This window comes from Onychomys torridus, chromosome 2 (genome assembly GCF_903995425.1).
Source record: "Onychomys torridus chromosome 2, mOncTor1.1, whole genome shotgun sequence".
NCBI lineage: Eukaryota > Metazoa > Chordata > Mammalia > Rodentia > Cricetidae > Onychomys > Onychomys torridus.
In genome coordinates this window covers 45,284,277-45,356,365 of record NC_050444.1, presented here as the reverse complement: position 1 = coordinate 45,356,365, position 72,089 = coordinate 45,284,277, and positions in this window count along the sequence as shown.

Here is a 72,089-nt window from a genome sequence, read left to right as displayed (position 1 = left end):
CTTCATACAAGTGGAAAGAGATCTGACTTGGCTATCAAAAGTTCATGCTGGACACTTTCTGCTGATTTGAGTATTATTATAATATTATATATTCTCTTCTATCTAGGAAGCTCCTTGACCCTTCTGTTCCTCTTTCTTCTCTTCTTCTCTTTCTTCTTCCCTTCTTATTCCTACCTACAATGATACTAGCTTTGTTCAGCTGATAAGTGTAGAGAGCTGCGCACAGCCGTACCCATGAGATGGCGCCGGCTTCCGCCCCCACCTTCCCGATGGTGAGTGCTCTCGGGAGTAAACAACTCCATATTTGGCTTAGTCCTAGGATCTGGCTTGCTTCCGAGAACCTGGACCTATCTGCAGTGCCCACGTGGCAGGCTGGGGTTGGCCACCCAGGGGCTATTTAGGTCGTGGGCGAGCTTTCCCTGGAGTCAGAAGATTGTTCAAGGTTCCTGAGTAAACTGCTGAAAGAAGGAGCTCGGTGTTGTGACTTCCTTGCTGGTCGAGGCAGTCGTGACAGATAAGTAGGAAATTTTAGAAGAAAGGAAATAAATTAAGGTCTTCTTCACATAACCCCTCTGTCAAAACCATAGTATCATTTTGAGAAAGGACACAGTCTTTAAATCTTAGACTTGAGTAACTGTTTGCAAAACAGAAGCCAAATGCAGGCAAGAATGAGTAAAGGAAAGAGATGTGGCCACACCATGGATCTATTCCTTTATCTCAGAAATGTTCAAGTGAAGGCAGATACACAGGCGATAGCTTCTTTTGTTATTGACATAAATGATAATTTATTTGCTTTTATCAGTGGAAGGAGGGGAATTGTTTAAATGTATGGGCTGAGAATCTCTGTTTTTGCCTAGTGATAAGCTCAAATTCTTCACAGACTTTGTGCCAAGATAGCTTTTTTTATGTCTGAATTGATAGAGCAGCACTCTCTCTGGAGAGCAGAGAGATGGCAAGTGTTCTTAAAACAACTTGCGTGGCACAGAAAGTAAAATATCTCCTGAAGTTTCCTGGCTAGAAATTTTTGAAAACTTCCCCAGTGCAGAACCAACATACACTTGCACACATAAACACACCTCTGTGAGCATATACACTCACGACCACTAAGAAATTAGAAAAGTATTACTGTGAATTAAGTAACTTAGCAAATAAATACCTTGAGTTTAAGCTCTGAGTTTTTATAGTCTCATCTGTAGCAATGTCAATAAGCTCCTAGTGAGCCAATTAAAAACAGAGTGAACACAAAAGCCAAACTAACTTGACTCTGTAAGGATCATGTAGGAATTCTCTGAGAGCAATGTAGTTTCAATTGATATCCCAACCTTAAACACTTGCTTCACAAGATATTTGATAAAATTTTACATGTGTGGGCATAGAAACACACACACACACACACACACACACACACACACACTTACATATGTACATATGTAGAAGCAAGCTTTCTTTACGTAAAGATCAAAGTACTCAGGCTTCCTGCTTCTGGTATGTGCAAATGTCATATGAAGGGGACAAATGTCCTATCTTTATGTAAGTATTCCGTTTTTACTTACAACTACAAAAATTCTTCTGCTCTAGGACTCAGAATCTCAAAAAAGAATTTGTATGTCTTTTTAGGTAAGTCATAATTTTTAAGTGTTAAGTCATAATGGAAAACTTATTGTTCTTCATAGAGACCCAATAAGGTTTAAAATCATTTGACTAGTAATCAGTAGCTGAGTCAAATGAATTATTTTTGCTGTTATTGTCAGGAAAAAAGGATGAAAATGTCTATAATCAATGCTGAAAACCTTTAGAAACAAATATGAGATTCCAATTCACTGAACATATCTGTAAAGTTTATTATCACTCCCAAACTACCAGTTTAAATTGACTTCTTCCTGAATGTAGAATGTATAAATCACACAGAAATGGACATTGATTCTCATTTTTAAAAAGCTCAATTTCAAAGGGACTTGTTCAAAACTTGGATTATTCTACCCAATAGAAGTTACCTACCACAAAAAAAAGATAGTGTCAGTGTAAACACTGCAGGTTGTGTGTCCTCTCTGTTAAAGTATTGCTCATATTCTTTCCAGTTATCTAGTCACATTTCATCTCCTCTACGGTCCTGTTCTATGCGAGAACCATCTGTCCCTGACTGTAAAACAAGTCTATTAAAAACATCAAGAATGTTTTCATTTAATATGTGTTTGCAAAATTCTAATTTCACCTTTTTTAACTTGAGCAATAACCAAAAGCATTAGCCTAATCTGCATAATGCATACTTAATGACTGTCCATTTTATGAGTCCAAATAAATTCACTTTAGATAATAAGTGTATATTTGGCCTTTTATGTTAATATTGTAGGATTTTGTTTTTGTTTTTTTAAGACAAAGGAAACTCAAAAACTTCTTAAATATCTGATACCAAGAATCTCTTAGTTTTAGTAATGTTCTGTCCTCATGAAGGAACACTTGATGAATATAAGTGTGGCCTAATCAATTTTCTAGCTCTTGAGATATATTATCACCCTTCCATTATGAGAAGTTCTTAGAACTCCAGCCACTTCTACTGTGGGATGCTTAACTTGTTAGCTGGATTTTCTATAACTATTTTACCTATCTCTCTTTGTTTCCACTTATTACTCCAGCTTTTTCCTTCAATTGAAAACTTAATTGAGAATCTGCCTAGTCTCAGAAATTACCTTTTAAAAATCTCGAATTACATTTACTTGTCTATTTATTGATACATGGGAAGGGATGCATGCTAGCATGCCTCAAGGCTTGTGTGGAAGTCATAGGACAACTTGTAGGAATTACTTCTTGTTTCTATTTCTTGAGTCCTGGGACCTAGCCCAGATTGCCAAGCATTCCAGCAAACACATCTACCTGCTGAGCCATTTTGACAAAGCGCAGAATTTACATAATTTGTGTTGTTGTTATAAAATTAGCAGCTTGCAATTTTCAGATACAAACAATGCATATGCCTGATAGCTTAAAGACTCTACACAAGCAATGTGGAATAGCAAATGTGTTAAGGATATTATGTCTAAGAGTGCCAATGAATACCCTGCATGACTCAGCAGAAAGACAATTCATTATGCCATCTTCCGGAGTGAGCTGGTCACAATGCACTATTTCAGACAGCTAGTTAAGACTGATGCTTCTGTCTCATGTACCCTGAATCTTCGTATAAGATATTAGCATTAAACTATTTGGGAAGTACTAACAAGCAGCAGATTGTCATAATCAAAGATTCTTCTTCAACACTGCTCTCTCTCACCTCCACATCTTTGTGTGTGCTGTTCCTTCTATCTGTAACATGCCCAGCTCACTCTCCATCATCCCCACGACCCTGTTCTTACTACTGCCTACTCATTGCTTGAATTTATTTTAAATAATACATAATTTATTCAAGCACACAATTTTTTAACAATTCTTTTGCCTGAAAGACCCTTTTTCTTTTTTTCAAAACTATCCAGTCTCCCAAATGGTTTACTAATTCGTTATATAAAATGTCACTCCCCTTCTTGGAAAGAGAAAGGCTGTCTATTTAGAGTTAACATAGTCCATATCACTATACAATATAACAGACTTTTGTCTCTTATGGGTCACCTACCAGACAGTAAACTATATAGAATAATACTAAGTATATTATGTTTTATCTGAAGATGTTCTCCAGACATCTAGAATCCCCTGTACTAAAACGTGCAATGGATGTTTTAGCTTCTTTTTGGAATGTAATGACATTTAAAATTGCCTTTGACAATAATAAACAGGATATAGCACAGACTGGCCCTGAAATCCATGTAATGTATTAACTTGGATAAGCTATGCCCCACTTACCACCACTAACACAGCCATGCTTCTGTGGAACAACCTACTCTCATCATGTAGGGCTCCAAAGCCACCTGTCACTCAATACATAAAAATCTCATCTATTATATTTTTTCTCAGAATATTTTTTCTTCAAAGCATTTTTCCATCTGAGAAATTTCTATGCAAATTTCCTTATTTTAACTTTCCCAATTATAATTCTGTAGTTGTATTTTCCCAGTAAAATTCAAATTTCTGGAGGACAGAAAGTTAACTTTTTCTCTTCATTACCATATACACAGTATTCAGCTTAGTACCCATCTTGTAGTAATTCTGGCTATGAGCTTCATTCTAATAAAGGAAGAATGAATAAATGAGTGGATGACAGAGGTGGAAAGTGCAGGAAGAACTCAGGAGAAACAGTGGCCACTGGCAGCTAAGCTTTCCTGCCAAAGGTTCAGGGCCATGACTTAACGTGTCAAAAACAATAGATTTAGAATGGGAATTTCCAGTAAAAGTTCACAGAACCATAATTTTTCATGGAAAAACAGAATTTCACCACCTCTTACTCTCTCTAATTAATATCATTAAAACAAAAAACATCTATCTAGAATGACCTTATATCTTAATACCAAAAAGAGGAAAATAAAATAAATTATGTAAACTTGATTATTTTAGTCTTATAATTGTATGTGTCTGCATTGCCTCATTTACCTTAAAAAACAATTCACCCAGGAATGGCACCAAGCCATGTGTCTTAGCAACGTTGACCTGACCTCAATGAGGAGACATAGGGATCTCTAGCTAAGACAGAACCAAGCTTTCCCAAATATTTTAGACACATTTGGGAAATAAGAAATGGGCAATCAGAGTAAAGGCTATGTAGAGGAGGAAAAGAAATGTCAGATAAATAGGTTTTTAAAATCAATGCCTACATGGTTTAAGAAAAACTCTTCCATTGTGCTTGGTTCACATGTAGAAATACTAGTGTTTTTAATGCTCCGTGCACAGTGCTCAGCTCAGTACCAATCTTGTACACACCTAGACATGAACTTTGCATAACTAAGTAAGTGACAAAGGAGATGGAAAGAGAAGCCACGAGAAGGAAAAGTCACTTGACTGTTGAATAAGCAGCACAACGTCCTCCTGTTCAAGTGGGAACAGAGAGAAATCAGAAAGATCACTGGTTTTGATTCCTGCACAGCACTGCGCAGCAGTGAGAAGTTTGGAAAGCAGCAGGGCCCTGGACCCATGGTAGCAAGAAGGCTGGAAGCAAACTGCATTTAAGACTTAAGATTTTAGTGAAGGAATAAGTCCCTAGGTCTTTGCTCTTCACTCCTCCACTTATGGATCAGCCCAAAGCCAACTTCAGATTCCATTGAGTATGGAGACAAGGCAGGCTATGCCAGAGTCGACAAAGAGCAAGCAAAGATGCACAAGAGATATGATTCTTTTTTTCTTGATTGTTCTGCCATATGCATACAAAGTTATAGAATATAGAACTATCCAAGCCAATGTTCACCTTGGTCTTACTCCCATATGTAAGACTGCTTATCACTTTCCTTCACCATGACACAGAATGAGAGATAAACACCACCTACTTATTAAAATCAGGGGAAAAAACAAGAAAATATAGCAGAAAAAAGATTATCAACCTGATGACAACATTGAAATCTGAGTGGGCTAGCCTAGACTATTTAACTGAGTATTGTCAACAACTAATGTTAGCAATGAATAATTTATCACTTTGGAAATTTTCCTTTTTAAGAAACATAATATTTTATCATAGCAGATCTGCAATACAAAATGAATGCATAACTCACTTTACCTTCAGTTTGTTGTCTAACTCAATCACATTTCCAATTAACTTTCAGAGTTTTTTCCTTATAGAATGTCTTGGAGTATTAAGAGGATGAGTTGTCTATAATGCCATTTGTTCATTTTGAATGTGCATGGGTGCTGAGGTATCAAGTCTGGGAATAAGTCTCTAATCCATATGCAGTGGTTTTTGAGGATGTGTTTTGGAAAGGTTTCCTATGTATATGTTCTTAGGCATTCATTCTGAGATCCTTTAAGGAAACAAACAAACAAACAAACAAACAAACAGAACCTATGGTATGAATGAATCATCACCTCATGGGTCCTCCTTTGCCTTTGTTCAAAATTTGATTGTTTGAATGTTCAGCAACAAGAGTGTAATAGTTACTTCCCTTGTCACTAAAGCATCTTAAAGGAAGAATGATGAATTTTGGGCTCACAATTTATAGTCCATGGTGGTAAGGAAAATTTGTGGTTACAAAAGCTTATGCCTGGAATACCTCACATCTTAGCAGACCAAGAAGCAGGGAGCTCAGGTTTAGAACCAGGACATGGCTACAACCCTAAGGCTTAGTCCAGCTACTGATCCACATCTTCTAGCTAATTCCCCACTCCAAAGGTTCCACAGCCTCTCCAAATACCACCAACAGCAGGGACTACATGTTCAAACATATGAGCCTATGGAAAGGGTTTCATGTTCAGACCGTAACCAAGTACATGACTTTTCTATTCTGTAAGAAGACTTGGTTTTTGTTCTTCACTCCTCCACTATCTGTGATAGACAAGTAACTTCATTTCCAATCCATTACAATTAGTTTATCTACAATGCACCTGGCTTTATTAGTGAGACTGAACTATGAAAGTACAGTATCTTGCTTACCTACTAGATTTTATATAGTAGTTTTATGTCTCCACAAATGATACTTCAATAACATATATTTTCAACTTACACTTTATTGTACAACACACCCTCAAAACCAATATGCTACTTTATACTCTCCTACTAGAGCATCTATTAAGGTTATTTTAATTTCAAAATAAGGTTCGTATGTGTGATAGTTCTTTTCTATTTAAATCCAATAAGAAGCAGAAAATAAGCTGAAAATATTTGTTGACGTTTCACATATCACTTGTGTAGAAAGCTTTGAAATCTTTAAATACTCACACCAAGCAGGGCATGATAGTTAATTCTGATTGTCAACATGAAGATTTTCACCAAAATTGAGAAATGGGTAGGAGGTTAATTAAACATACTCTGGGTATCTCAGTGAGAACATTTAGAGTGGATTAACTAAGATATGAAGACCTGTGTTGAATTTGGGAGGCACCAACCCATAAACTGAGGCCTAGATAGAGCAAAAAGGGGAAATCAGGAATACCTGCCAATATGGACATTCTCACATTCTACTTCCTTGATGCCATGATGTGAATCACTGGGCTATGCCACACCATCTCTACTATGATACACTGGAACTCCAGAAAGCAATAATCAGAATAAACCTTTCTTCTAAGATTTTTGTTGTTGTTGTTGGAAGGGAGGGTGTATTTGTCATAAGGACAGAAAAAAAAATTGAAAAATGGTTTAATAGATGATGCCTCCACCTGTGAAATATTATTTATTCAGCTTTCATGAATGGTGTATATGTAGCTGATTTTTTTTTTCCTCCTTTGGGACCCAGCACCCAGCTCCCAAATGAATACATGGAGACTTATTCTTACTTATGAATGGCCAGCCTTAGCTTGGCTTGTTTCTACCCAGCTTTTCTAACTTAAATTATCCCATGTCTCTTTAACTACATTTTGCCTCTGGCTTTTTACCTTTCTTTATTCTGTATACCTTTCTTTCCTTTCTACTTTGTGGCTGGATGTGTGGCTGGGTGGCTAGATTGCTGGCATCCTCTTCTCCTTCTCCTTTTCTTTCTCCTTGCTCCCTTCCCTAGATTTCTCCTCCCATTTATTCTTTCTTCACACTAGTCCTGCCTGTTTCTCTCTCCTGCCTAGCTATTGGCTGTTCAGCTCTTTATTAGACCAATCAGATGTTTTAGGCAGGCAACTAACTTGGGCTCAAAGGAGCTCACAGAGACTGAATCAACAACCAGAGAGCCTGCATGGGACTGACCTAGGCCCTCTGCATATGTGACATCACTATAGTTTCCTGTAGGACTTCTTGTGGGACTCCTAACAGTGAGAGCAGGGTGGTCCTTGACTCTTTCGCTGGCTTTGGGAACCTATTCCTCATATTGGATTGCCTTTTACAGCCTTAATACAAGGGGTAGGGGATACTTAGTTTTATGGCAACTTGGTGCATATTTTTTTGAGAACCATGGGAGCCCTGCCCTTTCTTGAATAGAAATGGAATAGGAAAGGACTGTGAGGGGCAGAGGAAAGGTGAGGGAGGGAAGGGGAGGAGAAGAGGGAAGGGAAACTATGATCAGGATGTAAAATAAAATAAATAATAATAAAAATGCTATGGAAGAATACCAACAAAATTTGTATTATGTTACCTTGGTACTGCTTGGTTATAATTGATACTCATTTCATTTAATCATAACATAACAAAGCAAAGCTGTTCATGTTAGCTCAAGCTTGTAATCTCACCAGTTGGGAGGCTAAGACACAAGGATTGCCATGACTTCAAAGTGACAGGCCTAAAAAAGTGACTTTCTATTGTACTATAGTCTGAAATCAAGTCTCAAAATGAATTAATGGGGCATAGAGAGATTGTTCAGTGATTAAAATCATTGAATTTCCTTCCAGAGAACCAGGTTCATTTCCCAGCATCTACATGATGGCTAAGAACCATCTGCAACACCAATTCCAGGGAATTTGAAAATCTCTTCTGATATCTACTGGCATCAGGTAGACATGTAGTTCACAGACATACATGCAAGCAAAATATCTACACATACAAAATTTAAGATTATTAGTTAACTTAATTCACAAGGAAGATGATTATCTTTTATGTTGAATCTATATATAATAAATCCAAAAGTTAACAGTGTGGCTTACTTAGAAATGTGAATTTTAATTAAACTATTAATTATATTACAAATATCATACTTAGAAGCAAGCTTAAATTTTGTGTTACTTTGTTCCTGAATGTTTTAGAGATGACTGGATACTGAAGATTTCAATGCAAAGAAAGGGATATTTGATAGCACTTGGGCACTCCCTTGCTCCTGTTCTCCATGATAGACAAGATCAGAAGCTTACAAATCAGAACCAGGATATTCTATGAAAATTTCTGTTCTCAGTCTTCTCTGCCAATTATTTGTCCATTGGCAAGGAACTAAAAAAATAGAAAAAGTGATGTGACATTTTAGGAGAAAGAAAAATAACATACAAGCCTGTAGCAAACTGCCAGGTGCAAAGCCTACTTCCCGTTTTTACCATAGTCATGAAGTCAGGTTATGTCATGAAGTTTTGCTGTAAGAGTCTTCTTTTCCTGTTGTCCCTGACTCCTGAACACTGCTCTGTGTCCCTTCTTCTTCATTAGTAGCCCCCTGCACCCTACTGTCTCTCAACTCCTCACTATTTCCTCTTCACACATAGACATCTGACACTGGTTATTTCCTTATCTATTTGCCTGAACTACAAACATCTATAAAGGAGAAGGAGTATTTTCTAAAATTTTGACAACAGTATGGGGCAGTCAACAGTTACAAGACTGTGTGCCACTCAAGTTCCAAAGCTTGGTGGTTGTTCCATGAGTGTCAATCCAGGACCCAGAGTCTAAGAGGGTTGCAACTCACTCCATACAGGAGCTGAGTGAGAGAAATTCAGGTTCAATCATTAGCAAGTCGATGAAATCCTCATTAGCCAATATTTACTTTATTTCTATATTAATGCCGCCTTGCCCTGCTTGATGAAATCCCTTTGCTCTTTTCCCTTTTCTAACCAGAATGATTAAGCATGTGGCGTATTTGTATGTAAAATCTTTTGCAACACTGGATTGTCAGGTTGTCATGTGACCCAGCCTTAATGGTTTCTCTCTTCCTGTCATCTAGCCTTTTCTTTCTTTTACTTTCCTTTCTCTTATCCTTTTGATCCCCCACACCATGCACTCATAGTCTACTTTTCACCCAGGTGTATCCCCATGCCTTCCTTATGAGGCAGGGCCATTTGTCTCAGATTCAGCGATCTCTTCCAAATAGGGTTGGGTTTGGGAGACAATTACATTGCAATAGAGGGACACTGCACATCCAGAGAGGACTGCGATCATGGAAAAAGTCACTAAGACCAAGGCAGTAAATTTTCATTTTACTTATACTGATTACAGTGTGAAGTCATGTTTCCTCTCCCAAAAATCAGTCTCAAATAACTATAGCCATTATCATAAATAGACCACCTGCAGATTACTTTCTTAATATTAAGCCCCCCCCAAAAAAAAACCCCAGAGATATAGGAAAATAACTGTAGCTCTGGCAAGACTCTCAATAGTATTGGAAGGGGCACGAAGGAGCACAGGAGATTTTAGCCGATGCCTGCTGAAAGTGATGATGAGAAACAATGTGTTCTCGTATTTGCTTCAACCCTCAGCTCCTACCTTAGTATCCACTCAGTCACCCGCCTCAGTACTGGGAGAGACTTGCATGTGTTCTTGCATTGCTGATGCTCCCGAGATAGGGCGCTGGGAAATAACCATTCACACCCCAGTGGAACTTTAAACATTTGTGTCTGGTGGACCAAGGAATCATCTCCTTGAGCCCTGTGTCATCCCTAAACACACGAGACTAGAGTGACCCTTCTTGAGTTCTACATTTTTTTTTAACAACAAAAGACAAAAGTGCTAACTTCCTGAGTTTTAGTTTTATCTGAATTTATTTTTTCTGTCTTAACAAGGCTCTAAAAATGTTTGTTTTTAGAATATAAAATATTCTGTGTTTTGAATATAGATTCTATTTGCTACCAACTGCTCATTTTAAATTCAATAGTCAATCTTTCCATTCATATTTAGTTTTGATACATAAGATCAAACACATATAAGTTAAAATTTTTAAAGGGTAATTACTCACACAAGTCACTATGCCTGCTGGAGAATGCATCCTGATGTGAACAGGGTAATCCCCTATATTGCAGATGTAGGAGAAGTGTCAAGTCTTGAAAAAATAAATTTGGTGAATGGCTACTGTGTAAGTGGTCCAGCCTCACCCAATTAAGGGCTATTCATTAAAGCCCCAAAAGAGTTGCCCTGGCCACAGATTGATAATGGGAAAACCTCATTGAGGTTCCATGACAGGGCCTATTCTTTGCCAAATGTAGCACATTGAGAGTTTGAGACCTGTTAACTGTGTTCATTAGGAAAGCAATTATAATTTTTCTAAGTTTAGGGATAGCTTCCTTATTTCTAATAAATTCCAATTTCTCAATAATTTTAGAGTACAAAATTATGTCCATAATTACTATCTATAAGTTGGGGAGTTATGTGTCAGTAGCCCATGTGTTAAATTTTTAATTCTTGTCACAGATAAACTCACAATGTGATTTCTGCTGTTTGTTGAATTTCCTTCTTTTCATACCTTCTATCTTTTTTTATGAAAACAAGGTTGGGGGCAGTTGGGGGAATGCAAGGAACTGAGTTTGGCTTTCTGCTCTAACTTTTCCTGTTGGTTTTTCTACCTCTTTCATTTGTTTCCTCTCTAGAGACTTCTCCTTCTCAGAGCAGCTATTACTCCAAGAGTCACCATCACCACAGTACAGATGTGTGCCATCATTGCAGTACAGATGTGTACCATCATTGGAGTATAGATGTGTACTACCACTGCAGTACAGATGTGCAGCATCACTGGAGTACAGATGTGTACCATCACTGCAGGACAGATGTGCACTATCACTGCAGTACAAATCCTACCGGGTGTGCACCAACACTACAGTACAGATTCCATTGTAGAAGGTTACTAGAAACCAAGAGCAAGGTAGCAGAGGGCATATCTCCTGTACTCCTGTACTCTCCACATTCTAGCAGCTCCTTAAACTCATTTCTTTATCCAATATAAATTTGGTGAGCATTTTGCTCACAATCTCAGTGTAGGTGATTACCAACTGCCTTAGGACAGTATTACAGAAACCCAGAAGAAAAGAGACTTGATACCATAAGAGCTAAGTAAGAAATACACGGGGGTCTAACACCATTGACATTGAAATCTGCTCTATGTAAGCTTCAACAACTCTACATCCTTTCTTTAAAAGACTTCAGAGAGCAAAAGCATTTGCTGGTCAATTTGGAATTAAAGATCAAATCATTTGAAAGAGGGACCCATGTTAACATCATCACTACACTATTTTTTTTTTTTTTTGCCAGAGCTGAGGACTGAACCCAGGGCCTTGCACTTGCTAGGCAAGCACTCTACCACTGAGCTAAATCCCCAACCCCATCACTACACTTTCTCCATGAGCAATTAATGGTATCAGAAATTTTAACTTACAACCCATGTGTAAGCATATTTGTTTCTAAAATGCTAAGTAATTTTTATCTATTTTATTTGTCCTTCAAATAATAATATTTGCTAGGGTTTGAAAAATAGATTTACTGAGAAATAAGGTTCAAAAGTGTCCTATATCACATTAACTAGAAGATTTCAAAAGGAGTATGTGTCCTAACATTGTTTTCCCTTAGGTAAGTCCAAGATAAATTAAATGGTGCTACCTTAAAACCACTAGACCTTTACACATTTCCTGATCAGTATCATCAGGCCATATGTTTTTGATGTAAAGATACGTGTTGGCTTTCTGTTGCTTTAATTCTGACAGAGTTTCATTTTTGCATTTTTTAAATGTGTGTAGTTTTCAACCTTACCACTTACCAAGTAAAATTTGAGTAGATTCAGACTTCAAGAAGTCCATGTTAATGTGATTTTTCTAGTGCTTTGCATATCCTAATATTTGTCATTTGTTGCTCTCAAATTACTGTCAGTTGGTCTGGTTACGGTGCCCTTAAAGGGAAAGGGGAAAGCCCCATCTATTGTGTAATAGAGCACATTTCATTATAATGCAGAACGCATAGCTTCAAGTGTTTGCAACACTCTCCAGCCAGCTCCTTTCACACTGAAAATAGACATAGGGCCCATGTGAATGCATGACTCTCCCCACACCCAGCTCCACTAATCTTGCAGCTGACATCTTAACAAACAAGTGGGTATTCAAGAAAGTTTACAAAATTTAAAGCCAAATTGCCAGTCACTGCCTGACATCACATATTTTACCAAAAAATACACCAAGTAAATATGATCACTTTAAAGGAACAGTCCCAATCATTATTCAGCAGCAAAACTACCTGGATCCACCCAGGCTGGCTATGTAAGTTATTCAGATTCTTTTCTGTTGTTATTGCAATTCTCTGAAGCAAAGACATTTGGGAGAACCTTAATAGGCCTGCATCTGAAATTCTTGTTTTCCTTCTACGATATTGTATAGTTATTTGAAGGAGATTCGTGAAAGCTAACGTGGATAGCCACATGGCTCACTTCACGAGATTGCAGTAGGAGAGGCCGTTCATCCAGTTCCATTCCAGTTCCAATTCTCAGGGCTTTCCATTCTTGAGGGGTTAAAATGAGATTGCTACTAAATCCTAGCTTAGGTAAAGGAAGAAACATTATTCCTCTACTGTAATGCTCAATCACAATGAATTCTCAGTGTGTTGTATGAAAGTGCTTTTCCGGTCAACAATCTGGTCAGCCCCTGTCACCCAGGTTGTAGCCACATACTGGGTTCAAGGGGGTCCTAAGGTGTTTGTTATTTGTGGTCTCTGGGAGAACAGCCCTTCCTGAAATTTCTCTCTTGGGTGAGATTACCAATCATTCTCATCTCTCTAACATAGGACTACACTGTGTGCCCTCCTCTGAACTCAGGCACATGACCATTGCCTGACAAGTCAGAAAAAGATCACCCTAAACTACTGACAATTCTTCAGTGCCATTACTACATGAAAGTAAAAGTCACTATTCAAGCATCCAGGCTCCACACCAGAGCAGGTTTCAACCAATATTAATGAGCATCAGATTTTCAATGGGAGAATGAAGAATGTTCTAGATGTTGCTGCATATATGTGAATATATCCTGTGTTAAATTCCTACTGCATTTTTATAGTTCTTGCTTTTTCAAATGTACCTTCCTCCTCTGATCTCCCAGAGCTTTGCTTTCTCTCTTTAAATATTAGGACAACTTCTAGAACGTTCTTTTCATCTGCTCAAATTATTAAATATCTCCTCAGAATTTCAGCAGAATGCTACTTTAAATGTCAACTGCCTTTTGAAAAATAACTTTTTCCCCACAAAATTGTAATATAGCACACATATTTACTGATAATTTGCAATTTCATGAATCCAAAGTATATCCTTGGTATCCTAAAGAACTTTATCAGCAATATTTTCTAAAATCTATGCTCTGGGTAGAACAAATGCATGCATTCAAAACTGTTAATCTCATAGTGGCTCCAAATTGTTCTTATGGAAATCACATAAAAATATTTTCCACATAGAAAGAGGGGAGCTACTTATTGGGTCCTCATTTTCTGGAGCACATGAACCTAAACTAACCTTGGAGTCACTTACCAAGAGCAGATGAATCCCAAGACTCTCTATGTGTGGTCTGGAACAATCTGGCTTATTATCACTTTCCTTCAGTTTGCTCTTTTTAAAGGAAAGGAATTTAAATGCCCACTCCTTGACAATGCAGTGGCACATTCAGGTTCAAGAGAAGTATCTAAATAATCAGATACTAATCTGCTATTTTCAAAATACTTTTCAACAGAAATAGGACTGACTTATTCTCATTGGGTTGACTTTCTTCTTTGACTGCTTGTCTGCCAAAATTCAATGTTCTTGATCCTTCAAGTAAGTCTGAACCCCGTCGTTTGCTGTGTTCTCTTCCATATCATCATGAAGGAAGAGTCTGATACAGACACCCTATATACTTCGAAAGCATTAAGGAATTTTATCTTTCTAAGCCATCCCCACATTCTGCATGTAACAATTTATTTGCTTTTTTTCCCAGATGCTTACAGAACATTAATGACATTAGATGCCCACAGTCAATAGATGGTCTGCACTCAGTGGCATTGGCCTCTGCGTATTCACTAAGAATGCTGTTTGATTCTTTTTCATTTTAATTGCTGCTATGGCTGTGGATATAAGTTGCTACACACAAAAGGGTGACAAATCATGATGAAAGACACCAGAGTGCTCTCATGTGTGGCTTCGTCCAGAAGGAGAAAAGAGATTATTGCAGCTGAGCTGATCACATGGAATTTGCTGGGCTTTTCCTCACCTCCCCATCCCCCACCCCTAATAATCTCTGTGTACCTCTACTAAAATGCAGTTCTTATGGTCTATGAATGATACACAAAAAATGATCCTATTAACAATGATCTTTAGAATGTTCAAGGACATAACAACACTTCTGTGAGGTGTTATGTTTCAACATAAGCGTTCTCTAACCCTAATAGGAGCAAATCATTATTTTCTTCTTAGGGCACTGTTGCCTCAAAACAGAGCTTTTCTTGCCATGTAGGAGGCCATAAGATGCACACGACATCAGTTAAAACAATACTCCAAAGGCTTTCCCAGCCACTGAGATGTCTGTCACCTGTATTTTTTAATTAATATTTTAATTCTTTAAGTTATTTAATACTGGGTAAATATGTTAATGCTGCAACATGGATGCTGAGGAAAGTGTGAGAGGACCTAATAGGTAAAAATTAATTGTTTTATGACCCACAAGTTTTCAATTATTCTTTTGTTTTAATGGGGGAAAGAACAAAGCTTTCTGTTACCCTTGCACAGAGGATTAGTGCTCATGAAGGAAAGACTGAATCTGTGACCCACATTATTAAACACTTTTGTATGCCACAGTCTGGATTTCCCACCCTCTTCTCCGTAGCAGAGGAGCTTTTATGTGCAGCACCTGCCTCCTCTTCCTCGTTCAGGAGTCGCTCTTCATCTTGCCTCTTCTCTTCTCTGTATCGGTCTCTGCCCCATAAAATGTACCTTCCAGTTACCTGGAGCTTGTGCCCTCCCTGAGCCTCTGGCTAGGCTCCCTACGCTCCATTGCCAACATCAGACACTGTTGTCTGTGTCCCTTACTGCTGCTCCTTGGCTCAAAGTTTTCCTGATAACTTTCTTATTTAAGCCATTGTTAAGTATTCCATGAACAGGTGTAAGGGAAAGCAGGACAGACTGTGGGTGTATGTATGCAAACATCACAGCAAGGAGCTGCCAGCTGTTTCATACCTCATTTTCCAGCTTTTCAAGTCAAAATCTCTCCCTCCCTCACTCCCTTCCTTTTCCCCTCATCAAGCCTAATCAATCTACTCCTCACAGGTATTTTCATGGCAGCCTGATACACTAAACCTTCCGCTTTGTCATCATAATATACTGTCAAGCAGTACAGAACCTAGGAACAATTTGTTGAGGGTTGAGGCAAAGATTGTGGTTTGGGCTTCTCTCAACAAGTGCTTTATGACTCACACTAATATCGACAAATATACATTAAAAGAAGACATGTATAATTAGGTATTAAAGACACTTGTTAATAAATGAAGAAAGGTTATGTCTTCCCACAACAGACTCAGAGAAATATTTTCCTTCATTAAATTCTGCTCATCCTGTGTATCCCGCTATCCTGTGTTAGCCTTTTAATTCTTCAAAATAAAGGCAGGAGATTAGTTTTTGATAAGGGCAGCCTCCCTCCACCCCTGCAAGCTAAATTCTTAGAATGAGAAAAACAATGTGCCTTCATCATCATCTGTAACACTGGAGTCCCTTTGTGTAGCAATATGGCTTTCTGTTGAAGGTTCCAAGCGTGAGGAAGGGTTCAACAGCTCTGCACAGATAACGGCCCCAAGTGGCAGGCAAGATGAGCTTTAGCAAACTAAAGATTACAAGAATTTTTTAAAAAAGGAAGGGAAATAATTAAAATCAATCTGGTTAAAGTGATGGGAGCTCCAGGTCTCATACAGCACCTACCTTCACACCCAGCACCAGCAAAGGGCATAAATGCTTTCAAGAGCCCTGGTTCATCCCCAGTGACAATGGTCCAAGATGCCCAGCCTCAGTAAACTGGAAATTATACTTTGTATGTACAGAGCACACAGATGTATGCTGACAATTGACTTAAGATACATCTATGCTTCATTTGGGTAATATATTAGGTCAAAGAAAAGATCAAAAATAAGAATTAATGATTGTTTTTAATTAGACTTGTCCATTTCAATATTCTGATGTAAAAAACATGAAAATGATAGGAAAAGAGGAACAGAGATCTATAAAACAATGTGAGACTGCCACAACATCAAATTCTTGATGACTTTTGTTATATAATTCTGTTGTAGGGTAGGGGTTGCTTTGGTATTAAAACTTTCTCTGGTTTTTAGCAGAATCTTTTGACACACTAACAAAGCTAAAGAATCCAAAGCACATACAAGAAAACTTCCCTTATCTACTTAAATTCCAATTTTATCCTCCAAAAACAGACAAAAAATAAAAGAACATTGTTGGTCTGAATAGTTTAAAATATTTCTTTTGTCAAAGGTGGGAACGACAGTTCTTCATGTCGAGAAGGGGGGGGTAGTCTTTGAGGGTGCCTCTGAAGAGTTTAGCATTTTATTCTTGTGTCCCATGTACAGTGGGAGGGGACACTGGGAAGTTTGAATGGGAGCTGAAAGAAGCATTCTTTGTGCGTCTCCCTCTCTCCTGATATGGTGTGTGTTCCAGGAAAGAGGACAGGCACTGAGACTAAACACAAAAATCAAAATGGATTTTACTCCGCCTTCAGTAAACAGCATGGCACAAAAGTCCATTGTGCTATGAGATAACTGCTAAGATGAATGGAGTTGGCTGTCACGGAGGTGATTGTGGGGCCCGGTCTCTATTGGATCACAGTCCAGGGCTGAATTCCTTTCTGGTTCATCAGGGTCTGTTGGTACCACAGGAAGTGTCATGATCCCTTTTTTCACTAGGGCCAGATGGTGTCCTTTTTGAGGCCTTACTAATGCCCAGTTTTCCACATGTAAAACTCCTGGGAAAATGACCTAACTCACAGCTGCTCAGTGAGGCTTGAGCAGGCATTTAGAAAGACTTCTGTTGGGAACAAGAAGATTGTACCACTAGCAGAGCAAAGGGGGAGGCTGTGGCCAGAAATGTATCAATTGCAAACTATTTTTAAACTACTATCATACTTTGAATCTTGGTTGCACAATGTGTGTCTTCCTAGGCAATGGCTGAAAGGTTGTTTCACAAAAGCAATTAATTGCTAGGGATGCTGATTGTTTTCCTAACAGAAGTTTTACCTTCCTTGAGAGCAGATGGCCTGAATAAGAAGAGAAAATGTGGTCCAGAAGGGTCGGGAAAGGACAAAAAGTGAAAGATTCCCCAGATAGCTGCAAGGAGCCTGGGGAGAGGGGAGGGACCTTGGTGTTAAAAAGAACTGGGAAAAGTGGAAACTTTTGATGTATGTGGGCAGTGTTTACCAATGAATTGAATGATTCCCAAGAGCAGCAGGCTGCAGGTGTGATGTTTAGAAAGCAGGATGCATTTTCTATTAACTGAGTTACAGCAAGAAGACATGAAAGTTGTTACCCAGATTCATACTGTAGGATTTTTTCCCCACCTCAAAAAGCACAGGCAGCAATTACAAGGGAGAGAGAGCAGGACTCAGCAGCACCTTGAAATACTCAGTCTTTTGTGTGAGCTGAGTACTAACTAGTTCTAACACATTTGCCCTTTGTGGGATTTGTTTTATCCTACTGTTTCCACTTTAGGTAAAGCAACTATTTTTCACTAACATTTCACTTAATTTATTTGAGATGAATGACAGATTTTTCATGTCAAATAAAACATATCTCCTTGCTCCTCACTATGGTTAAAAAAACAAAACACTCAGGCAAAGTTGCAGAATAGTTACTACAAAGATATAATTCTATAGTTATTTTTCTAAGCTTAAAATATTAAAATGTTTATGCAAAATGTGTTTAGCTTTTGGGTCATGAAAATTTTCCCTCACTGGTAAGAGAAGAAACAGTATTAAACATATGGATAGTGTTTTCTACCAAGTAGCTGACAATTCTGACACAAGCCTCTCCTCTCAGTAAGTTGAAGTCTAACAGTTGTTGTGTACTGAGTAACAAAGCAGAAATAGAGGAAGGAAGCAATATGCTTAAGATTCCTATTCAGCTTGAGATTTTTATATAAAATATACAAGATAGTGATTATCTATCTTCACTACTGTGACACCCTAGCAAGCAAGCCATCAATATGCATGACTTGCTATTACTGTCTTTATTCTTGTGCATAGTTAATAGACTCTTACTCCCTATATGTAATTGATCAGGGTTTAATGTGGGTGTGGTTTGTCATAGGTAAGGTAATGCCCCGCTTAAAACATTTTTATGAGATGCTGGCAGTTCCAAAAGGTGATTGATAAATATTTGCTCAAGTGGACCTGGTTTTGTTGACTCTTTAAAATGCCCATCTCTTTTGCGGAACCTAGACATATGCATTTACAACCCTAGTCCACTAATCAGGTAAGATAGAAGAGAACATGCATGCTCCTCTGATTAGCAACCAGAAGCATTAGAACAAAGACTAAGAACTTGTTAAAGGCACGATTTGTTTACTTGGCTCACTTCATTTTTAAATAACAGAACTCAGGCGGAAGAACTTCAGATATAATCCTGATGGCTGGTATTGGTTTTCCTTTTGTTTTCAAAACATACCCCACTACTGAGCCTTGGTGCGGCAGGAGAGCAGACACAGGTACCCTGCATACTCACAGGATCCGTGTTGTATAGCTAACGAGCGAGCTCTCCAGACAGAACCAGGATTTCCTCCACTGGGTCAGTTACACGCAGCCTAGCTTTCAGCAAACGCTAGCCTTCTGTCTCCTTTCTTTCACAAGCAGGGTTATGTTTTGTTGTGGCACAAAGAAATCCTTCCCTCCCATGTTCACAAAGCCCCACAGCACTGGCTCTCCTTTATCAACTGCTCTTTTCTGTCTCTGAATGCTATATTTTTATTTACATAAGAATTCTGGTAGATGTTTTATTTACATATGTATTCACTCATTCCAGATGAATGAAAGGAAATGATGAAACCTTAGACCCCAAAGCCCAATTTTGCAAAGCCTAGAAACCATCCCTGTAGCTGTCATTGTGCCAAGAAGTAACACCAGGGTTGCCCACGTTTGTTTTCATTGCTGGCAATTGTCTTAATTACCTTACTCCTCATAGCTCCAGCTGAAATCCAAAAGGTTTTCAGTATCTTCTCAAGAGTCAAGTTTGATTCTACATAGTTTTGCTGTAGGGAGACAGGGAGGGAGAAGAGAGTGCCATTTGAAGCTAAGCTCTCTGACTGGGAAGATCCTGATCAAAAGTTACAATGGTCCTAAAGAGAGAAAAAATATTAAGCCACATACCAATAATCACAAATTTTTTTTATGTATGAATTCTAAGATGTTATTAGCAAAGAGTAAAGGACAAGATTATAAAATAGCAGAAAAAATAGTCAATGGCCACATATTTGAATAAAAATCTGATGATTTTTTTTTTCAAGACCATTCAATATAAGAAGAAAATTCAAACAGGAAAGCTTAATGCTACCAAGAATCTATATTAAAATGTTTTTCATTAATATTATAATTTCTAGGACTTACCAGGGGCCAGAATTTGGGCCAGGTATGTCCAGATTTGGGGCTCCTCACTCAAGAATGAAATCAGAGTCCATGGAGACTGCAAAGCACTAAGGAAATTTCATTCAAAGCAAAGCAGGCCAGAAGTAATGTCAGGAGTGACAGCAGGCAGGTGAGCAAAGGTACTCAAGAGCCTCGGGTACCTGCATCAGTTTTCTGCTGCTGGAGTCTGAAGGAGGACCTGGTTACCAAGGGCAGTGGCTTGGTTCCCTATATGAACTAGTTAGTATAAAGGTGTGCTGTGTGCAGCGACGGTCTACCAATGTTCTGATATTAAGTCCTATTTACTTTCACTGAACTTGTCATTTTAGCATTATAAAAGTTGTATTGGATTTGTTCTTCACAATATTCCTAGAAGATAAAGCCAATATCATAATTTATGTTGTTTTTATTTATTCTGATTTCCTAGATATTTGTATTATCCTCCCACCCTGTACCATCTCCACACTACAAGCTTGCCTTGTGATGCACAATTAACACATGACCTTTACACACTGAGCTCACTTGAATCTCATCACAATCTCTATTTGCAAGCCTAGTTGCAGACATAGCTTTTGCACCATCTTTGCCCAGTGAGCTATGCTGAACCTCTCTCAAAATGGCACTATCTCTATACTTGCAAGCCTTGCTCAAGTTGTGTGAGCACATTCTGTACCAGCTACCCCTGGCCCAATCCCAGTCACAGGGCTCTGACACCAACTGACCCTGGGACTGGCTAGAATTTCACAACAGACACATAACCAAAGAGAGGGGTCTACATACCATGGTCACCTCACAGAATGCAAACAATATGAAAGACCCAGACGCTATGCCCCTCCCCCACTTTGCAAATCTACTAGTCCTACCAAAATATTCTTCAATAAGAATGACCTAGATGATCCTCAGGACACAGAATTTAAAAGAACAATCATGAACTTTATCAAAGAAGTCAAAGAGTTTTAGGAAGACATGGAAAAGCAGCTTAAATGCCTGAGTGACAGCCAGGAAAACACAAACACAAAAATGAGATGATGAAGGCAATTCAGGAGTTGAATACTGATTCAGTAATGACAGAAGCATGGAAGAGAACTTAAGGAGAAATGAAGATGTAGGTGTAAACCTCACAAGCCTAAGCAAAAACACAGAGGAAAATCTTACTTTAGAGGGAATCAAGTAGAAGCTAGAATAACAGGATGTGAAGATAAAGTAGAGAAATTAGACTACTCAAGAAAAGAATATCAAAACATTTTTTTAAGAAGTGCTGGGAGAGACGGCACAGCAGGAAAGGGTGACAGCTCTTCTTATACAGGACCTGGATTCAGTTGCCAGAACCCATACATCAGGCACAGCCACCTGTAAAGCCACAATCAAGGTGATCCAATGCCCTTCTCTGGCCTCCTCAGACACCCTCACAAATTTGGTCCAAATACTTACATCCAGGCACACAAACATACATACACATGAAAAAAAGTAAATAAACAAGATAGGAATGTACAAGAACTGTGGGACACCAAGAAAAGCCAAACATCTTCAAATTATAGGCATAGATAAAGGGGGAGAATACCAAGTCAATGGCATAGACTATATTCAACAATAATAGAGGAAAACTTACTCATATTAAGGCAGACACTCCTATACAGATAGCAGAAGCCCACAAAGCATCAAATAAAAAGGGACAGAAACACAACTCCTAAAGTTATGTGTATAGTTGGAACATTAGGTATAAAGAACAAAAAGAGATTACTAAAAGTAGTAAGAGAAAAACCACAAGACACTTTTAAAGGAAAACTCAATAGAATAAAATCTAATTTCCCATCAGGAAAATTTAGAATTCAGAGGGGCCTGGAGCAATGCACTTCAAGATCTCAAAGACCACACATGCCAATATAAGCTACTGTACCTAGAAAAACTATATCAAATACCACTGTTCCAGTGCAGACCACACTAGTTTGAGGACCTGACTTCAGTGGCTCAGGTACAGACCACACCAGTAGGGAGAAAGGTACACACCACAACAGTCAGAACAACAGGCCCACACTGGTCAGAAGAACAGAGACCCCCTACTCCACCATAGGCCAAGCTAACCACCAGAAGGCCAGATCCCAACTTTGACAAAGACTCTCTACTAGATCATAGGTCACACAGGTGACTAGAAATCAGGGCCACAAAAGCTAGTACACAAAAAAAGGAAAGAGAAACCAAGGAAAAAACACCCATCCAACAAATACAAACTCAGAAATCAGGAGCTAGGCCTATAATCATCCCAAAACCAGATGCCTAAATGCCAGTGTAAGAACACAATCAACAACAGCCAGGACAATATGGCACCACCAGGCCCCAGCTGTCCTATGACAGCAAGACCTGTGCTGTGGATATCGCTCTGTGTAAATAAAGTTCTGATTGGCCAGTGGCCAGGCAGGAAGTATAGGCGGAACAAGAGAGAAGAGAATTCTGGGAAGTAGAAGGCTGGAGAGAGACACCACCAGCAGCCGCCATGAAAAGCAACATGTAAAAGCACTGGTAAGCCACAAGCCATGTGGCAAAGTATAGACTAACAGAAATGGGTTAATTTAAGAGAGAAGAAGTAGATAACAAGCAGCCTGCCACGGCCATACAGTTTCTAAACAATGTAAGTTTCTGTGTGCTTACTTGGTTGGGTCTGAACGACTGTGGGACTGGCGGGTAAGAGAGATTTGTTCTGACTCTGGGACAGGTAGGAAAACTCTAACTACAGCAGAAGCACAAGAAAAAGACCTTGAAAGCAATTTTGTGAAGATGATAGAGGTCCTTAAAGAGGAAATGAAAAACTCCCTTAAAGAAATTGAGGAAAAGACAAAGAAAAAATTGTAGGAAATCAGTAGCTCCCCTTAAAGAATGCCAAGGAAACCAAACAAGCAAACAGGTGAAGAAAACTATTCAAGGTTGGAAAGTTGAAATAGAGCAATAGCGAAAAAACAAACTAAGGAAATTCTGGAAATGAAAAATTTGGGTAAGCTAACAAGAACTACAGATGCATATATCACCAACAGAATATGAGAGATGGGAGAGAGAATCTTCAGAATTGAAGATACTATAGAGGAAATGGATTCATCAGTCAAAAAAAATGTTAAATCTAAAAAACACAACACAAAACATCCGGGAAATCTGGGACACTATGAAAAAACAAACAAACAAACAAACAAACCTAAGAATAATAGGATTAGAAGGAGAAGATTCCCAGGTCAAAAACCCAGAGACTATATAACAAAATCATAGAAGAAAAATTTGCTAACCTAAGGAAGGACATACCTATAAAAGTACAAGAAGTTTATAGAACACCAAATAGATTGAATCAGAAAAGAAATTCACTACACCACATAATAATAAAAATACTAAACAAAGAAAGAATATTAAAAGCTGCAAGGGGAAAAGGCCAAGTAACGTATAAAGGCAGCCCTATTAAAAACACATCCAACTTTTCAATGGAGATTCTAAAAGCCAGGAGTAACTGGACAGTAGACTCTAAGAGGCCACTGTTGTCAGTCTTGACTAACATACGCAGCAAAACTCAATTACCATAGATGGAGAAAACAAGATCTTTCAGACAAAATCAAATTTAAATAAAATCTATCCACAAACCCAGCCCTACAGAAGGTACTAGAAAGAAAATCCTTATCCGAGGAAGTTTACACCCAGGAAAGCACAGGTAATAGATAATCTAACACCAGTAAAACCAAAAGAAGTGAAACACACACACACACACACACACACACACACACACTCACACCACTACCAAAAACAAACAAAAAAGAAATAACAGAAATTAACAATCAATGGTCACTAATGTCTGTCAATATAAATGGACAGAGTTTGCCAATGAAAAGACACAGGCTTACACAATGGATATGAAACAGGATCCATCCTTCTGCTGTATGCAAGAAACAAACCTCAACTCAAAGACAGGTATTACCTAAGATTAAAGGTTTGGAAAAAGATTTTGCAAGGGGACCTAGGAAACAAGCTGGTATAGCTATCCTAATGTATAACAAAATAGACTTCAAACCAAAAATTGATCAAAAGAGATGGAGAAGGACATTTCATACTCATTAAAGGAAAAATCCACCAGGGTGATGTCTCAATTTTGAACATCTATGCCCCAATGCAAGGGCACCCGTAGTCAGATGTTTCTCTCCCAGCCACCTGTTCCCAAATACCCAGCAGCCACTTCCCAAATAATTGACTAAGAGGCTTAATATAAATTACAAGTGCTTAGCCAATAGCTCAGGATTATTACTAACTAGCTCTTACATTTTAAATTAACCCATATTCCTTATTTACACTCTGACACTTGGTGGTACCTTTATTAGCATGGCATTTTCATCTCCTGCTCCCTCTGCATCTGCCTGGCCACTCCAGACTCCACCCTTCTTCCCAAAATTCTCAATTTGGCTTTCCCACCTATCTTTATCCTGTTCAGCTATTGGCCAGTCAGCTTCTTTATTAAACCAATCACAATGACAAATCTTCCATGTACTAAAGGATTATTCCACAGCAGGCACCCATATTTGTAAAAGAAAAATTACTAAAGCTTAAATCAAACATTGAACCCAACACATTAATAATGGAAATTTCAACATCCCACTAAAATCAGTGGACAGGTCTTCCACACAGAAACTAAACTGAGAAATAACAGAACTAAGAGGTGTTATGTCCTCAAATGGACCTAATAGATATCTACAGAACAATTAACACAAACACAAAAGAATATACCTTCTTCTCAGCATTTCCTGGAACCTTTTGTAAAGTATACCATATACTCAGGGATAAAGCAAGTCTCAACAGAAACAAAACCATTGAAATACCCCTTCAAACCATCATGGATTAAGGCTGGATTTCAACAACAGCAGAAATTAGAAAAAGCCTACTAACTCATGAAAACTGAACAACTCTCTACTGAATTTACCATTGAGTCAAAAAAGAAATAAAGAAATAAATTAAAGATTTCCTAGAAGTCATTGAAAATGAATACATAACATGCCCAATTTATGGGAAACAGTAAAGCTTTGCTAAGAGGAAAGTTCATAACACTAAGTGCCTGCATAAAGAATTTGGAGAAATCTCACACTAGCAACATAACCACACACCTGAAAGCTCTAGAAAAAAAAAAAAAAAAGGCAAAAACACCTAAGTGGAGTAGATGGCATGAAATAATCAAACTATTACTGAAATCAATAAAATAAAAACAAAGAGAATAATACAAAGAATCAATGGAACAAAGAGTTGGTTCTTTGAGAAAATCAACAAGATAAACAAACCCTTATGTAAACTAATTAAAAGGCAATGAGAGAATTTCCAAGTTAACGAAATCAGAAAAAAAGGGAGACATAACAACAGACATTGAGGAAATCTAGAGAATCATTAGTTCACACTTCAAAAACCTGTACTCCATAAAATTGGAAAATCTAAAAAAACATTGACAAATTTCTTGGTATATACCACTTACTAAAATTAAATCAAGATCGGATAAATAATTTAAATATACCTATAACCCCTAAGGGAATAGAAGCAGTCATTAAAATTCAACAACAACAACAAAGGTCCAGGGTAAATGGTTCTAGCACAGAATTCTACCAAAGAAGAGCTAATACCAATACTCCTCAAATAATTCCACAAAATCAAAACATAAGGAACTTTGTCAAATTATTTTTATGAGGCCACAGTCGCCTTGATACCCAAATCACATGATTATTCAACAAAACAAGAGAATGACATACCAATTTCCCTCAAGAACATTGATGCCAAAATACTGGCAAACCAAATCCAAAAGATCATCCACCATGATCAAGTAGGCTTTGTTCCAGAGATTCAGGGGTGGTTCAACATATGAAAATCTGTCAATGTAATCCTTCATATAAACAAATGTAAAGGAAAAAATCCATAATCATCTCATTAGATACTGAAAAAGTCATTGACAAAACCCAACATCCCTTCATGATAAAAGCCTTGGAGAGATCAGGGATACAAGGAACATAACTAAACATGATAAAAGCAATATATAGCAAGTCAACAGCCAACATCAAATTAAATAGAGAGAAACTCAAAGCAATTCCACTAAATTTAGGAACAAAACAAGGCTGTCTACACCCTCTCTATCTATTAAATATAGTACTTAAAGTTCTAGCTAGAGTACTAAGACAGCTAATGGAGATCAAAGGGATATAAATTGGAAAGGAAGAAGTCAAAGTATCATTATTTGCAGATGATATGATAGTATACATAAGCATTCACTAAGAATTTACCAATCTATCAACTCTTTGAGCTGATAAACACCTTTAGCAAAGTGTTTGAATACAAGATTATCTAAAAAAAAAAAAATAGTAGTCCTCCTATATGCAAATGATAAACAGGCTGAGAAAAAAATAAGGAAAAAACACACCTCACCATACACAGAAGTAATATAAAATATCTTGCTGTAACTCCAACCAAACAAGTGAAAGATCTATATGACAAGAATGTCAAGTCTTGAAGAAAGAAATTGTAGAAGACATCAGAAGATGGAAAGATCTCCCATGTCATGGATCAGTAGGATTAACCCAATAAAAATAGCCATCTAACCTAAAAGCAATCTACAGATTCATTACAATCCCCACTAAAATCCCAAACCAAACACATTCCTTTACAGAACCTAAAAGAGCAATACTCAATTTTATAAGGAAAAACAAACAAACAAACAAAAACAAAAACCCAGAATAGTTAAAATAATCCTGTCGAATAAAAGAACTTCCAGAGCTATCTCCATTCCTGATTTCAAGCTCTACTAGAGAGCTATAGTAATAAAAACAGTGTGGTATTGGCATAAAAACAGACAGGTGGAATTGAGGACCCAAATGCAAATCCACACACCTATTAACATCTTTTTTCAATAAAAAAGCCAAAATTATACAAAAGAAAAAGTGAAGCATCTTCAACCAATGGTGCTGGTATAACTGAATGTTAGCATGTAGAAAAATGCAAATAGATCCATATCCATTAGCCTGCACTAAACTCAAGTCCAAGTGACAGCTCATGTTGGAGATGATGTGGAGTGAAGGGAACACTCCTCCATTACTGGTAGGAGTGCAAACATGTATAGCCACCTTGGAAATCAATATGGTAATTTCTCAGAAAATTGGAAATCAATTGATCTACTTCAAGACTCATCTATACCAGTCTTATGCATAGGCCCAGATGATGCTCAGTCCTATCATAAGGACACATGCTCAACTATGTTCATAGCAGCTTTATTCATAAAAGCCAGAACCTGGGAACAACCTGGATGCCCCTCAACTAGAAAATAAAATGGATAAAGAAAATGTGGTACTTTTACACAATGGTTTCTTACTCAGCTGTTAAAAACAATGAAATCATGAAATTTGCAGGTGAATAGATGGTACTAGCAAAAATCTTGCTGAATGAGGTAATCCAGACTCAGAAAGACAAATGTGGTATATATTCACTTATAAGTAGATATTAGATATAAAATAAAAGATAAACTTTCTATAATCCACAGACCAAGAGAGGCTAGATAACAATAAGGTTTGGGGGGAGGGGAAGACACCCAGATATCCTTGGGAAGGGAAACGGAAGATTTTGTGGATGGACTGGGGGTAGAGTGGAGATTTGAACTGTACTGGGTGGTTTTGTGTGTCATCTCAGCGCAAGCTAGAGTCAAAGGAAGGAGCCTCAGCTAAGGAAATGCCTCCTTGAGATCCAGTTGTAAGGCATTTTCTCATTTAGTGATCAATGAAGGAGAGCCAAGCCCATGGTGGGTGGTGTCATCCCTGAGCTGCTGGCCCTGCATTCTGTAATATAAAGCTGTTGTGACAAAAGTAATGTGGAATTGGCTGAAAAACAGACATGTAAACCAATGGAATAAAAAGAACAAAAAGAACTAAACATGAATGGGCATGGTTTTTGCCATGTGATATTTGACAGATGTCAAAACATACACACTAGAGAAAAGATAGTATCAAATTGTGCTGGGAAAACTGGATGCCCACATGTAGAAGAGTAAAAGTAAACCATATGTATCTCCCTGAACAGAAACACACACACACACACACACACACACACACACACACACACACACACACACAATTTTTAAAAAAAGGTCAACTGAATGTGGGAGAAGACCCACAGAGTGAGAGTCTTTGCCAACTATATATCTGTACTGTGGTTGAATGAGAAAGTCTCAAGCTCCTGGCTCACTGTGCTAGCCACCAGTCTTTCTATCTATTGACATGCTATTGTTGTCATCACGGGCTCTCACCCTCTAAAACCATATGCTCAAATAAACAATTGCTTTATTAAGTTGTCTTATGGTGTTTTATAACGTCAATGGAAATGTAACTAATACAGTCTGATAAAGGATTATAATTCAAAATAAACAAAAAACTCAAGAAAAAAATTGATCCACTTTTTTTTTTCTAAATCTGAACAGAGCATTTTCAGAGATGAAATAAAAATGGCTAAGAAATATCATAAAATGTGTTCAATGCCTTTAGCAATCTGGAAAATGAAAATTAGAACTACTTTGAAATTTTTATCTTACCCCTGTCAGAATTAGCTAAGATTGAGAAAACTACTGACATCAAGTGCTGTAAAGAGTATGGGGAAGGGGGGACCCTCATTGACAGCTGGTGGGAGATAGTGTAGTCACTATGGAAATTATTGTGGAACACTGTCAAAAACTAAAAGTAGATCTATCATATGACCCAGCTAAACTACTTCTTTTCATATGCCTGGAGGACTCAACATCTTACTTCACAGACACTTGCTCAGTTGTGTTCATAGTTGTGCTTTTCACAATGGCTAAGAAATACAAACAAGATAAATGTTCTTCAATAGACAAATGGATAACAAAAGTAGGTTACATATCAGGAATGTAAGAAGGGACCCATGAGAGGGGACTCTATATAGGGGAATAGTTGGACACCTCACTATGAAAAGGGAAACTGTAAAACAGTGAGAGAGACACTTTAACAGGGATTGGAGGAAGGAGGAGAGAACAGAATGAGAAGGAGGGAGGAGGGATCAATAACACTGAAGATGTTTGAGAAAGTCATAGATCTTATTATTTTATGTTTACTTAAGATTACATATAAAATGTATAAGTATATACATGTGCAAGTGTATGCTCTAAATAAACTGTACCACTAAATGAATTTTCACCACTTGGAGTGAATATGCTTTCCCCACCAAGCCATAGATTATCTAACAAAAACCAAAGTACCAGATACCAGTTTGATACCAGTACTCAAACTCCTTTTGAGTTTTTGGTCAGGGGAGTGCAAGAGACTCCAAGGCAATATAGACTTCTCTCATTGCTCCTGGTTGCCTCCCAGAAATTGAAGGTAAAACTCTATTTTTGGAGAAGCTGCCAACTTCAAACTCAAGACTTAAAGGAATCAAGTTGGAATTGACCTGGAAGCCTTCTCCCTGAAGACCAGCTCCTTTAGTGCCATAAGAAATGATGCAAGGATCCAAGAGAGAAAAGTAATCCTATAGTCCTATACAGCTACAATGCCCACGAAACCCAAAAATGACCAGAGTGGCAAGATATCCAAAAAAGGACTTATGTACTATGAATAACCAACAGCTGTCTAATTGGACATAATGTCCACTTAATAGGAAAGAGTTTAGGCTAGTAAACCTAGCTTACTACTCACGGCTGGTAAGGTTATAGACCCTACCAGAGAGTCCACTACCACCACTTTCCTAACCAGTATAATTTCTAGCTTCATTTTAAATATTTATTCTTATACTCACAGATAAGTGTTATTCCTACCTCTCATCAGAGATGCTTCTTTTTGTATCAGACAGATATCAGTACAGAAATATACAACTGCTCAAAATACACAGAAGAACTGACCTGGTTGTATCTCTCCATAATTGTTATTCTATAAAACAAACCCTTTATCTAAGGCTCAGGCAACATTATAAAGAAAGGGTGGAAAGATTGTTAGAGTCAGACATCTCACACAGGACATGTGCTGTAAGGTTCTATAGTCTGTAAATGACAGGGAAGCCACACCCAGGAAATCTCAACAATATGGTTTCCTAAACGAGAACTAAAAATTGACAATACCAGTTGGCATGCCAGCATAAATGGGGGAAATCTCACTCAGTCCTGGTATAACCAGGAGAAGCTGGAAGAAATAGAGGGAGAAGGAAATTAATATAAATACAGTGCTCATATAAAATTCTAAAAAAATAAAGACAAAGCATGGGTTATACATCACTATATTTTACAGACAGAGGAAAACTAGGAGATCATCCAACATTCTTATTCTCTGGAAGAAATCAACCTGATTCCTCATGTTCCCATCTCCACCTGCCTCTAGTCCACTCTTGAAATCTTCTATTTCCCCTTCTCAGGGTGATCCATGTGTCCTCTCCTCAGCCCTTCTTGTTACCTAGCTTCTCTGGGTCTGTGGATCGTAGCACAGTTATCCTTTACTTTACAGCTAATATCACTTAAGTGGGTACTTAACATGTTTAAGACCTTCATATTTTGATAATCCCAAAAGCAGAGAAAAATAAATAACATAATTCATGTTTAGAAAGATTTAATATTTACAAATAATTTCCCATATTATTCATCTAAGACCTACTTCAATTATATGAGATGTGCCTAATTAATGTTCTATTTCTAATTTTATAAAAAATGACTCAGGACAGTTCCATAATTTTTAATGTTAAATCATACTCTCACTTACGTGTATTTTTCTTCATCTTCATGAACTTTTTATAGATCTCAATGTCTTAAGCTCTGAAATTAAAACTTATTATAAACACAAGGGTGAATCTAGCCAAGCAGAATCTTAAGGGACCAAAGTGAATTTTATTTTACTTTACTATTCTTAATGTTTATTTGTGTGGTCATGAGTATATATACATATATGTGTACAGTGTGTGTGTCTGTGTCTGTGAGTGCTCAGAGACCAGAAGAGGCTGTTGCATCCCTTGGAGCTGGAGTTGAAAACACTCATGGGACATCTGCCTTGTTAAGTGGGTGCTAGAATATAAAATCTGATCATTACAATTGCTTAGCACACATCCTTAAGTAATGAGCCATCTCTCCAACACTCAAACTGAACTTTTTTTTTTTTTTTTTTGGTTTTTCGAGACAGGGTTTCTCTGTGTAGCTTTGCATCTTTCCTGGAACTCACTTGGTAGCCCAGGCTGGCCTCAAACTCACAGAGGTCTGCCTGGCTCTGCCTTCCGAGTGCTGGGATTACAGGTGTGCACCACCACCACCCAGCCAAACTGAATTTTAAAGGTAAGAAAAGAAATTCCACTATATATATATATATATATATATATATATATATATATATATATATATATAACCAAAAGTCATTAATTGATCACTTGCATACCTTCAACTTTAGGTCTTTTTCAGAGTAAACAGACATTAAACTACATGTTTGATTGTGAAAGCATATAAAATATTGCCCAGCTATAAATATACTGTCTAAGAGGAAGACAATATATATTTCCACTAAATGTTGCTAAAGAGACAAAGTTCACAGTATTGACTAGTGTTACATTTAAGTTGCCAAAAAGTCCTGACTTTCTGATTTTACTAATCACCTTGGTACATAAATAGGGAGAGAGTTAAAGGCATACAAATATATTTATAAAGAAATACATGTGATATAAATATAGTCTACAGTATGAACATATGCTTGTATATGTGTAGTATATAATAAATATGTAAATATGTACATACTCACTCAAGTACTTTAGAAAAAGAGTTAAAACACATTTAAAGACCATACACAGTGATGGCAAACTTTTTAAAATATTATCATTACAATTTCTATAGAAAAAGAATCCATATACATCAGGGAATTTTATGTGATGAATCTTTGTCACATTTAAGAATAAGAAATCAAAGCTCTCTCGTGGAGACATAGAAATGTTGCCTTTGTGTTTCTGCTAGCATCAGGCAAATCTCCTTCTGATAATACAAGTCAGAGATTCTCTCCCCTACTTCTAAGAATAAACAGAGAGAATGATCTTGCCTACCTACTGCACAGTAATTTTCATAAGTATAGATAATTTTTTAACTATAGATTTAATCCTAAAATGTGAAAGTTTTCACTTTCTGTAAAACTTTAAAAAACAGAATATTCATAAAGTTGAACCCCATCTTAGGATCATTCTTGAGCTAATTATTTTCTGAAATAATGTATCTAGCATTGTGTCCTTAGTATAGTTCTGCAAATATTATTCATTTCGGGTTCATTTTATTTGAATGGGCTGTTTGGTTAAAGAAACTGATTCTCCATTTGACAAACTTTCCTTTGTTTAATCATTTCATGTTCATCTGAATTTGTCAGGATTAGGGTTTGGTTTAAAATTTTATGAAGTACTTTAGTGCCAGTCATTTTTCTTATTGGGTTAAGATTATTTCTTTCTTGTTTCTTGAGTAGATGGCATCTGGATCGTGAGTAAACATAGAGGATTCTCTCCTTATTCCCAGGGTTTATAATGAGAATATTCTGTCTGATCAGGTGCATGCACCCTGCTGTCATTTGTAGTCTGACCAATAGGTCAGGGGTGATGTGAACTGGCTCAGGGATGCATACAAATCACATCCTCTTGTCTGTCTGTTTTGTTGACTGGTTCTCCTCAGGGTCACGGCTATCTTAAGTAGCAGCCTGAAGGATAAAGTGTGCCCTGTCTGAGCTGTAAAACTTTGACTGTGGACCAATTGTATCTGACATACAGCAGCATGAGGTTTGGTTTAGCCTTTAGATTCTGAACAAATCACTGGCTATCAATGGCTGATAGTGACATGCAGTTTACCAAATCTCTCCTTCTTGCTGACATCTCAACATAGTGAAGAAATGGATTGTTTGTAAGGTAAGGACTTGGCCTTTTAAAATACTCTTCACATGATTATTTTACATGAAAATAAAATAATTAAATTTCAAATAATTAAAAAGCAAATTACCTTGCATTGAGACTACAAAAAAATCAATATCTAGACTTCAAAAGTCCAAATTTAGCGTAGAGTTCATTAAGCATTTGGAAACATATAAGACTGTTAAATATTTTAATGGTATGTTAGTAACATTTATTTAATGTGTATGAATTTGTAACTTCTGTTTCTTTCACCACAACGTGCCTTAAATCACTGAACATATTAAATCGGAAGCTCAATGCCTTTCCAGTGATACTCAGCCTAGCATCACTAGCCCAGATCCAGATAGATTTTGTTTAGTTGATAACATATTTATGGATGGTTTGCATAATTTTAAAAATATATTTGAACTCCCTCTTTTCTTTATCTGTAAAGGCGTCAAGCCACTGATGGATCAGCCACCAGAAAACTGACAATCTACCAAGATAGATAAAGTATAAACACAAAACAAGGCAGATCATCATAAGTACATTGAAAACTCCAAAAAGAGTTCTATCATTTAAAAAGAGAGTATTCACCTCCAGTGGCCCCTGGAGAAATGGCAGGATTTTGGAGCATGGATGGGCAAGGGAGAACACACTAGGACAAAACAAAGAAAAGAAATGATTAACTCAAAGCTAAGGAACAGTGCAGAGGTCAATTATTAGGTGGAATATAAAGAAATAATGTGGCAATAATTGTTAGAGAGCATTGTAAGTATAAGGAAGTAGAAGTTAGGACACCATTACAAGTGCCCAACAAGGGCAGATACAGTCATAATAAAAAAGAAAGATGGGTTTCATGAAATATTTCAAAGATCAAATTATATGGTCTATAAATGACAGACAGAGCATACACTGCCTAGAATACACTGACACATCCAGTATTCTTTGGATATTGAACAATATCTAAGCAAAGATCTGTTCCAAATCTTACAGCACTGCATTTTCTAACCACATATCTTCTAAACTGAGAATCTTCATGAGCCCTCCATGGCCTTATTTGTCTCTACTTCCAGAATATCACAAATAATTATTAAATGAACAATTGAATAAATATCATTATTACAATGTTTTGCCTCTAACTCACTTGAATATTACAACATCTTGATAAGGAAACAAATCCAGGAAAAAGGGGTACTTTCAAAGACAGCAAGTTAGTTAAGCTGCATACCCCTCTAACATTCTAAGCATTCCAGGCAGACACTGGGAGTCAGGACTTTGAATTGTTTACAAAATAAATTATGAAATGATGCGATTTCTCTAAACTGAGGTATCTCACACAGCTTCTGAGTCCATCAGCATTGTCATATCAATTGCATATGAAGGGTCAACTAATATCTGCTAAAACCATATGTCAAAAAAAAGCAAAGAGGAAAATATTTAGCCTTTGAATTTCTAGATAGGAAGACATAGAACCCAGGTCCTGAGCCTAGGGACTGAAGTTAAACAAGTTGGCACCTTGCTTTCTATGTCATTTAACTTTCTGGTGTTTATAAAGTTTTCATAAAACTATTCCAAATGCTTTTGTGTATGTATGCTACATGTCAGGGTATATTTTGATAACATGAACAGTGTCTATAAAGGGAAATGCTAGGAGTCTATATAAATTATAACTTATAAGTACATTGTTAAAGCCAATTAGCATTTTTAGAGTCTTGTCAGCTTTGCTATCCGAATTCTGTTAAATGAATGTACAAAGTTATAAGCAAGACTGAAGCCACACTATATTCTGCCTGGTCTCAGAAGTAGGTGGTCATATTTACTCTGCGGCTATTCATCAATTATGAGACTGGAGCTAGGCTGTGAAAGACCAACATTGTGTCTCAAGGTGGCCATTAAGAATAATTTGGTAGATAACCTTACTTTCTCTCCTCCCATTGGAAAGCCCAAGGTAAAATTTAAGGCAGAGGAGTTACCCAGAAATTCACATAACCACACCACTACAACCCCCATGCCTAATTCCAGTAGCATAGCCTGAATTCACCAATGTGATTCTCACACTTCTAAGCCTACCACAGGTAGCTCAATTTATATACCAGCCTAGACAGACAGACAGACAGACACACACACACACACACACAGTTATCAATGAATTAGATTCGTCTTTATCCCTCTAAAACAATTAAACCCTGGAAGATTGACCCACCAGCTCTTCAACAAAGATTAGGCAATGACAAAAACAGAACCAAACTTCTGTTCACCAAAGGCAGTTTAGAATTTAACATCGGACATACAATCTATATAAATGTTCTTCAGTAATAATTATCTAGATGGACTCCAGAAAACAAAATTTAGAAAAAAGCAATATAAACATGATCAAAAAATTCAAATGTGAGTCATGGGAAACTTGCCTTTGGGTTGTTGACTATCATAGTCAAAAAGACTCCCTAACAATATTGACTATTGATCTTCTCCTTGGTTGTCTCAAAGAATGTGAAGATAATATTCTATTACTAAAAACTACACGTATTTTAGACACAGAACGTGGAAGGATATGTCTGAATCTGACCCAGAAGCTTACTTCCTGAGGACTGGCTCTCATGATATCAGAAGGTGCTAGTCAAGCTGCCAAGGGAGAGAAGCAATAATCCTACACAGCTGTAGAACCAATGAAGAGCAACAATGACTGGCCTGGCAAGATACCTTTAAGTATAAAATATTGGCAATTTTATCCTGGGAAATAACAAATAGCTATCTAATTGGATTTGATGCCCACTCAATGTGAGGGAATCCATGTTTTATAATATAAATATGCCCAACCACCCATGGCTGGAGTGGTTATAAACTCTAGAGGAAAGCCCAGTACTGTCATTTTCTTAAATAAATGTAACCTATGACTATATTCTAAATACTTGTCCTTATATCCAAAGATAACCATAGCTTCATCTTTCAGCAAAGAAGCTCTTTTGCAGGAGACAGAGATTGTTACAGAGATCCACAATTTTTCAAAATGCAGAGAATAAGTGCCGGTGGGGTGCCCACACCAAATTCATACATCTGCAACTCAACCTCTATACCTAAAGCTGCAGAGAAATTACAAGATAAAGAGCAGAAAGACTGTAGGAACCGGAAGATCAAAGCACCTGTTGCAAGATAGTATCTTCTAGACATACTGAAGCTGTGCCCATGAAATCTCAACAACATAGTTGCCTCATACGTGACCTGATAATGCCAATACCAGATGACATGCCAATATGAGATTAGCTTCCAAATAGGTTGTCCAATCCCAAGTGGTCAGCATTGAACACTCATGCATAGTAATTTTAGATGGACACAGTAGGTTATATGTTTGTGTGTGTGTGTGTGTGTGTGTGTGTGTGTGTGTGTGTGTGTGTACATTACAAAAAGAAGTCATGAATTTAGGAAGGATGGGGAGATATAAGAAGAGTTGAGAAGGGTAGAGGTAAGAGTAATGTATGTGTATTACTCATGTTTGAAGTTCTTTAAAAAAAAAAAGACAGAAGGGAGAGTTCATTACCTCCCTAGGGAATAAGCATGGGTACCATTGACATCTGGCCCTGGTAGTATCTTCCAGTTCTGACCTGCTCCCTCCCTTTGCCTCCCCAAGGCAATTGATAGCTCATGTTTTTTGTTTGTCTGTTTCTGCTTTTGTTTTTGCTTTCCTGGCTCTTTTTTTTTTTTTTAAACACCTCAGCATTTTCCCCTCCTTCCCCTCCTTCCAGTTCCTCCTCAAGATCCCCCTCTGTTTCCACCCCCCCCCCATCCATCCCTCCCCCATTTCTGTTCAGGAAAGGACAGGTCTCCCATGAGTGTGAACAAAACACAGCATATCAAGTTTCAATAAGACTAAGAAACTCCCCATGTATTAAGTCTGGGCAAGGTGACCCAGTATGAGTAGGATCCCAAAAAACAATAAAAGAGTCAGAGACAGGCCCTGTTCCCACTGTAAGGAGTCCCACAAGAGACCAAGCTACACAAGTGTAACATATATGCCCAGGGCCTAGGTCAGTCACATGCAGGCTCCCTGGTTGTCATTTTAGTTTCTGTGAGCCTCTGTAAGCCCAGGTTAGCTGATTCTGTGGGTTTGCTTGTGGTGTCCTTGACCCCTCTGGCTCCTGCATCTGCCTAATGTTTGGCTGTGAGTCTTCATCTGTTTCTACCAGTTGCTGGATAAAGCTTCTTTGATGACAAAGGGGTGAGGCATCAATCCCAGCACATCCCATAGGCAGGACAGACTGTTAGTCAAAGATTATGTGACTCAGCAGGTTTCCCACTCCCTCTACTTGAAGTCTTGCCTGGTCATAGGAAAATGGCCAGTTCAGGCTACATAACTGCTATTGCTAAAATTCTTAGCTGGGGTCATGTAAACATATTGTGTTCCCCAATATATTGTGAACACTAATAAGCTTATCTGGGGTCAGAGAATAGAACAATCACTAGATATAGAGGGCAGAAAATGGTGGCACACACACCTTTAATCCTAGCATTCCAAAGGCAGAGATCCATCCAGATCTCTATGAGTTCAAAGCCACACTGGAAACAGCCAGGCATGGTGTGCCTTTAATCCCAGGAAGTGATATCAGAAAGCAGAAAGGTATATTAGGTGTGAGGAGTAGGAACTAGAACCTGGTTAAGCTTTTAGGATTTTGAGCAGCAGTTCAGGTGAGAACCATTCAGATGAGGACATAGAGGCTTCCAGTTTGAGGAAACAGGATCAGCTGAGGAATTGGTGAGGTGAGGTAGCTGTGGCTTGTTCTGCCTCTCTGATCTTCCGGCACTCACCCCAATACCTGGCACTGGGTATTTTTGTTTTTTGGTTTTTTGTTTTGTTTTGTTTTGTTTTTAATAAGACCTTTTAAGATTTGTGCTACAAGGTCATCCTTTTAGATTCCTGGGAGATTGCCTTGCATCAGCCTTTTACCTGAACCAGATATCCCCTCCAATACAACATCATTCTTTGTGTTTTCTCTACCTTCTTTTTATAAACTGTTTACTCATTAAATACTTCTTGGACCTTCTTAATTCACCTATCCTATCTCATGGCCCCTATGTCAGTAGCTAAAACAGTTCTAAGAGACTGAGTGTACTAGTTTCCAAAGCTTTTACTATTTTATTCATTTTTAAATTTTACTCACACTAAAAGTATTTTGCCTTTACCATGAAAAAAAAAATAGTATCAATAAATTAACCTTCTTAAAGTTTCCTCTGTGGTAAAAAAAGGAGAAATTATTAGAATGCTAGAGTAAGATTTAACAACTGTGTTTCATAGTCAAATTAACAAATAAGTTAACTTCTTGAAAATACAAATCATTAATATTGACAACATGACCAAGTAGATAATAGAAATGAAATTACAAGATATGATCTTAAAAACAGTTCAATAACATATGGTTTTCTTCTCTTAGTGTTGATGGATATCTTTTGAGTTTAGAATGATCCAGGTATCAGTACTCAATTCTCTTTCCATTTCATTTATTCTGTTTGCTATTTGGTCAGTCCCATATTTAAACATTATCTGAACAATTCCACTTACAAATGGGATTGTGTATATTTACATCATGAACAACTGTGAAGACCAAATATAATACAGAAGTTAATTATTTTATGACAGAAAAATTCAGCTGAGGTAGCAAAAACCTGAAGGTACTAAAGCTTGCAAGAGTTGAGAAATTTCTAGAAGTGACCCAATTTCTTTCTGTATTTTACTTTGGGAACTTTTTCAACTCTGATAACTAGAAGTCTTAAGATATGCCTTTGCAACAGGAAGGGGTCACTTCTAGGAAACAATTGCATCCATGTGGATTGCTCTTGGATTTTTATTCCCAGTGCAAATTTCTTCATCTTGAGATTTTCAATGAGATGTATAATTCACATTTTATCATTGTTACACCTTCTGTGACAAAGCTAACCCACATTTTAAACAAAAAATGTGCAAATTGGACTTTAGATTCTTCCACTCAAAACTTATTCCATGGACATTCTCATTCCAGTAATTAGCATCTCCATCCTTTCAATTGTTTAAACTTAAAGTTCTATGTTCTTTTTTTTTCAAAGCCTATATCCAACAAGCCCACAATTTCCTTGGCCAGAGCTGCAATCATCTTGTACCCTTCTCTCCTCTCGTATCTCTACTTATCCTTGATTGACTGATTTGTCACATACTAGAAAAACCTGCTTATTAAAAAGGTCTGATTGTATGACTCCTGGACCCAAACACCATCAGTAACTTACTGTATAAAACTCAAGGACTCCATTATGCTGCACTAAAGGTGGAGCCCAAACCCCAGTGACCTTAAATAACTTACATGCGGTCACCATTTATCATGGTCTGTTAGTCCTTGTTCTCCCTTTCTGTTTTTGATCCAGCTGGGATCTCCTGCTCTCCTAAGCTTTCTTTCCCCCAAACCTTGTCCTTCATTATTCCCACTGTCGTCCATGTTGTTCATGTAGATCTCATCCATTTCTCTGTCATTGGGCGATCCCTGTGTCTTTCCTAGGGTCCTGTTTTCTAGGTAGCCTCCCTGACCATGATAAATGATAACCACATGAGAACAGGAATAGGCAGAGTGCTAGAGAGGTCCCCAGAAATCCACAATGATACATCCTCTGTAGATTGCTGGCAATGGTTGAGAGAAAGCCTGATCTGACCTAGTCTGGTGATCAGATGGTCAAACACCCTAACGGTCATGCAGGAACTCTCATCCAATAACTGATGGAAGTGGATGCAGAGATCTTCAGCCAGGCCCCAGGTAGAGCTCCAGGAGTCCAATTGTCGAGAAAGAGGAGGGACTGTAAGAGCATGAATTGTTGAGACCAAGATTGGAAAAGCACAGGGACAAATAGCCAAACGAATGGAAGCACATGAATTATGAACCAAAGGCTGTGGAGCCTCCAGCTGGATCATGCCCTCTGGATAAGTGAGACAATTGAATAGCTTGAACTGTTTGGGAGGCATCCAGGCTGTGGGACCGGGACCTGTCTTTAGTGCATGAGCTGGCTGTTTGGAACCTTGGGCTTACACAGGAACACTTTGCTCAGCCTGGAAGGAGGGGACTGGACCTGCCTGTACATGAATATTTTCCTATAAATTTATCACCAATACCTATAAGAACAATCAAAACATAACAAGTGCTAAGTAAATATTTGCTGCATAAATATAATGTCTCATCCTACTCTATAGGACCTTAAAATATACAAATGATTCTAATATTCTTACAATTTATAAACATATAGAAAAAGACTAGCATGAGTCCGGCAGTGGTGGCACACACCTTTAATCCCAGCACTTGGGAGCCAGAGGCAGGTAGATCACTGTGAGTTCCATGCCAGGTTGGGCTATAGAGCGAGTTTCAGGAAAAGCACAAAGCTACACACAGAAACCTTGTCTAAAAAAAAAAAAAAAAAAAAAAAAAAAAAAAAGAAAGAAAGAAAAAGACAAAGACTAGCATATAAATATATAAAACTTAACCTAAACAGAATGCCAAATATACATATAACTTGGTCAACTTTAATATAATGAGAAATGGGGGAGAGAGTAACACAAATCATCTAGTGAAATGTAAACACTTACTGCCTGTGCAACTGTAATAAGAATTGATGTGGTGTGTCATCTGTAATTTAATCACCAGTGTTACATCTTGATACTAAATGAGGATCATAGACTATTCACTATAAACTTAGATTACCACATATACAAAATCACACAGGATTTGAGTAGTATTTCAGGTGTGGCACAAGATGATAAATAGAAATAGTTCAAACTTAAAGCAGCACACTTAGCACTGATCTTATCGTGCCTGTAAATTTTAGAGCTTTCTGCACGGTGTCACCTGTCTAGTCCAATCTCAGCCTAAATATCAGATCACAGAGAAACAAATTAAGTCCCGAGTCTTCTCTCTGGGTTTACAATTATTTTCTTTACTTGTGCAGTTATTGCTGTGTTGAGGAATTTTATCAAGAGTCATGCTACAATGGCAGTAAAAATAATAGATCTTAATGGCATTACTGTCAAGAGAGGCAACATTTCTTTGTAATTACAGATTGGAATACTTTGATTTTCCTGTGGATCCTAAAATGAGTTACTTTTCTGTCTAAAGAAGCCAACAAATTTCCATGTGTGTCCTAAGCAAAAGCCCTTTATTGAGATTTCATTCACTATCTCCCCATATAGAACAGAGTAAGAATCCGCCTGAATTCATAAAAATAACCCTTTCCCTCCCTTCTTCCACTTTCCCTTTCCCCTCTCATACATAAAGACACACACACACACACACACACACACACACACACACACACACACAAGCGCACATGAGATATTTGTCAGGCTATTATGATCTTCTGAATGGTTAATGATTGGTTTCATCATTTTACTATCACACAAAGCTTATTTTTTAGCAATATAAAACTAGACTGAAATATATATAACATTAAATAGTTAGTGTAAAAAGGATCATTGGTTTACAATCTATATAGACCACAACTTTATATATAAATGAACAAATAAGAAATTAAGCAGAATATATTTTCTAGAATAGAGTGGAGAATTAAATGATTATGAGAAGATGCTGCCTAGGAAAATATTCCTCTTCTGGCTCTTTCCTGTCTAGGCTCTTGCAGCTTCGGTGTTATATGAGCATAAGGACCATGGACAGTGTCTTGGGTTTACATAGGAATACATGCTTTTTTAAGAAATAATAGTGGGTTCTTTTTATTATTATTATTATTTAATTTTATAATTTAATTTAATTTTACATATCAGCCACAGAGTCCCCTGTCCTCCCTCCTCCCCTCAACCTACCCCCATTCCCATCTCCTCCAGTGCAAGGACTCCCCATGGGAATAGGAAGAAGCAAAGGGCTAGAGTGGTCCCCAGAAATCTACAAAGACACTTCCACAATAGACTACTGGCAATGGTTGAGAGAAAGCCCCCAAACTGACCTGACTGACTATTACTACTCTGTTAATAATTGGTTCTTAAAAATGCATCATAAGCAACTTCCCTTGATGTTTGTTATATTACTAATGAATTTTAAAGTAGTCATTATAAAATGCTTTATAAATCCACAAAGAACCTTGGGGTACTAAGATGAATTTTTTTCCTGCAGGAATGTCAAAACATATTTTATATGTCCTTCCATATTTTCCATGATCAAATAATCACTTTTAGAGCATTTTTTCAGCCCAAACAATATCTGCCTTCTGATTTGGGTTTCCAAGGTGAGAAACAGAAAAGTTATGCATCACCTCTTCTTTTTTCTCAGTCTCTCATTGTGGAAATATACACATGTTCTCCCACATAAAATGATCCCAGGTCACTTCATCTTACAAAGTGTGCCTGTTACATCTCTTGTGACACTGAGCTTATGGTTTTGTCTTCTGCTCTTGATGCAAAAAATAAATGTACATTTGTCCTCAATTTATTAATCAGGTAGTCTAGTCACAATTCTTAGTCAAGGAAGCTGATGTTCAATAAACTTCACTGCAGAGCAAGTGATATTTATGTGAGAGCATGTTGACATTAATGTATTTGTCTACACATTTTAATTCCAAGTATCTCACACAGACACCATTGTAGCTGGAGTTATCCTGTGTCCAGCCAGCTTCTGCAGCCACTCAGACCCGGTAAACATATAGAGACTTATATTACTTATAAACTGTATGGGCGTGGCAGGTTTCTGGCTGTCTAGTTCTTATATCTTAAATTAACCCATTTCTCTCAATCTATGAGTTGCCACGTGGCTTGTGGCTTACCGGTATCTTAACATCTGCTTCTCATGGCAGCAGTGGCTCGCAGCATCTCCTGATTCAGCCTTTCACTTCCCAGCATTCTTCTCTCTGCTTATCCTGCCTATACTATACTTCCTTCCTGGCTACTGGCCAGTCAGCATTTTATTTATCTATCAATCAGAGCAACACATTCACAGAATACAGAAAGATATTCCCTGGCACATTATTTATGGTATTTTTCTAGCATTTTCTAATGACATTTAATACAATTTAAATAAATTCAATTTAGCAGTCATTCATTGTACAAAGAACTGCACTTAGTGTACTTTAGGTGATACAGAAGCATAGGCTATATCTTAAAGGATATTTTTGCTATACAGATGAAAACTTATGTAGCCATCACTCATATAACAGGATACAAAAAGATAATAAAGAGTGCTGTAATGAAGTCTCAGTACCATTCTAGAGGCACAAAAAGGAAATAGATAGATTTTCATGGAAAAAAGATAAAACAGAAAATGTTTCAAGAAACTGATTAAATTCTTGAAGAAAAATGGGAGTTCAGGATCCATGGACATTGAAAATGGAGTAGCAAGTTACAAGGAAAGGTTAAGGTAGGGAGTGGAGGTTCAGATAGTCATATACATGTGTAGTAAAAATAAAAGTCATCTTTTGTAGGGAATGTTAGGGAGAAACATGACTATCCTAGGAAATAAATACTAAAAAGGTAAATGAAGCTAAGCAAGGAAAGCTTTATATACTCACCTATAACATGAGTCCCAATCCTTAGACAATAGAGCTATCAGACAATTTTCAAAAATACGTATTTTATTAATGTGATAATAAGTACTGATTTGAAAAGGTTTTGATTTCACAGAAGGGTTGGAAAATCTGAAAAAGCTTGAAGATTGGGGTGCTCTCAAATAATCTCTCTTGAATACGACATGATCATTATGATCATGAGCCCACAGCACCTGCATAAGACCTGAATTCAAGAAAAGAGCATGAAAGTAGAAGGCAGACTAGCTGGAAAGAGGGGGAATCAGCAGGAGTGAAGGGTTAAGAGAAGGTCATTGTGAGTATAATCACAGTATGTCATATCTGAGTATAACATTGTCAAAATTTTAAAGTTGGTATTTGATGAGAGGTGGTAGCTATACTTATTTGAAAGTAGAAAGATAAGATTTAGAAGGTAGTAAGAAATTATTTTAGTCCAGCAAAATGGCAGTAGTAGATTCTTTTCTAACATCCATGACCTCACTAGCCAGAGAAGATGACTAAATTTCCAGACCAGGCATGATTTACCTCATGTCCAATTAGACAGCTGATAGCTACCTCCATCATGTGAGTACCACTTGCTCCACCTTTAAAGGATATATGGCCTTGCTGGCTATTGCAGTGTTTCACAGTTATTGTGGCTGGGTAAGACTGCTTAACTGCTTTCTTCCCATAGCAGTTTATACAATATTTTCTAGTACATGAAAACTAGATCAAAGAAAAGAGGAATTCCTGTCAGATCCAGCTCAGTCATTGGAATCCTGTGTTCTAAGTGCATATCTTCAGGAATACAGGCCCACCCTCAACCCCTGAGAGGCAACTAAGAGCCAGCTGCATTAATAGTCTATTTGTGGTAGTCACCCTGACCAGCCTTTCAAAAGACAAGTGTAGCTATCACTCCTCGTTAATGAAGCCTCTCTACAGAGCAAATGAAGACCACCACAGAGAACCACAATGGGAGAAAACACAAAGAACAACAGATCATGGATAGTCCAGCCCTAATAGATACATCTACATCACAACTATTACATCTATAGCTCAGAGAATGCTGAGGAAGAGGAAGCCAAAAGATTGCAAGAACCAGAACATCAGGAAGTCATCTGTGAAACAGTCTCTTCTTGAAATGGCTGCATCAGCAAGACCAGAATAGTGGCCATATCAATGAACTTGTTCACATGGAATGGGGAAAACGTTGTGAGGTTCCACCTCAATACAAAGACTACAAGAAATTAATGACTACTAGGAGAATTAACATTAACACCTTCCAAGGATGAGCCCTTTTTGGTGTTTCAATTCAGAGTATCAGTCCTGAAACCATACACACACAGAGAATAAAAATGGGCTCTGACAGTTGAGTTTCTGTATCTTTGCATACGTATGCATACATATATGTAGGTAACAATAACAATCAAAGAATAAAAGGGGATATGGGAGGACCTATATAAAAAGGGCACCTGGGAAGGACTGGAGAGAGAAAAAAGGGGCATGGGAAATGATATAATTCTACTTCAATTAAAAATATTTAAACCTTTAAAATAATTTAAACCTTTTAAATAATTTAAATAACTCCTAAACACAGTTTCCCCTATTATTATGTTGCATTTGTGAGCTACATGTATTAAAATAGGTAGACCAAGATTACCACATTATTTTTTTTTAAAGATCTGTAGTTTATATTTAGGTTCACTTTTTTTTTTCTGTTTTTGCTTAGAGTTCTATCCACTTTAACAAATGAGTAATGTTATGTATTCATTACTAAAATACCATACACTTCACTAACATGAAAATACCTTAGTCGCAAGTATTCTTCCTTCTTTCCTCCATCTCTTCCTCCAATTTTTTACTGCATTATAGTTTTATCATTTTCATAATGTCATGCGCAGATTGCATGCAGCCTTTTGGACTACTTTCTTTCATTAGGAATTGGGATTTATATGTGTTCCATGTCTCACTGTGAGCTCAGGATCTACAGCTATTTATTCACTTACCCTTCAAAGGGTACAAATTTGAGGCAATTATGAATAAGGTTGATATTAATATCTGTATACAAATATTTGTGAACATAAATTTTCAACTTACTTGGATAAACCCATAGAAAACTGATTGCTGAATCCTAGACAAAAGAATACAACTATGTAAGAAATTATCAAGTTTGCCTTCAAATGTGGTTGCATTAGTTTATGTCCCCATCAACAGAAAATAGTAATTTTATTACTAAATGTCCTTAACAACATTTAGAATTACAATTTGGGGGATTTTAGCCATTCCAATAAGTGTATATTTGTATTTCATTGCTTCAGTTTCAAACTCAACATCAGTTTCAAACTTCTTTGACATATGATCATAACAAACATTGTTTCATACATTTATTTGTCATCCATTTGTTTTCTTTATTAAGATATTTATTAATATCATTGGATCATTGAGCTTTAGTATGTATTTGTGTGCTTTATTAGATATAACTTTGGCAAAGACTTTCTTCTACAATGTGATTTCTTTTCATTCTCTTAACATTATTGTGCATAGCACAGATTTTTATTTTTAATTAATTAAATTTTATATAAAAGTTTTATACAATATAGTTTAATCATAGTCTTTCACCCCATAGATCCTCCCCACATCCATACCCTACACACTCAATTTCATATTTACCCACTGTCTTTCTCTTTCTAAAAAAAAAGCAAAATAATGAAAAATCAAAACAAACTATGAAAAAGACAAAAAAAAATACCAAAACAAAAAGTGCACCTCCCAAACACACACACACACACACACACACACACACACACACACACACACACACAGAGTGAATTGGTCAATGTTTTCTGAGAATGGAGCCTACCCTGGAGTGTGGTTGATATGCCAAATGGTACTCCATTGAAGAAAATTTTACAGCAGGTATCAAATTGCAAATAGCTTTGTGGTTAGGAGTAAGACTGTGTCAACTTCCCCTTCTCAGTACGAGAATTTTTTTCTGGTTTAAACCTGGTAGATCTTGGACATGCTGTTATAGTCTTTGCGAATTTATGTGTGTATTAGCCCTATTTTGTCTGGAAAACACTATTTCCTTGAACTCATATACCATCTCTAACTTTTACAATCTTTCTGCTTCCTTTTCTACATAGACCACTGAGCGACGAGGGGAGGAGTCTGATAAAGACATTCCATGTATAGGGTGCTCCAAAGTGATTCACACCCTATACATTATCCACTTCTGAATGTTGTCTTAATTACTGTCTACTGCAAGAAGTTTCTCTGATAAAGGTTAAGAGACACTCTGATCTGTGGATATAGCAATATGCCATTATGTTATGTTACTTTATCAGGTTATTAGTAAGTCTTTCCTTAGAGCACATAACTTACCTAGTCTCAATTTCTTGCATACTCCAGCAGTGTCAGGTATGTGTCTATCTCAAGTAGTGGGCCTTAAATCAATTTTTAAAAGTGATTAGTTGCTCCCATGACTTCAGTGCCATTATTGCAGCAGTAACTCTTCCAAGCAAATCACTGTTGTAGTCGATAGTGTTTGTTGTTTGTTGGTGTTATTGATGCTAACTTTTCTCCTCTGGTAGTGTTCAAAGAGCTTAAAGCACAATGAAAACTATTGTGTAGGAGTGAAGCCTCTAGCTGGGTACCAACTTGATTTCTACATGTTCAATGGTATAAGCTATGTCTTCAGCAATAGAGCCCTTCTTTCAGGCTATGAAAAGTAAAGAAAAGCTTTGATATATATATATTTGTGCTTGTGGGGGAGGAATGCCTATGAGATCCCTTTAGCCAATGAATCAGAAGATACAACCCATTCTTGGCACTAGAGATTTTACTTGGTGACATAAGATATCTAGTTGGGGCATTTTCTATGCCATTATATAGTGGCTCCATTTAAATAATTTTTTCTTAGAAATAATTTAATTTTTATTATTTATTTAAGATCTCTTTCATGTATACATTATATGCTGAGTACACCCAACTCATGCATCATGACCCCCTTTGCCATATGAAAATACACATGTACATGATTTTATGTATCTGTATGAAATATAAAACCACAAATAAAGCATGCAACATTTGCAAGACTGGCTAAACTCACCTAATATGATTATCTTCAGCTGCATACTATTTATTTGCTTACTTATTTATTTATTTTCTTATTTAAAATAAGATGGCCTCATCCTTCCTTTTTTTGTACTTTGTATTTTTGAGGTTGTAATTTAACTGCAATGTTTCTCCTTTCCCTTCAATTCTCCAAATCCTCCCATATACCCTCCCCATTTTCCTTCAAATTCATGGCCTGTTTTTTCATTAATTGTTATTGTATGAATATATGTTTATGTTTATACATATATAGTCTGAAATATAACTTAGTGAAACCATATAATGTGATATGTACATATATTTAAAGGGCTGATCATTTGGCACTGAAAAACCAGCTGATGTGCTTATGCCTGAGGAGCATCATCTCTCCCAATTTTTCTTTCATTTTTTGACATTATAATGTAATTACTTCATTTCCTAATTCCTTTCCTCCCACCAATACCTGCCATGTGCCCCACCTTACTCTCTTCAAATTCATAGCCTTGTGTTCCATGTTTTTACATATGTATACATATGGATGGGTGTGTGTGTGTGTGTGTGTGTGTGTGTGTGTGTGTGTGTGTGTGTTTGTGACAGCAGTTGAACACAGCTAAGCAGGTTGCATTTATATATTCTGAAATTTATATATTTCTAAATGTATAAATTCAATTTGCTCATTCCATATAATTTTAATTAGGTCCAGAATATGCATTATTTTTTTCATGAATGGTCAATTTGCTTTTGTATCTAAAACCTCATTGTCAAACACAACAAATATCATTTAGATTTTCTCCAGTAGTCTCCTGTTCAGTGATTCCATAATATTCCATGACTACTATTAATGCTCTATTTTTGCATTATTTAAGTTGTACTAAATTTATTAATACTATAGTGAATACCTTTTGCCCAAATATTTGGTCATATCCATAACTATCTCTTGAGAATTAATTTCTAGGAATGGAATTTCTGAGAATGTCAAAAATTAATTTCTGTATTTTTCATTAGGCATATGTTTTCTAGTGGCATAAACCTGTAACTTTTGACTGTACCTTTTTACATACTCTGGGTAAGTAAGATGGAAAATGTCCTAGGTTTTAAGGATGACTCAGTTTCATATGATTCCAATCAAACCCTTACCAGCTACCAAGTTTTAGCATGATGTTTCATTCCCTTGGGCTTCAGCTTTCTTCCTCTATGAAGGTATCATCACATGATAATTTTTGATCAAATATGACATAAATTTCCTAAAGCATAATAGGTACTTTGTTAATATTAATTGTGCCTTCTCGATTCTTTATCCTTTGTTTTAGCTGATCTTTATTCCAAATCAGTACTCAAACAGACTTTTCTTCCTTTTCACTATACTTCACTGAGAGAAACACTGGCCTGTCATCTCAGGAAATAATTACCAATTAGCCCTTCAGTAATACCGTTATATTGACATTTTCTCATTATTATATTATTCAAACCACATTGATTTAGGATTGGAATGCCCTCATGTGAGAGAGAAATGACCCTTCAACTCTGAACATAGGTGATCAGTCTACTGTAGTAGGGTTCCCCTGGAGCTCAGAGAGTTAGCATTGCTACCAATACTAAGATAATAGCTTCTTTTTGCCACATTTGCTGCAGGAGGCATATATTTACAAAACTAACTGAGTCTTGTGAAAATTGAGACAATTTTGTTAAAGTAAATATTATTATGATAAGAAGAAAAGCATAACCTCAATTTTTTTTTCTCAGCTTTGCAGCGCACACCCCACCCTACACAGAGAATGCATTCAAGATCATAACCTTAGCAACAAATTGGAGTTCTAATCTATGGCTTGACCTCACTTTCTACAGGGACAGTCCAGATGCTTTGGTTTTCTCCCCTTACTGTGAGGCACACACAGAGAGCATCTTACATGTAGCAAGAAGTACAAGGAGAGTGATTCAACATAGTAAAAAATGGAATTATCCCAGGAACTCCACTAAAAAATTGGTAACTACCACTCACCATTATATTATACTATAAAATAAAACCACATTCAATCATCAGATGAGTGCAACAGAGGTAACTGATCTATTTCAACCCCTTATTTTAACTATAGGAAATCTTTACTACAATACTGAGAATTCTCTTGTAATTAAGCTTTGAAAAGAAAAAAAACCTACAAACATTGAATATTAGATGCATTTCCCTTAGAAATCAAGAATGAAACAAAAATATCTGTAATTCTCACTTTTCTCAACATTATCCTGGAGGATAATCGTACTACCCAGTATGTCCAAGAGCATTATCTGAATGAGAAAAGAATGAGAACAGAGAATGGAACATATTGTCATATATTGTTCTCCACATAGAAACCATTTCTAAAATTTATAGCAAAAGTATTAGAAATTCAGAGTTCAGCAAGGGAATTTGCCATCAATGCAGACTAATAAAAATAATTAATATCAGTTTTTACCTGACAAAGACATTTATGTCTCCGTCATCTAGCATGTAAGAACATAGGTAAACATGTAAGCTAAAGCACCTGGGAAGGAGTGGCACACAATAGTGAGCCTTCCACAAAGGCTAACTGGTGAGAGCATCGATAGCTGTGGAGAGCTTGGAATGTCATGGGTCTATTTCTGGCCCCCTTAATACACATCCTGTCCACCTGTAGTCTGCCTAGTGCCCTTGTGATTATCTTGTAAAACCCTGAAGCTTTTATTCACTTAACAGACGACTGATTTCCACCCACCTGCAGGCTAAGACTGTCCTCAGCAGCTGAGACCTATAGCAATTCCCTCTCTGCTGTAACCTACCTACCTGCTGTTTCCACCAATGCATTTGAAAAGCATTTTAATTTATGACTTTCTTTGTCCTTCAAAGAAAGAACTTCAGTGAGAATAAGCCCTGTCTGGCCAGGACTTAAGAAACCTGTCAGAATACTAGTTCTATTGGTGGCTTCATATGAGCTTTTGACACCCTTCTGGCCAGTAAAATATGAAGGCAAGTCAGCTTCCTGCAATGTTTACCTTGTTCTTACCAAGAACAGAAGACAGGGATTTTTTGCTACTCTCTCTTCAGCATGCATGTTCCCTCATGCAAACCTGGGAAGGAGGCAGCTGCCAGGCACCACAGTCCTTACACCACAGCTATGCAGGTAGTCTATATGCTGAACAAAGAGAAGATGAACAACACCATCACCCATCACACTTGTTTTTTTTTTTTTGACATCTAGAGTCAAAAACAAACTAATTGAAATAAATAGTTAAATTATTTAGAACATAATCCTAAAATGTCTGTGCTTCTGTTATATCTGCTTCAAACATCATTTAATAATATAAGATTATAGTTATACCACCCAAAAAATTTCTGTTGCTGCTTTTTGCTGTTGTTATTGTTTTGAGGCAGAGTTTCTCTGTGTAGTTCTGGCTGTCCTGGAACTCAATTTGTAGACCAGGCTGGACTTGAACTCAGAAATCTGCCTGCCTCTGCCTCCTAAATGCTGGGATTAAAGGCACAATCATCATATATGACTTAATATTTTTAAAATGTATTACTAAAGAAATGTGTGTAAGCTTCACAACTACTCTGTGTTATTGTTACTGTGTGAGATGAGGGAGAAGACAGTGAGAGAGATCAGTGATTTGTTTGGTCAGACCATTAATGATTAGGGAGCCAAGAGCTGAGTACAGTATGATGATTTCCCACCTCCTCTGTGGCTACCTTTGCCTCCCTGTATCAATGCCTCTAGAAGGATGTACAATGATATTACAGTTATTATTTTTTTAGCAAGGAGACACATATATTGATTCACACATATCTATGGAACAAAAGGTGGCAATAAACACTGAAAGTCAAAAAATTGTCATCTCTGGGGACTGGCATTAAGGTGATTTTCATTTCATTTTTTGAACTTTATTTTTCCAAAGATTCCACAATAAACAAATAACAGTTGTATAACAAGAGTCAAACTAAAGGTTATGTGAAAAAAATGTGTCAAATGGAATGTGTATATTTAAAAGGAAAAGGCATTTAAATGTAGTTAACCTTTCACAACACAGAATATTATACACTTTTAAAATTACATAAAATATAAAATTAAACTCAAATAAAAATTGTCAAAACTTTATTTACAAATCTAAAATAATGCACATTTAGAAAATGAAACGGTGAGAAAAATACATCACTTTAAATCACCATATAGCGAGTATATCCATTTAATCAAAACTTTTAGAGGCTTTTTTTTTTCTTGGTGAAGAATATTTGGAAAACCCTTATGTGTTTTCTAAGAAAGCAAACTGAATTCTGGCAAATTTTTCTGAGGGGGAAGGATAGTATTCATTTCCTGGAACACAGTGATGTCTGTGTTTTTATAATGATATGAGGATTTTTAAAATATTTAGCCTGCAATATTAATTACAACCACCAATGCTTAAATGATGTCCTGTCCAGCACTGTTCTAAAGGTTTTATAGATTAACTAAGTATCCGAACCCCTCCCAAACATATGATGTCCTTATCTAGTCTTACATTCAGAGGAACCAGCGTGCTGAGGCTCAATCCTTTGATTGACATTCTTCACTAATAAAAAAACCAGCCGTCTTGATCCACAGCTCCCATTTATCATTGCTGTTTGTATCACCTCCCTCTGTAATACTTAACTCACTGGAATTTAATTTTAAAATTCAAATATTCCTCACAATTATCCAGGTTCCTTAGCAACTTCCCAGTAGTCTCTTTTGTTTCTAGATAACATCGTATGAGACAAATTAGAGAGACTGTAAGTATGGAATAGACTGTGACTTCGCATTGGTAAGATATAGTGACTGTTTGGGAGCAATTTAAGTACTGAAAACTCAATGTTCTTGTAAGAGGAAAGTGCTTGCCATAAAACAAATACCAATTTTTATTTACAAGCATCATGTAAATGTTAAAGGGTCTATTAAAAAAAACGTGTTAATTAACTTATTTATAACCATATTTTTAGAAAGAAGTTGTTGAGACCAGCCGCAGTTGAAGGAAAAAGAATAAATTACTTTAGATACATATAGATAGAGATGTATAGATAGAAATATATAGATTCATAGATGTAGACATAGAGATGTAGCATCAATGTTAAATCTTTTCACACCTATGCTATACGGGGCAGCAATTTGAACTGAGCTTTCTGGATACTGCATTAGCCTTGCTCAGCGCTTCAGCTGGAGCTATAAATTTAGACATCTTTGTTCCATTTGTTTTTTTGCTTCAGCACACACAGACTGGCCATGCCAAGCTGTGCAAGGTTCTTTCTCTGCCCCTTTGGGAGCTACAGAACTGATTCCATATGCTCCAAGCCAGGGGTAATATAATGTCCAGAACTTTATGCACCGAGTCAACCATCTTTTCGACCCTTGACTTCTTGGCCGCTGCTAATCAGTGGACCTCACAGAAGTCTCCAGACAAGGGAGACATCAAACGCATGCTCTAGCATCAGCAGAGATCAGGTCCATGCAGCCGGGTAAGAGCTCGGTCCTCTTCTTCACACAGGGTCAGTTCCATGGGCCCAAATTGATTCACATGGAGAATGGACTATAACAAACAAACAACCATAATTCTATTAATAATTGCAGATAAAACATTTTTATAATTTTCCTTCATGTTGTGAATGACCAATTGTTTCCTGCTACAAATATTTTTCAGTCGCTCATGAATTTAACCTTTTTCTTATCTTTTGATTTTTGTTTTGCTTTGTTTTGTTTTAGATTTTTGTTACAGAAACTTACACAACACACACACACACACACACACACACACACACACACACACACATCACACATCACACCACTTAGAAGAATTGCTTCTGCTCTCTCACTTGTTTCACTGTTAACTTGTTCAATTTATGCTATAATTACAGGGTATGTGGTGACCTTATTTCACTCCTTCCCCAGGTTTGTTACCCAAAAGGCATGCAAAAATTTATAGGCATTAATTATCCTGTGAAACATAAAAAAATATCCCTTGGAAATTTTTTATTCTTTATGCTCATAATGAGGCTTTTTCAACAATATGTACTCGCACATTATTACACCTTAAACACCTGGGGACATGATTCAGGCAAACCACTTGCCATGCAGGCATAAGGACCTAAATTCTGATTCCCAGAACCAATTCAGATCTAAGTGGAGTAGCAGCCATCTAGAATTCCAGCACTCCTGAAGAATGGTGGGAGGCGAGAGCCTAACCTGGTGCACACAGCTGCAATCAACACTGATGACCCGCCTTTAGTAGGTAGGAGGCAAGGTGGGGAACCAGAGTATGCACTCTAACCCCTCTTGCACACTAGGATACACAAATGCCTACACATATGCACACAACGGTGTGTATGTGTGTTTATTAAAGCTACTACATTTTTAATATAGTGATCTCTCCTCATCTGAGGACTTACATTTTGCAGTTGGTTTCATGTCAACTGTCTGAACACAGTCTAAGATGGAGTCATAAAGGGAAATTTCTGAGTGCTTGTGAGAAAACTCTAAGAAAACCAGACAAGAGTCTTATGACCCCAATTTCTTTAAAATTATGAAGTTGTTGGATTATGCTTCTGTGCCTCCCCAGGTGTCATGGATCAGAGTGAGTTTATTTCAGATTATTCATTTCACCTAGCTATGGTTGTTTATACAACTCTGTGGAGAAACATGTTTGCTGCATGCAACTGGCCACCATATGTGGCTTGCTTTTGTGATTGTACACTTTGCTCATGTGACTCCTCTTAGCTCTGAGTGTATAAATGGTCTGATGCTCTAAATAAAGTTGGTTATTGCATGAGACTTTAGTGCACCTTATTTACCAGCTCCATTCTCCCAGGTCCCAGAGCCTCTAAAGTAGTAAACAGTCAAGCTTGACCTAAATACATTTACTGAAAAACAAAAAACAAAAAACTCCGGAAAAATGCCAATTTTTCTTTATTGACACATAAAAGTTGCATATTTATGGTATAACATTTTAGTCCCCCATATACATAGATATTGTGTTTCAAATCAGTATAAATGACAATATCCACCTAATAATTTATCATTTGTTTTGGTGGAAATAAAATTGCTTTCTTCTAATTTTTTGTAATATACTGTTCATTATAGTCAACCTAAGTTGCATACCATTTTGATTAACATGATATATTCTCTCCCTGTCTCCCTCTGTCCTGCCTAAGCTTTAAATCATCCTTTAGTCTGAAGTATCCATGTTGTATCCACTACAGGCATATTAGTCACTCAAGTACTCAGACATGAGATTGGCTGCCACAGTACAACAGTGTTGAAGGACTCATATGCTGTAGCCTATCATGATCTCACAAAGCTTCTGCTGTTGGCCTTACTTCTTGTCATCATAGGATCATTGTTTTATCTCATATCCCTAGATAAATGGTGCATAACATACAGAAAATACGTTGAAAGAGGCCATATTTGCATAACATTTAAGGCAATAATTGGTATATTGTATTGTTAGTTGTTAATAGCTTACCATGGCATCTGTTACAAATTAAACTTTGATATGGTCATATTACTATAGAATTTCAGGTTTGTAGTCAGAAAAACTGTCCAATTCAACAAGTGACAATTTGTCACCAAGTCTGAGAAGGGAAGAGAATAAGGGAGACTACAATGTTTCTGTCAACCCCCACCCCCTCTTAATTAGCCCAGTTTCATTGGTCATGTAAAAACCACAGTGTGAGACAAACAGGGGACAAAAATCAGACTTAAAATACCAGGGTGATCCTGAGAATATCTCTAAAGTGGAGAAAAGACAAACCTGCAAGCTGGATCCAGTTGGGAAAATTAGCCTCTGGCCTCAACTCTGCAGTGTGGACAGTCCTGCATGTGAAAGGGAACAGAGCAGGAATTAAACCACCTCCACATTTTACTAAGAGGGGTTTCTAAAATAGGTACCCCCATGAGAAAGTCCAAGAGAAAAATGTATTCTGTATCTTCACAATGCCCCACAAGGTCAGTGTTAGCCATCTGCAGCTATTGAGACTTGAAACATGACCTCATAACAGAGAAAACCCGTCCTCAAAACACAATAAACAAACAAAATTGACTAAGAAATATCTTTGGTAAATTTTTAAAATCTATATATTTTAGGTGGATGAGTGTTTCACCTGCATATAAGTATGTGCACCATATGGACGCCTGGTGCCCACAGAGTTCTGAAGAGGGCTTCAGAGCCAAGGAGCTGCTGCTGTGCATGATTGTGAATTACTGCGTGGACTGGCGAAAGAAACATGCAAGAATAACCACTGTCCTTAAAAATGCTGAGCTGACATATCAAGACCCACGGCTGAAAAGAAAAAATCTCTCAAAGTGTTCAAGCCATGCAGGTGAGGTACACCTTTAATTCCAATCTGGAAATGCTGAGGCAGAGGGATTTCGATGAGTTTCAGACCAGCCTGTTATACATAGTAAGCTCCAGGCCAGCCAGGGCCAGAGTGAGAATCTGTCTAGGAAAAACAAAAAGTGTCTGACATTCTCAGCAATTAAGGAAGTGTCAATTAATATAACTTTGCGTTTTTATCTTACCCTCGTCACAAGGCCTAAGAATGAAAAGGAAAAGAAAGAAACCGACAACAAAGGTTGGTGAAGACGTAGGGAAAGGTAACCCTCATTCATCACTGATGGAACCTCAAGCCAGTGTAGCCACTCTGGAAATCAGTGTGTGGGATCCTGAAAGATAAAAGCAGATCTACCTTATGACCCGTCTATACCACTTCTTGACATATACCCAAGTGACTTGTCATTCTGCTCCACAAATACTTGCTCAGCCATGCGCATTGCTACTGTGTTCATAATAGCTAGGCAATGGAAACAACCTAAATGTCATTCAACCAATGAGTGGCTAACAGAAATGGAGTGCATATACTCAGGGAGTTATATTCAGATGTAAAGAAAAATTAAGTAATGAAATTTGCAGATAAATGAAAAGAAATGAAAAATATTATACGGATTAAGACAGATCCAGAAAGAAAAAAGCCAAATGTTCTTTCTTATTTGTGGATCCTAGTCCCTAATGTTTGATTTGAAGTAGGACCTGAGGTAGTTACAGAAACCCAGTACATAGAGCATAGAAATGGACCATGGGCTAGGAAGAAGAGGAAATCTAAACAGAAAAATAGTAACACACACCTGTTATGAAAGGGGGAGGGAGAACAAGGAGGGATGTGTTTAAATGTGGAGGGGATAGGAGAGTAACACAGAGGGAAAAAATGAAGGATGGATAAATAACATTGAAGATACTTGCAAAAGCCATATGGAAACATAATATTTTATAAGATTACTTAAATATACAAATATAATACATATGCGCATATATATATATATAATTTAAATTGAATTCCATATTTTGGGGTCAAAACAAAACAAAAACTATGCCAAGCAAGGGCATTCCCTTCCAAATTGTTGATCAGGAGTGGACAAGAAACTCCCAAACAATGTAGACTATGCCATTGCCCCTGCTTCCCTCCCAGAACTTGAAGGTAATATCTTAATGCTGAAGACACTACACACTTTGGACATCAAGCTGGAACCAACCTGGAGGCCATCTCTGTGAGGACTAACTTACATCTATTTAGTGGTAAAAGCAAATTAGGTTATTAGAAAATTTCTAAGATGACTTAGTAGGTTCTGAGAGTGGATCATAAAACTTCTTTATATATGCAACTGAATAAGAAAAGAAGAATATGAAATGTGATTATCAGTACTTTATGCTTGAGAAAACATTTTCTTTCTTCCACCAATTTAACTATCCGAACATCCTTGCCCTAAGAATCTAGAATTCTGAAATTAAAGGATTTAATATAACATTACAGATAATACTCATTCAGAGCCTGGGGCCCTTATGGCAAATCAATGGCGAGGATATTGTTTCTACTTTAACACTCTGAAGTGATTAAAGCCATGCTTGCCACCTATCTCCATCTTCAAAGAATTATTCTAGGCATTGTAGGTAAAAAAAGGAGAAGTTGGCTCCCAATGATGAGAAGACACAATGATGCGAATCTCAAGCCTCACTTTGAAACGCTTTCCTGAAAGTCTGTTCTAATGAGCCAGCAAGGAGAGCTGCAGCCCCCTCAGCTCCGGCATGCTTGGAAGGCAGCGCTAATGAATTGTGCCACTTTTTCCTGCTGATCGTCTCAACCAGGACGCCACTAACAGTCTATTGGGATTGACGCTGGAGCTGAAACGTATTTCCAACTCCTGTGCACCTACGTCTTTCTGAAGTGTATTATAAAAGTTGCGAGCAGGTAGCAAGGTCTCATTAGGTATTAAATTATCGGTGAAAAGCTGCCTGAAGAGTCTGGGTACACCCTATCAAAAATCTTACAAAGTTTATTGTTGTTTTCCACAAGTTCTTTCTTGAGCAGGCACCTGTCTTAAGTTCCAGAAACAGCAGGAATCCTGAGATAAATCAGGGATCTTCCAATCACTGTAGGTCTGGGGGTGGGGAATCTACGAATTGATGTTTTCAGAATCAGTAAAACAGCAGTGTTCCTTCCCTCGATTTTGAAACTTGGAGAACTGTAAAATAATATAACTAATATAACTGTAACAAACTACAGTAGAAGTTAATAACTGAAATTTACTACATACAAATATAACTAAAACTCAATCATTTCACACTCCTCATACATTCCTAAGGATACTTGGGTGTAAATAGATGTCCTAGAAAACGGCTACTGACTGTGGCTGAGTTACATCTCAGCGAGTAAATTCTTTAGCTTTTTAATTGCTCTGCTAGTGGCTTTTTGTCACCACTATCTACACTGAAATAATATTGATGCAGTTTTAAACTTTGATGCAACAAGAAGAAAAATGAATGGGAAGAATGTTTCTTTTACTATACGCCTTAATAGCTACTTTTAAAATACAGATATGCATAGTGTGTACATTTGTATATAATGTCTGTTGTAAATGGTAAACATCTGACCATCATTCCAGTTTTACACAAGAATTTAGATAAGATTCGTGTGATCAGGGCCAGACTTCGTAAAAGAAAGAACACCCCTTTAGGATCTACAGCAGAAACCTATTTTTAAGCAAAAACAATTTTCATAGGAATAATGTTCCTATACAGAGTCATATTAGGAAACAGAAAGCAAAGAAATCTATTTTCCTTTGGCGTGGAGCAATTCAAAAATTTTATAGCAATTTAAGCATAATTAAAATGGTTACTTTTTCTTAAAGAGTATTTTTATCTTAAGTTGACGGCAGTTTTTATTTTAAACCCAAGTGCTGTTTTATTTATCCTTCATTTTTTGTTTGTGTGTTTGAGTTATGGCCTTACATAGCTCAGACTGTCCTGGAATTCACTATATATTCAAGATGGCTTTAGATTCCTTTATTCTGGCCTCCCTCTTAAGGGAAGTTTTTTTTGGGGGGACGGGGGAATTCACCAGGTAGATATTGTTTCTTTTGTTTGTTAGGTACACTTTGAAATTATTTCTGGTCCTCTTTGCTGAGAACTGCATTCCCCTTTTGGTGATAGTGGTGGTGTGCAGTGGTATGCAGGCAAAGCAAAACGGGGCTTACAGACAATTAATTACATCATTAAAGCCCAAACTTTCAGGTAATTTAGGTCAACAAGGATGCTGAGTGTCAATTATTCATAGGGGTACCTCAGTTCCTCATTTCAATAGTGACACCCTGTTTCATAATTGTCCTTAATTAACACTAGTGTCAGACCTATTCGTTACAACTTTTTAATTTGTTGCCTATGTTATATATCATTCTAACTGTTCAAGTTTCAGTTTTTAAAAAGCCAAATTCTTGAATACTTACTATCATGATTTTATATAATTGAGCAACAAATAATTTCATGTCAATGAATTACGCATATATTACCTGAACCTTATGCATAATAAAGCAGACTCTCCTAGAAAGAAAGGCATTGAACACAATACCCAGGGGTCAAGTTATTGTTGCATGATCATCAAAAAGATGATCAAACACTTTTTTTTCTTCCTCATTAAAATAGAAAATCTCTTTATAAACTAATTGCAGTCTGCCTCAAAGTTTCATAGCCCATCATACCCTGGACTGCAAAAATCAAGCCCAGTCACTGATAGGAGGCATCTTGCAATTTTCTACATAATCTGTGTCTAACTGTGGCTTAATATTTGTTTTCCTCATGATTTGGAACATTGTTATTTATTTATTTATTACCTGTTTATTTCTGTATCTATTTGTTTATTTTATACTAGCTTACAAAGTATGGATTTCATCTTGGTTCATGCATGTGTCATTATATTCTCTTCACATTTGTTTCCTTCCACCCCTTTCCTCTTCTCTGGCATTTTCATCTGGTTGACATCATTCCTTCCCCACACTGATGCTCTTTTTCACCACCTCCCTTAAGATTACCTCCTCCCCTTGTATTGTCTCACACACACACACACACACACACACACACACACACACAGATACAAACATACACGTACGTGTGTGTGTGTGTGTGTGTGTGTGTGTGTGTGTGTGTGTGTGTGTATAATTTTAAAGCTATTTCCACAGAAATATAGTATGTTGTCTTCCTGAATCTGGCTTGTTGCACATAAGATAATAACTTAGAGTCCCACTCATTTTCATGGTTTCATTTTTCTTTAATATTTAATAAAACTCCATTATGTATATGTACCTCATTTTCTTTATTCATTCATCTGTTGATAGATATATAGGCTGGTTATATATTTTAGCTTTTGTGAGAAGTATAGTTATAAACACAAATATGAAAACTCCATGGTATGCTGACTTGGAGTCTTTAGGTATATACCCAAGAGTGATTTAGCTGAGTCAGAGGGTAGTTCTATTTTTAGTTCTCTGAGATGCCTTCACATTGATTTTCACAGTGACTGTACAATTTTACATTTCTACCAGCTGTGGATCAGGGTTTCTCTTTTTCTACATTCTTTCCAGCACTGGCTACCAGTTGCATTCTTGACGACAGCCATTCTAAGTGAATTGAGACCGAATCTCAAATCAGTTTTAACCTTTATTGCCTTGATGTAAAGTAGTGAAATTTTGTAATTGTTGTTGTCCTGGTGATCAAACTCAAGCCCTCTTGTACAATACTTCTTCTTGATAAGTAAAGCGCGACAATCCTACATAGGATGGGAGACATTACATAGTCATTCTTTTTGTGTCCTGCAGAGAATCTGCCCTCTAGTACATTTCTTTGTAAAGTAATTTGTGTTACCTTGGATATGTGAAGAAGCTTAAGCATAACACATGCCATTATGCAGCCAAGAACCAACATAGAAATAGAGTTTTAAGATATTCTCTACAGCAAATCAAACTTTAAGGATTCTTTATTAAATATTGAAGTTCTCTTATAAGCCAAATGGTTTTGGCTTAAAAAGAATAATAAAAGTTGAGGCTGTTCTTTAAAAATTACCTCCTGACTGAAATGTGTCTAATTCAGTGGTTAATATTTTATTTTATTTATTTAGTAGCTTATAGTAAAACATTGTCATGTGTCATATCCATCAATATATGGGCTCATGGTTCGGCTTTTCTGCTGTCTTGAATGAACTTATTTGGATAGCTGAAACAAGGTGGTCACTACTCTGGGTTTGAAATTCCAATTGGAAATTACAAAACAGCCTTAGTGTCTTAAATTGGCAAGAATGTGAATAAAGAACCTTCATAGTATCTTGGAGTGCTGAAACCCATATACTTGTCACATCCACTAAACTCTGGGGGTCAAAGTAAATCACAAGACCAATACAGACTCAACAGGGCAAAGAGATAAACTCAACCCCTCAAAACTAGAAGCAGCAATATCACATTGCAAAGATGCCCTAGGTCTTCAGAGGCCTTTATTATAATAATCTACTACAATAAACAAATTATGGAAAGGAGTCAAATCTCATTATGTGTGATAAGAATTGTGTCTACCTAGTCTCTCCAAAGAAGAGTGTGACTTATGATATAATAATGAACTACTAATTTTCACATGCATATAAAATAATGATTTTAACATCTTTTGATGCCTGTATCTAAACCTTTTTACTTAGAATTGTTTACAAAAGATATATAATGATAATATCTACACTAGGGTTAATGTAAGACTATATAAGTAGCAATCTTCTATCTCATGGATTTCAGAAATCTGTGTCACTGGAAAGGAAGATTCAGATGGCATCAGTTGTGGCTCATGACAAGAGATATGACTTGAAAATATTTAACATAAAAAAACTGTAAACTGCAAGAATGATTGGTGTGGCAAAATATATTCACATGTGTGAGAGAGGCATAAATGTTATGAAGGTAACCAAGTACTTTTTGATTGTATTTGAGGCCCTCTCCATAGAAGGAATGCATACTCAGTACTGTAAATCTGGCCAAGATCTCATGGATCAGGGAGTTCACAGAGCAAGGAATGAACCTACTACTATTCTTTTATTAAATAGACCTAATACAAAACAACTTTCAAAATGTATTTTTATACCTATAGATTACTAAAGCACCAGAATCCAACAGGGAAGCTTCCTTTTTGCAGTGGACATTGGCTAATGTACAAACTTACAAGTGGTAAAAGTGCAAAGAATAAATGTCAGGGTAATGGTAAGCCACAAATTGCACATTTTCTCATCCAGTCACCCCAAGGCTCAGGGGCAACCATGAAAGAGGGAGCAGAAAAAAGTCTAAGAGATAGAGGTCAGGAAAGGACAAAAAGAAACTATCATCTGGACATGACAGGACCTTTGTACTCAAGGATTCATAGTGTCTGTGAGGGCCTGCATAAGACCGACATAATTATAAGCCAGTCAACATTCTAGCATGGAGGAGTGTAGGAGTCACTATCTACACAACTAGCTGTGGAGCAAATAGCAGTTGATGGTTTTTGGGAGAAGAGTCAATTTTCTTTAGGGGTGTGACCCCTAGCAAGTCAACTAGAAGTATAGGGGAAGTTCATACTTTAATATGGATTATTAAAAAAAAAAAACAAAGTGGATATGAAACTGTACAATGTCTTAGTTAAGGTTATTATGTTTGAGATAAAATACTATGAACAAAAGCAACTTGGAGAGGAAAGAGTTCATTGGGTTTACATTTTCACTTCACTATTGTTCACTGAGAGAAGTCAGGACAGTAACTGGAACAGGGCAGAAACCTGGAGGCAGGAGGCCATGGAAGAGTGCTGTTTACTGGTTTTTCAGTTCATGCTTTACTCAGTCTGCTTTCTCATAGAACCCAGGACCACCAGCCCAGGATTGGCACCAGTCACAATGGGTAGGGCACTCCCATGTTACTTACTAATTAAAAAAATGTTACACATGCTTGCCTGTACCCCAAACTTATAGATGGTCAATTGAGACCCTCTCCTCTCTAATGACTCTACTTGGTATTAAGTTGACAGAAAACTAGCCAGCACATGGAGGCAGGGTGGAGTGGATCGTGGAGGAGTATAAATAAGATCAAAATAGGTAGATCTCTTCTTCAGATCCAATCTCCAGCCCCAGCTCCTCTGCAACAGAACACCCGTGGCAGCCTTCCAGGCCCTGTTTTCCCATCGACTCTGGATCCCACAGTTTGTCCCTTCTATACTGCCTCTCCCTATTCATTTCTTTGTCTTGTACCACGCTTATTTCTTTGTCTTGTCCCCCAACCCTAGCAGGTACACCACACTAACTCAAGGGCCTCTCCTGCCAGGGCAAAAGTAGGCTGAGGGCAGATCCACACCTCTCCTTCTGCTCCTCCAGATCAAATCCCCCAGTCCCATACCCAGCTATGTAGCTGAAGAGCTGCTGTGGTCTCCCTTTCCTCTCTGATCGAATTCCCAGTAGATTTGCTCCCCTAACCTTCCTTGCCCCAACTTATTCCACTGTACCAGTGCCCAACACCAGCAGCCACTCCCTGTGAACATGCCAGCCAAGCAGGCCAGGGAAACAAGTAAGCTAAGGGAAAACCTTCATCACTCCATCCTCTTCTGTAAAGCCAATGACCCAGTCTCATCCCTATATATGCAGCAGAACACTTGCTGCAGCCATCCTTTGCCCTCTGGTCTCATCTCCAGTGGATCCTAGAGACATTCCCCTTCTAACTTCTCTCTCCCCACTTGTTACTATACCCATCCCCCAACTCCAGCAGGGAACCCCTGCTAAGCCTCAGACTATTTTTTCCAGGGAAGTAGGTATGCCATCTGTATTCCTCTCTTCTTTTGTTCCTCTAGATCCACCCCACACACCAGTCTCATCCCCAGTGCTATAGCAGACCCTCTGGGGTGACTCCATATTACCATCTCCCCACACACCAAAGAGATAAAATACAGAAATCCTGGTTGAACATTCTGCTCTCCTCCATCCTGTGAACCTCTTCAGAACCCTAACCTATCTGCATCCCTAAGTGTCAATCCACAGTAGCTAGAAACACACTTTTCTTAGAACCCACAGTGGCCACAAATATATAAAATGTTGTATCAGACAATACATAGCTATCATACTCTTCAAAACTCAAGAAAGGAAACAGAAACCGATGGGCAAAAAACTCACATAATAAAGACAAATACAGAAATAAGCACCTATATCTATATCTTCCCAGTCCCAGATGCATATATGCTATCATAAAAGCAAAATCAGTAACATCCAGGATAAAATATCTTCTCTAGTTTCCAGCAACCTAACCACAGCCAGCCTTGAATATTCCAACATAGCTGAAGCTATGAATAAGCACAGAATAAGACCTTGAAACAGACCTTATGAATGTGATAGAGGTCCATAAAGAGTAAATTAATAAATTCCATAAAGAAACCCAAGAAAATGTAAATAGAGGAAGGAAATAAATAAAACTGTTCAAGATTCCAAAATGGAAATATAAGCAATAAAGGAAACCTAAAATGAGGGAATACTGGAAATGAACAAATTAGGACTTTGAACAGGAACTACAGAGGCATGCTTCACAGACAGAATACAAGAGATGGAAGACACAATCTCAGCCACTGAAGATATAGTAGAAGAAATAAACACATCAGTCAAAGACAATGTTAAATCTAAAACAATACTGACACATAACATCCAGGAAATCTTGGAAAATATGAAAAGACCAAACCGAAAGAATAATAGGAATAAAGGAAGGAGAATACCAGCTCAAAGGCCCAGAAAATATTTCCAACAAAATCATTAGAAAATTCTCCTAACCTAAAGAACGAGATGCCTACAAAGGTACAAGAAGCATATAGAATACCAAATAAATCAAATCAAAAGAGAAAGTCCCCTGGGCACATAATAATCAAAACATTAAATGTACAGAACAAGGAAAGATATTAAAAGCTGCAAGAGAAAAAGACCAAGTAACGTATAAAGGCAGACCTATTAGAATTACACCTGTTTTCCCAGTGGGGACTCTAAAAGCCAGAAGAGCCTGGACAGATGTGCTGCAGACTCTAAGAGACCACAGATGCCAGCCCAGACCACTATGTCCATTCAAACTAGCAGTTACCTTAGATCTATAGTTCTCAACCTATGAGTCATGACCCTTTTGGCAAACTCTTATCTACAAAAAATATATATATTATGATTCATAACAGTATCAAAATTACAGTTATGAAATAACAATAAAAATAATTTTATAATTTGGAGGTCACAACAACATGTAGAACTGTATTAAATGGTCACAGCATTAGGAAGGTTGAGAACCACTACCATAGATTTAAAAAAAAATAAGTTATTCCATGATAATCCAAATTTAAACAATATCTACCCACAAATCCAGCTCTCCAGAAGGTGCTAGAAGGAAAACTCCAACCTAAGGAGGTTAACAACAACCATGAAAACAGAGGGAATAAGTAATCTCAAACCAGCAAATCAAAATAAGTGAAGCATATAAACACAAGAGCACACACACACACCACCACCACCAACAACAACAACAGCAACAGCAATAGAACAATAATAACAAATAACAGGAAGCAATAATAATTGGTCATTGGTATTTCTTAAAATCAATGGTCTGAATTCCTCAATAAAAAGACACAGACTAGCCAGGTGGTGGTGGCACACACCTGTAATCCCAGCACTGTTGGGAGGAAGAGGTAGGGGGATCCCTGAGTTCAAGGCCAGCCTGGTCTACAGAGTAAGGCCAAGAGCAGCCAGGTCTAAGCAGAGAAATCCTGTCTCAAAAAAAAAAAAACAAAACAAAACAAAACAAAACAAAAACAAAGAAAAGAAAAGAAAAGAAAAGAAAAGAAAAAAGACCCAGACTAACAGAATAGATAAGAAAACAGTATCCATCTTTCTGCTGCATACTAGAAACATAAAGCAACATTAAATAGAGACATTGCCTCAGGGTAAATATTTGGTAAAGGATTTTCCAAGAGAATGTACCAAGAAGCAAGCTAGTGTAGCCATTCTAATATTTAACAAAATAGACTTTAAACAAAAACTAATAAAAAAAGATAGAGAATACTATATGATCATCAAAGGAATAATCTCATTAAATGCAAAAAAAAAAAAAAAAAAAAAAAGTCCTTTAAGAAAATCTAACACTGGACGATGGTGGCTCACACCTTTAATCCCAGCACTCGAGTTCCAGGAAAGGCACAAAGCTACACAGAGAAACACTATCTCCAAAAACCAACGAAAGAAAAGAAAAGAAAATCTAACACCCCTTGTTGATAAAAGTCCTGGAGAGATTAGGGATAAAAGTGGCATACCTCAATATAATAAAAGCAGTTTAAAGCAAGCCTATAGTCAACATTAAATTAGGTGAAGGAAAACTCAAAGCACTTCCACTAAAATCAGGAAAAAGATGAGGTTGTCCAGTCTTCCCATACCTACTCAATATAGTACTTTCAGTCTTAGCTAGAAAAATATGACAACTGAAGGAGATCAAGAAATAAAAATTAGAAATGAAGAAGTTAAGGATCTTTATTTGCAGATGACTTGATAGTATGCAGAAATGATGGAAAAAATTCTACCAGGGAACTCTTTCTAATAGCTAATAAACACTTTCAGCAAAGTAGCTTAATAAAAAATTAACTCAGAAAAATCAGTGGCATTGCTATTACAAATAGCAAATGGACTGGTGAAGAAATCCAGGAAACAACACTTTCATCAACAGCCTGAAATAATACGTCTTGATGTATCTCTAACCAATAAAGTAAAAGACTTGTGTGCTAAAACCTTCAAGTTGTAGAAGAAAGAAATTGAAGAAGATATCAGAAGATGAAAATACCCCTAATCTTCATGGATCAGCAGGATTAATGTAGAAAAAAAGCCATTCCAGCAAAAGTAATCTACAGATTCAATGAAATCCCCATCAAGATTTTAACACAATACTTCATAGACCTTGAAAGTAAAATTCTTAATTACATATGGAAAAACAAAAAACCCAAACTAGTTAAAACAATCCTGGACAATAAAAGAACTGTTAGAGGTGTCACCATCCCCTATTTCACATTGTACTACAGAACTATAGTAATTAAAAATTGCATGATATTGGCATAAAACCAGAAACATAGATCAGTGATATGGATTGAAGACCCAAACATAAATCCCCACACCTATTGATAGCTGATTTTTTATAAAGAAGCCAGAAATACCCATTGGAAGAAAGACAGTGTCTGCAGCAAATGGTGCTGGCCAAACTTGTCTGCATGTAGAAGAATGCAAATAGATCTATACATACTATCCTACACTAAACTGAAGTCCAAATGGATCAAATAGCTCAACAGAAAATATAAAACTAGATACACTAGGTTGTTTACAGGTTCTGGCTACAAATAATGCTGCTATGAGAATAGTTTAGCAAGTGTCCTTGTGGTATGATTAAGCATCCCTTGGGTAAATGCCCAAAAGTGATATCATTGAGTCTTGAGGTAGATTGATTCTCAATTTTCTAAGAAGTCACCATACTGATTTCCAAAGGGGCTGTACAAATTTGAACTCCCAACAACAGTGGAGGAGTGTTCTCCTTGCTCCACATCCTCTCCAACATAAGCCATAAGCTATCATCAATGTTTTTGATCTTAGCCATTCTGACAGGTGTAAGATTGTATCTCAGAGTCATTTAGATTTGCATTTCCCTGATGATTAAGGATGTTAAACAATTCCTTAAATGTCTTTCAGCTATTTGAGATTCTTCTGTTAAGAATTCTCTGTTTCAATGGGAAAGGTGCAGAGATGACCAGCCACACTAGTGGAAAGGCATGAACTATGGACTAATAGCAGTGGAGCCCCCAAAGGACTAGACTAGGCCCTCTGGATACAGAGGACAGTTGTTTAGTTTGAACTGGGTTTTTTTGGGGGGAAGGGGGACAGGCATAGGGATTGGGATCCATCCCTGGTGCATAGGTGAGCTTTTTGGAACTCAGTACCTAGGGTATGACACCTTGCACGGGCCTTGGTGCAGTGGGGAGGGGCTTGAACCTGCCTTAACTGAGTGTGCCAGGCTCTGCTTACTCCCCATGGGAACCTTGATTTGGAAAAATGTGGAAGTGGGCAGTGGGTTGAGGGGAAAGCTGAGGGGTGGGAAGAAGGAAGAGGGGGGAATCCGTGGTTGGTATGTACAGTAAATAAAAAAATTTCTTAATTAAAAAAAAGGAAAAAAAAAGAATTCTCTATTTAGATCTGTAGCCCATTTTTTAATTGGATTGTTTGGTATTTTGATAGAGGCAGTTGTGTAGCTTGGTCTATTTGAGGGGCCTCTAGCAGTTTGGAATCAGGATCTATCCCTGGTTCATGAGCTGGCTTTCTGGATCCCATTACCTATAGTGGGATGCCTTGCTCACCCTTGATGCAGGGGGGAGGGGCTTGGTCCTGTTTCATGGGAGGCCTTACCCATTCAAAAGAGGGGGTGGGGAGGTATGTATGGAGGAAGGCTGGTGAAGAGTGGCAGGGGGCATAAGAGGGGGATCTGTGGTTGGTATTCAAAATGAATTTTTTTAATTTAAATAAAAAACAGATACACTGAATATGATAGAAGAGAAAGTTTAGAACAGCCTTGAACTCATTGGCATAGAAGATTTCCTGAACAGAACTCCAATAATTCAGACACTAAGATCAACAGTTAATAAATATGACCTCATGAAACTGAAAAGATTCTGTAAGGCAAAGGACACTATCATTCATAAGCACAGCCTATGAAGTGAAAAAGAGTTTTACCAAGTTCACATATGATAAAGGACTAATATCCAAAATAAATAAAGAACTGAAGATACTAGATATCAAGATAATGAATAATCTAATTTTAAAATGGGGTACAGATCTAAACAGAGAATTCTCAATAGAGGAAACCCAAATGGCTGAGAAAAACTTAAAGAAATTTTCAACATCCTTAGCCATCAGGGAAATGCAAATCAAAATTACTTTGAGATACCATCTCACACCTGTCAGAATGGCTAAGTTTAATAAGACAAGTGACAGCTCAGGCTAGTAACACTGTGGAGCAAGGGGAACACTCCTCCATTGCTGGGAGGAAGTATTAACTTGTACAAGCATCATAAAATCAATATAATGATTCCTTAGAAAATCAGGAATTGATCCTCCTCAAGACTCAACTATATCACTCTTGGGAATATACCCAAATGTCCCTTTAGTTTACTACAAGGACGCTTACTCAACCATGTTCATTGTTTCTTTATACACAATAGCCAGAGACTGGTATAACCTAGATGTTCTTCAACAGAAGATTAGATAAATAAAATGGAATATTTTTCAATGGAATACTACTAAACTATTAAAAATGGCATCATAAAATTTATAGAAAAATGGATGGATCTAGAAAAAAACACCTTGAGTGAGGTAAACCAGACCCAGAAAGATAAGTATTGTTTTTATTTTCTTATCTGTACATATTAGAAAATAAATAAATTGTAAACAACCTATACTCCAGACATCTTGAGAGGTTAGGTGTGGAAGAAGGGACTAGGGAGACAGATGGATCTACCTAGGAGGGGGAAATAACATAGATATAACAGGTAGAGAGGGGTATGGGGTGGGGATGGGAACAATAGGATTTAGGGGGAGGAGAAATAGGGTTCAAGAAGGGAATGCAGGGAGACAGCTGAAGTTGGGGGGCATTTGAGAGATGGTAAGGAAACCTAGCATAGTAAAAACTTCCTAAAATATATTAAGTTGATTTTAGTGAGGTCTCCTAATAATGGGAAAGATAGAGTCTCAACTAGCCATTTCTAGTCACCAAATGGGGCTTCCATTAGTAGGATTGGATTGCATTAAACTAAGTTGTTGGCCAAGGGGGGTTCTGTGGAAATCTGCAAACAACCCAGGCTATAGCCTGATGGATTACTCTCCTCAAACTGACAGCCCCATTGCCAAGAAAAACACCATTCAACTCATTCAACATAGAGAGGTCAAGCTGGTATTCACATGGAGTCTTTACCTTATTTTCTAGTGTCTTTAGTGTGGAAAACTACTCTGTAGGCTATGAAAAGAGAAACATAAATACCAAGCCACCCATAAAACTTTGATGAACAATCTGTCTTGTCTGCAAGATATGCTAGGGCAATGGTGACACGGAATTTGTGGGAACAATCAACCAGTGTCTGATTTGACTTAAGGTCCACTTAATGAGATGGAACTCATAGCTGACACTGCTATGGTCACCAAGAAACAGAGACAAGATAGCCCAGAGACCTAGGGTAAAACCAAACACTGCTAGTTTAAATTTTTTAAAGTATCACTAAAAAGCCTCCTAATGGTATTCTGCTATATTCATAGACTAGTGCCTTGTTCAGTCATCATCAGAGAAGCTTTCTCCTGCAGCAAATGGAACAAACAAAACTAAATAGGATGTCTTCATCAAATCCCCCCTCCTGGAGATCAAAGAATCCCATGGAAAGAGGAGGCAGAAATAATGTAAGAGCCAAAGAGGGTCAAGGACAACAGGAAAACAAGGCCCTCTGAATCAACTAAGCAAGGTTCACATGAACTCACAGAGACTGAAGAAGTAAGGACAGAGTCTACATAGGTCTGCACCAGGTCCTCTACATATGTGTTATAGGTTTAAGCTTAATATTTTTATGGCATTTCTGAGGGTGTGGACAAGTAGGTCTCTGACTCTTGTGTCATGCTCTTGATGCTCTTTTCCTTCTGTTGGGTTTCTTTGTCCAAACTAAACATGATGGGTTTTGCTTTATCTTATTATATTATGTTTTGTCAAAATAAAATAAAATGCTATGAACAAATGCAAAAATATTAGAAAGAAAACTACATTATGCAAACAAAACAACAAACAAACAAAAAATATACATCAAATTAATGTGAAAGAATGAATATAGGTACCCGAATCAAATGAGACCTGAAATCAAGAAGGCATTATTATTATCCTAATATCTGACATAATTGACTTAGAACTAAAACTTATCAGAAGATATTTCATTCTAATAATGGGAACAAATAACCAAGGAGTTTGCTATCCTAAACATACCTGCATCAAACTCAAAAAAGAAAGAATTCAAAAGAATAGATAGACTTTAAAAATGGGCTAAAGATCTGAATAAAATATTTAATTGAAGGTATAAAAATGGTTAAGAAATACCTCAAAAAGTGTTCTTAACGCTCAGAAAAATGTAAATTAAAACAACTTTGAGATTTCATCACATCCAAGTCATGATAGCTAAGACCAACAAAATAAGTGACAGCTGTTACTTGGGAATGTAAATTGGTACAGCCACTCTTGAAATCAATGTAGAGAATCTCCAAAAAACTAAAACTAAATCTACCACATCACCCAGCTCTATCATTTGCTGACATATGCCTAAAGGGCTCAAAATTCTAACTCTACAGATACTTACTCAGCAACATTCCTTGCAGCTCTATTAACAATAACTAGGAAATAGAAGCAACCAAAAGTCCATTAACAGATGAATGGATAATAGATATGTAGTATGTCTACATAATGAGTGCTCTTCAGGTATAAAGGAAAATGAATTGGCAGGGAATATTATTGAGTAAGGTAACCCAGACTCAGAAAGACAAACATTAGATGTTCTCTCTAACCTGAGATTCCTAGTTCCAAATCTTCAGATTTGAAGTTAGCTAGAGTAACTTCTACAGGAAAAGTTTAAAAGGGACCATGATGAAGGGGGAGGGCTAGAGAAGTAATAGCAAGATACAAATGATATCAAGAGACAAATGGAAAAAAGGAGGTAGAGGGGCTTTACTGAGGAGAAAAGATGAATGTCAATGCAGAAGGAAAGGAAAGGAGGGGGGACAAATAACAGCAAGGATGTTTGATAAAGCCTCAAGGAATCATATTGTTTTATATTTATCTAAAATGATAATATGTATCTATTATATTTTATCTAAAATACAAATGTATTCTTCAGAATGTTAGAAACAAACCTAATCTTTATTTAAGAGGTATCTTGGAGGAGAATTTATA